The sequence below is a fragment of the Lathyrus oleraceus genome, chromosome 7 (genome assembly GCF_024323335.1).
Source record: "Lathyrus oleraceus cultivar Zhongwan6 chromosome 7, CAAS_Psat_ZW6_1.0, whole genome shotgun sequence".
Taxonomy (NCBI): domain Eukaryota; kingdom Viridiplantae; phylum Streptophyta; class Magnoliopsida; order Fabales; family Fabaceae; genus Lathyrus; species Lathyrus oleraceus.
The window spans coordinates 80,380,516-80,452,604 of record NC_066585.1 but is presented as its reverse complement, the minus strand read 5'-3'; positions in this window follow the sequence as shown (position 1 = coordinate 80,452,604).

Genomic DNA, 72,089 nt, shown 5'->3' with positions numbered 1-72,089 from the left:
GCAGCTCCTTGTTTCCCTTTTTCCACTGGGGCATCATACGGCTTTCCACGGTTTTGATGTTGCTTGCCCCTGCGGTCACTGACAATCTTGTAATGAGCATTATTGTCTTCTTCAAATATCCTGCAGCTATCAACCAATTCAGTAAAAATGCGTATCTTCTGATACCCAACAACCTTCTTAATTTCAGAGCGCAATCAGTTTTCAAACTTGATGCACTTTGAAAATTCAGCACCAGCACCAGTGTAATGAGGATAAAATTTGGACAGCTCCACAAATTTCGCAGCATAATCAGTGACAGACATGTTTCCTTGCTTCAGCTCATGGAACTCAATTTCCTTCTTACCACAGACATCTTCCGGATAATACTTTCTCATGAATTCCCTACGGAATACATCCCAAGTAATGACTTCACCTGCCACGGTCAACCTCTCGTGAGTCTCTAGCCACCAGTCATCAGCTTCGACTGCTAGCATGTGAGTACCATACCGAACCTTCTGAGCTGGAGTGCAATCCATAACACGGAAGATTCTCTCAATCTCTTTCAACCATCCCAAGGCTGCATCTGGATCATGCTTCCCTTTAAACACCGGCGGATTCTCTCTCTGAAAAGTCGCCAAGCTACGTGATCCAGCATCTCCACCAGCATTTGGCAAGTTCTGCACAGCTTGTGCCATCGCTTGCATTGCGGCAGCCATTGCAGCGTCATTCCTTCCAGCCATTTCAACTTATCACTACAACACAACTTAAAAGTTAGACTAGTAACAATTACACAATTGTTAGACAGTAACGACACGACAACTGGCCGGACAGACCGACCTGCTCTGATACCACTAATGTAACACCCTTCTAAAATACCCCAAATATTTAATAAAATAACAACATATCAATCAGAGTAATTATTGCAGTTAAGGGTGTCACACAACACTTCACACATTTCACCATAAAAATCAGTCATGCTCATTATTTAATTCGACATAAACACTTCTTGCAAAATACGCAGCGGATAGAGATCATTCAACATATGTAATACATTACACATAAAATTATTCAACAAGTTAAAACATCCCGTCCCGATGTTACATCTATCAGAGCATGACCCACTAAGGAGACCACACTAGACTCCAAGCACTAGCTTCTACTCACTCACTGCTCGTTACCTGAAAAATAGTTGTAAGGGTGAGTTCCTCAATCGATATAATAAGCATTATAAATCATCATGTAATGCTAAGTAAATTTACACGTTAATCACCCTAATCATATCATGCATTCAGTAACGGCACATCAACTCAAATATCATACTCAATAACAACGTAACATGCAACTCAATAACAACATAAAATGCAACTCAAATGAGACTCGACTCGTCATGCATGTGGTACCATTCGGAGTAAAACTCCCAACTTAAAATCATTGCCATTTTAGTGGGCATCAAGGCATAAGCCTTCAACTTTCAACTTAAAATTTGCCAATCCAGGCCAACGTGGTGTGAGCAAAGCTCCGACTTAATGCATATGAATGTACATGGCATACACGACTTTACAATTCCGACAACATAATAATAATAGCAACACAACAAGGTTTTCAACATAATCAACTTATAATCAACTTTGGCTCATCAAGCCTACAACTCAGTATTTTCAACAAAATCAACTTATAATCAACTTTGGCTCACCAGCCTACAACTCAGTATTTTCAACAACTTTAACACAACTTATCAACATATTTATATCAACACTTCATAACATAACCCAACAGAATTACTCATCAAAATTTACGATAATAGGATAATCACCAATTATGTTCACAACATTAAAATACCAATTTTTCTGATTTCCAACAGTGTTAACCGGTTAACGCCCTGGGTTAACCGGTTAACGCAGGACAAAATACACTTTCTGGCAAAATGCAACAGTGTTAACCGGTTAACGTCCTGGGTTAACCGGTTAACGCAGGAAAAACAGCACATTTCCATAATTTATAACAGTGTTAACCGGTTAACGCCCTGGGTTAACCGGTTAACGCAGACAAAACAGCAGTTCCTGCGCTAACACAAAGCAGAATGCAGAATTCTCCGCATTTTCCGCCGTTGGAGGACTTCCGGACCTCCGATTCCAATTCCGTAAAAAGCTATACGTTCGGAAATTCACAACTAACCCAAACACATATTCAATTACAGCCTAAACACAGTTTCATCCAACGTAATTTTCCAGCATTCATAATCCCAATTAGGGTCAATTCAACGGCTATCACTACCCATGACATGTTAATCTATAATACCCATTAAACGACGATAACCCCCCTTACCTGAGATAATCCGGCAATCTCTAAGCTTCAAGCTTTTCCGTTCTTCAACCTTTGCTCTCTAGCTCTTCCTCTTTGCCCTTTTCTCCTCTTCTCTGCAGCTTCTCCGTTTTCACGTAAAACCCTTTTACAAAATGAAAACTCTTTTTCCTTATTCCAACTTATATATTTTCCAAATAATTATTATTCCAAATAATAATAATAATAATAATCCAATAATTCAATTTATTTAATTAAATTATTAAATATATTATTAACTTAATTTAAATAATCCTCTTATTTAATTCGGGGTGTTACAGAAGATACAAGATATATTGAGGATCTCTTAAGATACTTATTTGATTGCTTATGCTTTGTGGTTGCTTATTCCAAAGGATGGGAGCTACTTGGATCATCAATATGATCTCAAGAGAGGGACTCCATTGTGGTTTTGATTCTTCATCACTTCTCTTTTTGTTTTACTTAGGACTTAGCCCTTCTTCTTCTTCTCTCACTCTAACCCAAGCCAAAACTTTTTGTGCAAACATTTAATTATTGTTTTCAAACATTAGAAACCTAAGCCTTATGCTTTTGGTTTTCAAACTTTCCTTTTTACAATACTTATTTTGAATTGAATCCTTAAGTCAACTTTGAACATTTTTGTGCATACTTTTAATTGGTAAATATAACCCATTTAAATGTGTTTTTTGTGGTTCCAATGACCACCTTCTTAATCAAATTTTCCATAACCTTTAGCTATTAGGTTTGAGTTATCTTTGTGGTAGATGTAATACTCACCTATATCCTTAGTGATGGACAATGAGTCTTCCATGCTTATTATAGGGTTAACCCCTCACTAGCATGTTGAAGCTATCCTCACATGGTGGATTTGTAGCTTGGTTGAGTTTTCTCCCTTTGATAACAAAAGACCTTAAGGCTTTTGGACCAATCAATTCACCAACTTGTTTTGAGATTTTTACCCCGAACTACGAGGTTTTGATCCTAATCTTTTTTATAAGATGGTACGTAGGCAACGGGTTTATCCATCCAAACACAAAATGTAAATAACTTGTATATTCTCTTCTCATCTCTTCAATCATGTTTGCACAAACAAATTTTCACAAAACAACAACCTATGCAACAAGTATGAAAAGGGCTCCCTAGGAGTATCTAGGATGTTTTGGGTGCCTAACACCTTCCCATTGCATAACCAACCCTCTTACCCATATCTCTGTTCCTTTTACTAGTTTTTGTTAAAACTATTAGGTTTTTGTTCGCTTTCTAACCATTCCTTTGCATAAATAGAAGTGCGGTGGCGACTCGACTTGTATGATTTACCTTGGATTTAGTCAATATCTCTAATGGTAACGAATACCCCGCTACAATCACCATGTCCAAATTTAGCAATTTTTCAAGTGTGCAAATATCACTCTCAAATGCTATAAATACAGGCCCTTGGAGCTCATTTCAAACACACCTTGTGCGCCAGCTTTGCCCCCAATTGAAACCCTCACCATTCAAAGGAAAACCTGAGAATTTTCAACTTGAAAATTGAGTTTGAATCTCACTGTTTGGAGATTCAAAAACTCCATGATCCAAAGCTTTGTACCATTGCCAAACCTCTTTTGCAAGCTTCTCAAGTGTGATCAGATCAAGTTTGTAACAAACAAGATCCATTTCTGCACAACATTGAAGGTAAATTTCAGAAAACTTCTTCTCTTTGATTCTCACTCAATTCTCATCAATTCTCTTGGATCTTTGGTTGTCTGAAGTCCTACAAACGTAGGCAAGAATATTGAGTTGCTTTGAGGTCAAATTGAAGCAACTCAATTGACACACCTCAAAATTCAACTCCTCATATCTTTCTATATGTGTGGAGTTAGTTAAAATTGAGGTTAGATTCGTTCTCTATGCCATTTTTTCTTTCAGATCATGTCCTCTTTTTTCATTTTCTTGATGGTGATGAGTGAACCAGTCCGGTGGACCTCACCTGAGAAGGTGACCGGAGGTCCAGCACCGGTGGTGTGCTGGGCAGGTTCTGAGCCATTGATCTCATTTAAAATGTTTTAATCTTGAGTGTTGGTTGTGATTACCACACGTGTGGCGCACTGACTAAGTTCCACCATGGAACGTGTGTTTCTATCCATTTGATCTGCCACCTCAATTAATGAGGGAGATCAAGTGATCCACGTTTTTTTGATTTTTTGATTTTCTGATTTTCATTTGATTTTCATTAATTCATATTAATTTTAATATTGATCCAAAAAAATTTAAATAAATTCCTCTTTCAGATTTTGAATTAAAATTATTTTTTTGGATCATAATTAATATTTGTCATGATTTAATTGATTTTATGAATATTTTTAATTGTTTAAAAATACTTTTAAGTCTCTAAAAATTCTGAAATTTTTTCTCCAAGGTCCTTTGACCTTGTTTGACCTATGATAAATCTCATGGCCATTTATTTGGTGTTTTGATGAGGTTTTAAGAATTTGACAAACCATATTTAATTTAATGCTTTGTTTTTAATATTTTAAATTGAATAAATGTCAAATAATTGTGTTGAACTATTTTGATGGTTTGTATAAGTTTGACTTGTGTTGTTGGGCATTGATCAAGGTTGATTTGACTTTGCTAGGTTAAGATCATTGGATTTAGGGGATTGATGGAATGTACATTCCATCTCCCAAAATGAATGAATGATCTTAATTTGGTAAAAGTCCTCCTTTGAGTTTTGATCCATTCCCCTCCCTCTTCATCTAATTCTCCTTCTTTATGCATCCATTTCATTTGGTGTGTGATGTCTCTAAATCCTAAGGCTAGTTGATTGAAAAATTAACATAAGTATGGATGAGATTAGGCCACCACTTTTGCATATTATTTTTGTGTGTGGTATGTTTTATGAGCATAGTCCATTATACTATGTCTCTAACATGTATTAACACCAAAATTCTATTGTCCGACCTCAAATAGTTGTGACTTCTACATAAGTCCAATTACGATTGCTTAACATATCGCTAAATTTTTGATACAAAAGGCATAGTATTCTAGTTAGTGAGATTGTAAGTCTCCCCCTCTTTCATGGTATTGTGTGGAAACTTGGCCTTTTTTCCTTCCTTTGGAAGATGTCTTGGTTCAAGGATCCATGCTTGTGATAAGTGGTTGAGTGTTCTCCAAAGAATGACTTAAAATGAAAAGCAAAAACAAAAACAATACTAACATCTAATTCATTAACAACTAACATTTAATTTCAAGCCATTTACTTTTAATGCACTTTAATTTTTAAGCTTTATTCATTTGCCATTATTCATACCATTCTAATTGTTTATATTAATGCTTTTTCACTTTGTCCACTTGGACCATATTGTGTGATATATCTTGTTTGTGTGTATTTTGTTTGCTTGTGTGATCTTTGGCCATTAATGTACATAATAAGAAACAAAATCCCTAAAAAACTATTGTGTGGACTGTTGGTTTGATCTTGGGTAATTGGACTTAGAATTTAGACAACATCCATATGCAAAAGGACTTGGCCAATGCCAACTTTCATGTAACCAAGTGCTTGTAATTTGAAACTTTATCTGATACATCATTGAAGATCCCTTTGAGTTCACTGCAACATGATCATTGTGTAGCTGTTATTTTAAACCCGTGACTTGTGGAATTCATTTGTTACATGAGTAAATTTGAAGGAGATCATGGAGTGGCTAAACCTTGGATGGGGCTATCTTTATTTGATGCCTTGCTCTTCAATATAATCTTGTATGCATTGTTTGTTGCTTGATTCTAATGTCCAAGTGAATTTGGGGTTTCTATATGATATTCTTGTCTATTGGATTTCTACCCATCGGTCAAATCTTTTCAACTCTTAACTTTTAAATTTATGTTTAGGAGTAGTCTCTTCATCTCCTCCCTATCTCTTTAATTTCAAAATCTCTCCCTCCTTTTAAAAACTTCTTTGTTTGAACTTGTCATTTTCTTAACTTAGACCCTTTGCAAATTAGAAACTTTGGCCTTATGCCATTGCATTTTCAAACCTCTTTTCTTAAATCAAACTTGTAAATAAACTTAATTATACTTGACTTACAATTTTCAAAAGGCAAAAAGAACTAACTCATTCAAACCATTTTAGGCCTTAGTGCCTTTCAAACTTAATTTTTGTTAAAAGTAATACATCTACTTTGAAATTTATTCCACGAACTACGAGGTTTTGATCCCTCATTTTTATGTTGGTACGTAGGCACAAGTCCGAAGGTCTTGTCAAACACAAAAATATAATTAATGAATTCTTTTCTCATCCTCCCATTCTATTTGTTTGTAAACATCACTTTGTCCAAAATATATATGCGCACAAAAAAGGGCTCCCTAGGAGTACCTAGGACACTTTGGGTGCTAACACCTTCCCTCTGTGTAACCAACCCCCTTACCTGTAATCTCTGACATTTTATTAGTTTTGATTTGAAAACTTCTTACTTTTGGGTTTTGTTCGTAGTTTTTCCCTTTTCCCTTGGAAACAATAAAAGCGCGGTGGCGACTCTTGTTATTTGATGTCTTGCTTATCCTTAGCTTGATGATCATAAATTTACCGCTACATTATCTTCTCATCTCCCTAATATTTGGCAAACAACACCACTTTTAAGCCAAATGCATAGATTTTCAAAGAGGTTCCTATATATTACTATAGATGTTTAGGGTGCTAGTATCTTCCCTTTGCATAACCAACCCCCAAGCCTTTATCTCTTTTTATTAGTTTTGTTTTAAAACTTCTTTGGGTTTTGGTCATTCTTTTTTCTATTTCCTTTGGAAATAATAAAAGCGCGGTGGCGACTCTTACTTTGTGAGTTAAGTGAATCAATAGCTTAATCTCAAAAAATTTACCGCTATAGAAAAATCGCGACTCTGTTGGGGTTTAGTCCCTAGTGGGTTTATCCTACCTTTGTTTAGATGTGTGTATTATGTTTGTTGTTATTTGTTATTGTTTGTTTTGTCTGGTGCTGGGTGATCTCTGTGTGGTGAGATAAGTCCTATACCCAGACTTGAGTGCTCTTATGATAGGAAGGTGGTATAATCTTGTTTGGCTTATGTGTAGTTTATCGTTAATGAGCTAACTTGAGATCCCCCACTCAGTGGAGGCCCCTTTGGGATTACCGATGTCTTACGAGTAGTCGTAATTGGCATAAATTTTCCTGGCCTAGGAGCCCAAGAAGCTCTTGAACGACGAGCGTGTCTGTCAAATTATGACTGCAAGCGCACAACCTATCGTGTATTTTTAAAAGATTATCGAACCCACAGGGACTTATGCTCAAACTAATGCTATCTATTGTTGCAGCGCAAAGCTAAGGCTAAATATTATAAGGGTAGGAACGGAAACGAAAGTACTAATTTCTAACGGTTTAAAAGTTATGCTAACAAACGAGTCTGGAATATGGATTCCGTGTACCTAAGGGATTAGGTAGAATTGGGAAGTAAATATAATTCTATTGCATTATGTAAAAAATACCGACTTAAAGATCCCATCTCACACTCTCGCGCTATTGACGAAGAACACACCTCCTAACCACAGGATTTTTCTCTCGCTCGCCCGTTCTAATTAGAAAGTGCATTTTGAAAGTAAATGAGATTCTAAACGAGGCCTAAAGCGTTCTCGCTGTTTTTAGGATCGATGCCTAGTTTCCACTATCTGGTTCCTTCCTCACACTCTCGCGCTGTCGAATTGAACCTTAACTTGTCTCACACTCTCGTGTCAAAACAGTAAAATATACAATTGGAAACTAAAGCCATAACATGGTTAAATCATAAATTTTCACCTATTATTTCTACCGAGTCCTGTTAGTAACGACGGTCCTCATACGCCAGACTCAGAATAAATTAGCAAGACATGATATTATTTGGGAACAGCGTAATTAAAACATTCAAAATTAAAAGCAACATGGCATGCAAGTAATTGAAACAGTAAAACATGCAAATATCAAAAGCAGTAAAAAGAACCTGAAATTGCTTAAAATAAAACTGGAATTGACTTGAACTTGAACTTGAATTAACTTGAAAATAAAATAACGGCAGGGTTGTTCTTTGATCCAAGAGTACAATAAAGATGAAAATAGAATAAAACTAGAACAGGTGTGACAATCTCTCGATGTGAGTTATTGCCACTTTTACAGGTAATTTATGCTTAAATTCTAAAACGCGATTTCGGCTGCGCTTCCGCACAACTCGGATACCTTCCAAAATCTCCCACAATCCTATTTATATAGGTTTTGAGACCTGATAACTCCCTTGGATCGTGCATGGAGGAGAGTGGAGGGAAAATAGAGGATAAAAAATGGTCCAGAACTGCCCACTAGCGCCGTTCTATTACTGCGTGATAATGGTGAACACCATTAGGGGAATGGCGAACGCCATTCCTTCCATTTTTAAAATGACGTGGTAGCGGAGTAAATGACGAACTCCATCTTCTAGGTGGCGAACACTGTCTTGACATAATGCATAAAGTTGGCTCATTTGCTCCTTTTTAGCTCCTATTTCGCTCATTTTCCGTGAGGCTTCCAAAACTTCAATGATATCGGATAATAACTACGAAACAAATAAAATGGAATTAAAAGACGATAAAATGCATAAAAAACGAATGTCATGTGAAATGATCCTAAAAACACGATACGATTTCTCGTTATCAGAAGCTGAGGACCTTAGAACCCTTAATCCATCTTGGCCTTTTAGGACGTAGTGCGGTGGTTATTCAGGTGTAGACTTGAATTAGTTGTTACGTGATACTACACTTGGACGAGTTTCTCTTGAGAATATTATTGGTTGGCGAGTAGTTGTTTAAGCCGATAATATCCAAAAGATGGAATTATGACTCTGGGAACTTTTTTAGAACCTTATTCTACAGGTGATTATACCATTAGTACATACCTTGTCGGTTGGTTCTTACCCTTGGATCCATGCTCGGGACTCCGAACCTTTGGACCTTATTTGTGTGCCTTTTGTGATCTTGTTTGTGGTTGTTGCATCATGCACTCATAGCATTCATTAGCATTTTTCTCATTTTTCAAGGAACTTAGAGATTCTCTTTACAAACATCACAAATATTTTGACCATGGATATTGGAAGAAGGAATACTCGGAAATACAATTTCAGATGTCTTGATCTTAAGGAATTTAGAAAGCTAGCATATTTTATAGATGATCCTAAGGATTTCAAAGACTGTTTTGGAAGACTTTTGTCTGTTCTATCTACTGATGTTGAAGATGGTCTTCTTTGTACTCTAGTTCAGTTCTATGATCCCGCCCACTGATGCTTCACTTTCCCTGATTATTATTTGTTGCCTGCCATGGAGGAGTATGCTTATCTTCTGGATATACCAGTTTCTGATAGGGTTCCCTTCTGTGGTTTGGAAGGGATTCTGGAGTCTCAAGTTATTGTTGGAGCTATTCACCTGAAGAAATCTGACGTAGATGTTAATCTCACTGTCAAAGGAGGTGTCAGATGGTTGACTTCAAAATTTCTGATTGAGAGAGCTTCTTCTTTTTATAATGTTGGTTGCATGGTGTCCTTTGAAGCTATTCTTGCCTTACTCATCAATAGTTTGGTCTTGTTTCCCAACATTGACAATTTTGTTGTTGTTAATGCTATTAGGATCTTTTTGGTTGGGAATATTGTTCCAACTTTGCTTGGTGACACCTATTTCTCCATTCATCATAGGACTTTTAAAGGAAACATAATTATTGTCTATTGTGCACCTTTGCTGTACAAATGGTTTATTTCTCACTTGCCGCAGTATCCTGTCTTCATAGAAAACAAGGGTTGTTTAAGGTGGTCTCAAAGACTTATGTCTCTCCTCAATGATGATATCACTTGGTACTCTTTTGTTTACGACAATGTAGAGATTATTGATGTATGTGGAGAGTTCGCTAATGTGCCTCTTCTTGGTACACAAGGAGGAATCGACTACAATTCGGTTCTGGTAAGACATCAACTTGGGTTCACTATGAAGGATAAACCTAATAACACTTTGTTAGAGGGTTTATTTTTCCAAGAAGGGAAAGCCACTCAAGGATTGAAGGATATGATGGTGCATGATTAGCATAGTATTCATAGGAAAGGAAAAAAAGTGAGTTTGTATTGAAGAATTGTGTAGCTTTTGAGCCTTACACTAGTTAGCTAAAGATGAGAGAAAAAGAATTCAAGATGCCTTACGCTTATGAGAGACCTATGTCTTTAGTAGTGGTCAAATCATTTGCTATTCATATTAGAGGCATAGAGGAGTTTCAAGAAGCTTTAGATAGGATGAAGCAAGAGAAAGATGATTGGGAAGACAAGTTCCACGCTCCAAACCTCGAGAGGATAGAATTGCAGAAACAATTGAAAGAAAAGGATGGCTTGATAAAGTTGCTTGAGCAATGTGCTATGAAGAGGTCAAGGAACCAAGAGGATTTATTTTCATATAAAATTTCATCATCTACTGATCTTCCTATTTCTGGTGTTTGGAAAGGCATTGTATATTAGCTTGTAATGGAGAAGGATGCCATGAAGAGCAACTATGAAAGGGAGATCAAAAGACTTTGCAAGAAGTATCAGCTTGGGGTTAGGTCATCATTGGATATGATTTCATAGATCTATATTCTTTCCTATTATGTTTTAGGATTATTGAGATTGTATTTCAGATTATAATCCTTTCCATTATTAATAAAATGAGACTTTCAGTATTTCAAAAAGTGTTATATCCTTTTATGATGTTTGCAATTTGCTTTATATCTTGAAGTTCATTGAAAACTCTACATTTGCATTTTGCATATCAATCATCATGTTGCATCTTGGTCTTGCTTTGTGTATGTTTTCCAGGTGTCTTATTTCTTTTCTTGGTCTTTATTCAGACAAGTTGTCTCACCAGTATAACACTCGTGCTAATCAGTAGAAGAAGATGGATCGTTTAGAGCAAGAGAATCGTGAACTCCATGAAGAATTTACTACTTTGAGGGAAAGTTTGGAAAGGCTCTCTGTTATGATGGAAGCTCTGGTAGCTTCTCAGGATCAACCTCTTCCTCCTCATACTCCACTTCAGAGGAATGTGATTTTTGAAATCGCTTATGTGCCCATTTCTGTGGCTCCGGTCAGTGCTCCGCAACACCAAATGCCTTCCGGTTTCCCTTGGGGGATGCCTCCTAACTTTGTGCCAGAAGGATATCAATCAGTTGTTGAAGTTCCCGTTGCTCGACCTGTTATGTTTGTACCATCTCTTGTGGTCCATGCTACTCCTTATATGGAAGAACATGTTTTCCATGCTGATCAGAGTGAAAGTGTTGGCGTCTATGAAAGGATGGATGAATTTCAAGATCTATTTCAAGCAATGCGGAAAGAGATTCGAGATCTGAGGGGAAAATAATTGTTTGGAAAGTGTAAGACCCCAATTTTGACCCTAAGATCCCTCATGCAACCTCATCATATGCATTAGCATTGGGATCATACCTTGACATTCTCTTTACCTCTCTTTCATTGGGTTTGTTTTGGGAGAGATGACCAAGAACTATGTGATTGTATCATACTTATATTTTATCATTTCACTAACCAAAATACTAAAAATATGTCTTTGTATTTGTCTAACTTTTTATAGGAAGGGCATGATCCTCATTGATCTATCAAGTTCACATCTAGGGTTTAAGACCCTCATGGCTAAGAGCACAATCAAAGATCGATCCACAAGGTCTCAGAGCATCATATATGAGTCCTAATTATCTCTACATGTCATATTGATCAAGTATTCTTCAAGAGTTTGGAAGTGATTAGCCTTGGAAACCCTAGTTTGACTGGGTATCTTGAGTAGCTTCTCTAACAAGCTATATCACTAATTGATCAAATTTCTCAAGGGACACTTCAAAATTAATCATATATTGTATATATGATCTACCATGAGCCTAAAAAGTCAATAGAATTGAAGGTTAGCAAGTTGGTTGATGGTGGTTGGCTAGATGAATTCATCTAATCAAAACTGGGTTTTTCTAGACCCTATCATCTACAATTTTCACCATATTAAAATGATTCCAAGAGCAACGTTACTCTAAATAACATTCCAAACAACTTTCATGTTGATACCTAGAGCTAGTTTTGCTTGTAAAATCATTTTCTATGTTGAAACATTATAGGTCATTTTGTCTAAACCCTAATTTGAAAGTCAACTTCCCAAGGCCATAACTTTCTCAATTTTTATGAGATGAAAGATTTACAAGTTGCACAATCAAATTCAAGATATCTACTTCAACTTTGATGTTTGGAGTGAGAGCTAATTCAACTTTTATGAGCATGTGATATGAGGATACATTATAGGTCATTTTTGCCCTATGCCATTGAACAAGTGATTTTCCTCAACTTCAAAAATGCACAAATCTATCATTATAAATCCAAATGACATTAAATTGGTGACTAGTTTGAAGGTCTTTGAAATATCTACAACTTTGATAAAGACACATTTCTCATTTGAAGCTCACATAAAAAGTTAAGCAAGGTGGAATATTGAGACATATGGCTTGACACTTAGAAAATTTTCAACATGTTGAAATTTCCAAACTTCCACCTCAAAATTCACCATGATCCAGGTTCCAAATTAAAAAGTGTCCAACATCAAAGTTGTTCCCCTTGATCTAAGCTTTCCAAAGAACCCAATTTCATACATTTTGGACAAAGTTTGCTAGGTCCGCGCATGGCTTTAACAGAGCTGCATGATTGGAAGAAATCAAATGCCAAAAACTCCATTTCACATTACCTTGATATCCAAGCATGGTTTGAACTTCAGAACAGTTGAAAGTGGATCAAATTGGATTGCTTCATGGGCCTGTACACGCCCATGCAAGCTTGTGCATGAAATGTCCAAATTTAGCAATTTTTCATGTGTGCAAATACCAGTCCCAATTGCTATAAATACAGGCCCTTGGAGCTCAATTCAAACACACCTTGCGCGCCAGCTTTGCCCCCCAATTGAAACCCTCACAATTCAAGGGAAAACCTAAGAATTTTCAACTTGAAAATTGAGTTTGAATCTCACTATTTGGAGATTCAGAAACTCCAGGATCCAAAGCTTTGTACCATTGCCAAACCTCTCCTACAAGCTTCTCAAGTGTGATCAGATCAAGGTTTTAGCAAGCAAGATCCATTTATGCACAACATTGAAGGTAAATTTTAGAAAACTTCTTCTCTTTGATTCTCACTCAATTCTCTTTGATCTTTGGTTGTCTGAAGTCCTATCAATATAGGTAAGAAGATTGAGTTGCTTTGAGGTCAAATCGAAGCAACTCAGTTATCACACCTCAAAATTCAACTCCTCATATCCTTTTATATATTTGGAGTTAGTTGAAATTGAGTTCAGATTCGTGGTCTACGCCATTTTTTCTTTTAGATCATGTCCTCCTTTTTTATTTTTGTTATGGTTGAGGGTGGACCAGTCCGGTGAGGTCCACCGGAGCTCTGGCTCCGACGGTGTGTTGGCACGTCTCCCAGCCAAAAGATCCATTCAAATTGTTTTAATCTTAGGCGTTGATTTTGATTACCACGCGTGTGGCGCGCTGACTAGGTTCCACCATGGAACGCGCGTTTCCATCCACTTGATCTGCCACCTCAATTAATGAGGGAGATCAAGTGGCTCACGTTTTTTTGATTTTTTTGATTTTTGTTTTAATTCATTTGATTTTCATTAATTCATATTAATTTTAATATTGATCCAAAAAATATTAGAGTTTCACCAAAAAATTTTAAATAAATTCCTCTTTCATATTTTGAATTAAAATTATTTTTTGGATCATTATTAATATTTTTCATGATTTAATTGATTTTTTGATTATTTTTATTATTTAAAAATACTTGTAAGTCTTTATAAATTCTAAAAAAATTTCTCTAAGGACCTTTGACCTTGTTTGGCCTATGATAAATCTCATGGCCCTTTCTTTGGTGTTTTGATGAGGTTTTAAGAATTTGACAAACCATATTTAATTTAATGCATTATTTTTTTAGTATTTTTTAAATTGAATAAATGCCAAATAATTGTGTTGACCTCTTGTGATGGTTTGTGTAAGTTTGACTTGTGTTGTTGGGCCTTGGTCAAGGTTGATTTGACTTTACTAGGTTAATATCATTGGATTTAGGGGATTGATAGAATGTACATTCCATCTCCCAAAATGAATGAATGATATTAATTTGGTAAAATTCCTCCTTTGACCAATTTGAGTTTTGATCCATTCCCCTCACTCTTCATCTAATTCCCCTTCTTTATGCATCTATTCCATTTGGCCTATGATGTCTCAAAGTCCTAAAGCTAGTTGATTGAAAAATCAACATGAGTATGGATGAGATTAGGCCACCTCTTTTGTATATTCTTTTTGTGTGTGGTATATTTCATAAGCATAGTCCATTATACTATGTCTCTAACATGCATTAACACCAAAATTCTATTACCCGACCTCAAATAGTTGTGACTTCTACATAAGTCCAATTACGATTGCTTAACATAGCGCTAAATTTTTGACACAAAAAGGCATAGCATTCTAGTTAGTGAGATTGTAAGTCTCCCCTCTTTCATGGTATTGTATGGAAACTTGGCCTTTTTTCTTCCTTTGGAAGATGTCTTGGTTCAAGGATCCATGCTTGTGATAAGTGGATTGAGTGTTCTCCAAAGAATGACTTAAAAAGCAAAAGCAAAACAATACTAACTCCTAACTCATTAACAACTAACATTAATTTCAAGTCTTTTATTTTGATGCACTTTAATTTTTAATCTCTATTCATTTTCCATTATTCATACCATTCTAATTGTTTATATTAATGCCTTTTCACTTTGTCCACTTGGACCATATTGTGTGATATATCTTGTTTGTGTATATTTTGATTGTTTGTGTGGTCTTTGACCATTAATGTACATAATAAGAAACAAAAACCCCAAAAAACTTTTGTGTGGACTGTTGACTTAATTTTGGACAATTGGACTTAGAATCTAGGCAACATTCATATGCTAAAGGACTTTGGCCAATGCCAACTATCATGTAACCAAGTGCTGGCAATTTGAAACTTCATCTGATACATCTTTGAAGATCCATTTGAGTTCATCCGCAACATGATCATTGTGAAGCTGTTATTTTGAACCTATGACTTGTGGAATTCATCTGTTACATGAACAAATTTGAAGGAGATTATGGAGTGGCTAAAGCTTGGATGGGGCTAACTTTATTTGATGCCCTGCTCTTCAATATAATCTTGTATGCATTGTTTGTTGCTTGATTCTAATATCCAAGGGAATTTGGGGTTTCTATATGGCATTCTTGCCTATTGGATTGCAACCCATCAATCAGATCTTTTCAACTCTTAACTTTTAAATTTGTGCTTAGGATTAGTCTCTTCATCTCCTCCCCATCTCTTTAATTTCAAAATCTCTCCCTCCTTTTTAAAACTTCTTTGCTTGAACTTGTTATTTTCTAAACTTAGGTCACTTTGCAAACTAGAAACTTTGGCCTTATGCCATTGCTTTTTCAAACTTCTTTTCTTAAATTAAACTTGTAAATAAACTTAATTATATTTGACCTAAGCTTTCAAAAAAGCCAAAAAGAACTAACTCATTCAAACCATTTTCTAGGCTCTCATGCCTTTCAAACTTAATTTTTGTTAAAAACAATGCACCGACTTTGAAATTTGTATCACGAACTACGAGGTTTTGATCCCTCATTTTTATGTTGGTACGTAGGCACAAGTCCGAAGGTCTTGTCAAACACAAAAATATAATTAATGAATTCTTTTCTCATCCCCCCATTCTATTTGTTTGTAAACATCACTTTGTACAGAATACATATGCACACAAAAAAGGGCTCCCTAGGAGTACCTAAGACACTTTGGGTGCTAACACCTTCCCTTTGTGTAACCAACCCCCTTACTTGTAATCTCTGACATTTTATTAGTTTTGATTTGAGATCTTCTTACTTTTAGGTTTTGTTCGTACTTTTTCCCTTTTCCCTTGGAAACAATAAAAGCGCGGTGGCGACTCTTGTTATTTGATGTCTTGCTTATCCATAGCTTGATGATCATGAATTTACCGCTACAGAAATTAAGTGGCGACTCTGCTGAGGAGTAGTCTCCAGTGGGTTTAGCCTACTTTTTTGTGTGTATATAATTGTATATATGTGATGTATGTATATTTGTTTGTGTGATATAATCTGCTTGTTGTGCTTGGTGATCTCTGAGTGGTGAGATAAGTTCTAACCCGAACTTGAGTGAAATTAAGATAGGAGGATGGTATAGTCATGTTCGACTTGTGTGGAGTAGTCCTTAACAAGTTGGCTTGAGATCCATCTGCTCAGTGGAGACTCTTTTAGATTTGGAAATGTCACACAAGTATTTATGGTTAGGCATTGCTATCTCTAATTTGGGTCTGAGAAGCTGAGGACCGTAGAAAATTTACCCCCCTCTTGGCCTACTTGGGACGTAGTGCGAAGACTGTTCAAGTGTAGACTTAATAACAGTTGTTACGCGATACTACACTCATACGAGTTTCTCTTGAGAATATTATGGGTCGATGAGTCATTCATCTTAACCTGTAATATCCGATAGATAGAATTAAGACTCTGGGAACTTTTTAGAACATGATCTACAGGTTTTGTCCTTAGTTCACTCCTTTGGGATGGTTTTTACCCAGACTCTATGCTCATGATTCACAAACCCTTGATTCTTGGTTGATCCAATCAAGTCTTGTCAATATCAATGGAACTTGGGTGTTGATAAGGTGAAAACCACAATCCACCAAAATGGGTGATTGATCTTGATAATGACTTGATTCATCCCTTGACCTTTGTTTGTTTGCCTTGTGTGTGATCCCTTATTTGTGATTGTTGCATTCATGCATTCATGCGCATCATAACATTCATCATACACAAATTTCAAGGAACTGAGGTATTATTTGCAAATATTTTCAGACCATGGATTGTGGACGAAGGAACACTAAGAAGTACAATTTATGATGTCCCGATTTGAAAGAGTTAAAGAAGCTAGAATCTTTTATATTAGATCCCTTGGACTTCAAACAACGTCATGAGAAGCTTTTGTCTATCTTGCCTGCTGATGTAGTTGAAGAACTTTTGAGTGTGTTAGTGCAGTTCTATGATCCTCTTTACCGTTGCTTCACTTTCCCAGATTATCAGCTTGTGCCTACATTGGAGGAGTATGCCCATCTCTTGGGGATACCTGTTTCTAGTAGGGTGCCTTTTAGTGGATTGGAAGAGATTCCCAGATCTCATTTTATTGCCAAAGCTCTTCGCTCGAAGAAGTCTGAGATAGAGGCTCATTCGGTGAAGAAAGGAGGTTTATTTGGTTTGCCATCTGATTTCCTTATCAAGGAAGCTACTGCTTTTGCTCAAGCCGATAGTATGGACGCTTTTGAAGCTATCTTCGTGTTGCTCATTTATGGATTATCTTTGTTCCCTAACATTGACGGTTTTATTGATGTTAACGCCATTAGAATCTTCTTGATTGGGAATCATGTGCCTACTTTGTTGGGTGATATGTATTTCTCTTTGCATCTAAGGAATTCTAAGGGTGGTGGAACTGTTGTCTGTTGTATTCCTCTTCTATACAAGTGGTTTATTTTGCACTTGCCTCAGACACCTGCTTTTGTGGAGAACAAACAATGTCTACGGTGGTCTCAGAGACTTATGTCTCTCACTAATGATGATATAGTTTGGTATGATCCTTCTTTGAGCGGTTTGGAGATTATTGATTGTTGTGGTGAATTATCTAATGTGCCTCTCATTGGTACACAAGGAGGAATTAACTACAACCCTGCTTTGGCTCGTCGTCAACTTGGGTTCCCCTTGAGAGGCAAACCTAATAACACTTTGTTCGAAGGTCGTTTCTATCACGAGGGTAAAGATCCCCAACATTTGAAGCAGAAGATTATGCATGCTTGGCATAATATGCATAGGAAAGGAAGATCTGAGCTTGGTCTGTGCAACTGTGTAGCTTTAGAAGCTTACACTCTTTGGGTGAAGAAGAGAGCTTTGAAGTTGAAGATGCCTTATCTGTAACACCCCGATAAAATATGATAATTATTTAATTTAAGTTAATAGTATATTTATTAATTTAATTAAATAATTGGAATATTATTTGGATTATTATTATTGGAATAATAAAGTTGGAATCAGAAAAGAGTCCCATATATAAAAAGGGTTTTTATACGTGAAAACAGAGAACACGTAAGAATTGGGAGAAAAGAGAAGAAACTGAGAAAGGGAGAAGAAGAGGCTAGGGCTCAAGAGGAGGATTCACGATTGTTGAAGTTCAAAGAAGGATTTGCCGGATTAACTCAGGTAAGGGGGGTTTATCGTCGTTTAATGGGTATTATGGGTTAACATGTAATGGGTAGTAATAAGCCATTGAATTGACCCTAATTGGGATGATGAATGCTGCAAATTGTGATGAACAAACCATGTTAAAACTGTAATTGAATATATAGTTGGGTGAGTCGTAAAATTATGGACGTGTAGCTTTTTACGGAATCGGAATCGGAGGTCCGGAAGTCCTCCAACGGCGAAAAATGCGGGTAATTCTGCATTCTGTTCGTGTTAGCGCAGGAACAACTTTTTGTCTTGCGTTAACCGGTTAACCCAGGGTGTTAACCGGTTAACACTGTTATGATAATTAAAAGAATTAATTTCTGTCTTGCGTTAACCGGTTAACCCAGGGCGTTAACCGGTTAACACTGTTAAAATTTGCCAAGAAGCGCATTCTGTTTTGCGTTAACCGATTAACCCGGGGCGTTAACCGGTTAACACTGTTTGAAAAGTGAAAAATTGATATTTAAATATTGTGGACATTTGATGATTGGCCTATATTGGTGTATGATATAGTAGGGATCATTTCCCGTTGTTTTGAGCAGTATAGGTATTAGTAGAGTGTGCTAATACTGTGATTTATTATTTGGCATGACATGATATGCTTCTGTGATAAATATGCTGATGATGTATGATGGTATGCATAATGCTGTGAATATATCTATTATGTATGCAATTGTGGATGGACTGTTTATGGCTTAGAGTGTGAGCATATGTCCATTGTGGATTGTTGTTGATGGTTGCATGCTAGGTGATTTAGCGTGCATAGCATAGCCTTTATGGTGGTAGCTAATTCCCATGGTGAGGAATTAGTGAGTGAGTTATTGTGGATTGTTGTTGATGTTTGCATGCTAGGTGATTTAGCGTGCATAGCATAGCCTTTGTGGTGGTAGCTAATTCCCATGGTGAGGAATTAGTGAGTGAGTCACTAGGTCTCAAATGAGTGGGACTAGTGAGCTTGGTAGCCGTATCTGGGTTTGATCGGTGAGGTTGAACTATGTGTTCACGAATAGTCGGTACCGCATGCATGGAGTCTCATTTCATAATGTATGTATGGCGTATAATATGAATGGATGTATTCCAATATTATACGTGTGCTGTGTGTTTGTGTGGAGTATGATTATGAGTTGATGTTGCCGTTGCTGAATGTGTGATATGATTAGGGTGATGAAATGTGTTAATTTACTTAGCATTACATGATATTTTATAATGCTTATTATATCGATTGAGGAACTCACCCTTACAACTATGTTTCAGGTAACGAGCAGTGATTGAGTAGAAGCTAGTGCTTGGAGTCTAGTGTAGTTCCTTAGTGGGTCATGCTCTGGTATATGTAACATCGGGACGGGATGTTTTACCTTGTTTTCATTTTTGGTTGTTGAACAATTTTACATGTAATGTGTTACATGGTTGGAATATTGTTGGATTTCTATCCGCTGCGAATTGTGCAATGTTTTATTTTGATTATTAAATGAGCATGACCAGTTATATTGGTGAATGGTGTGAAGTGTCAAGTGTGACACCCTGAAATTGCATATCTACTCTGATTCATATTTTGTTGTTTTAATTAATTATTGGGGTATTTTAGAAGGGTGTTACATTAGTGGTATCAGAGCATAGTCGGTCGAGTCGAGTCGTAATTATTTTGTTTCCCTGTATGTGATAGGTGTTGTGTAACCCTATCAGTACTTATTGTTTTAGCTTGTTGGGTTCTCAGAATAGAGATGGCTGGAAGAGGTAGAGACGATGCTGCGATTGCTGAGGCTCTGGGTATGCTAGCTGGAGTACTTGGAGGGAATCCGAATGTTGTGGGATTAGGAGCCGCTCGTCAACTGAGTGAGTTCCAGAAGAACAATCCTCCAATGTTCAAGGGAGCATACGATCCAGATGGTGCTCAGAAGTGGTTGAAGGAGATCGAGAGGATCTTCCGAGTGACTGAGTGTGCCGATAACCAGAAGGTCAGGTTCGGTACGCATATGCTGTTAGAGGAAGCAGATGATTGGTGGGTTGCTGCCCGCACTGAGTTGGAAGCTGCTGGGAGTGCTGAGATCACTTGGGCGGTGTTCAGAGAGAGATTCTTGAGGAAGTACTTTCCAGAGGATGTCAGAGGAAAGAAAGAGATAGAGTTCTTAGAATTGAAGCAGGGCAACCGGTCTGTTACTGAGTATGCTGCTAAGTTCACAGAGTTGTCGAAGTATTACACTCCCTATGATGAGGCTACTGGGGAATTTTCAAAATGTGTGAAGTTTGAGAACGGGTTACGTCCCGAGATCAAGTAGGCTATTGGGTATCAGCGGATTAGAGTGTTTTCTGACTTGGTTGACTGTTGCAGGATTTTTGAACAGGATACCAAGGCCAGAGCAGAGAGCTATCAACAGAGGGTTGATAGGAAAGGCAAGAATCAAAATGATCGTGGGAAGCCGTATGCAGCTGGCAAAGGTTTCCAGAGACAGAGTGGGATGAAGAGACCTAGTGGGGGAGACTCCAGTGCACCTGCTAAGTGTTACAGATGTGGTCAGGCTGGACATCGTATCCATGAGTGTACCAGTACTGAGAAGAAGTGTTTCAAGTGTGGAAAAGGTGGTCACCTGGCTGCAGAGTGCCGGTTGAAGACTATGACTTGTTTCAACTATGGAGAGGTGGGTCATATCAGTCCACAGTGTCCTAAGCCGAAGAAAGAGAACCAGTCGGGAGGCAAGGTCTTTGCTTTATCGGGTTCTGAGACTTCTGCAGATGATCGTTTGATCCGAGGTACGTGTTATATTAATGGCTTTCCTCTTGTAGCTATTATTGACACAGGTGCGACTCATTCCTTTATATCTTTGGATTGTGCTGTGAAACTTAAATTAGAGATATCTGAGATGCATGGGAGTATGGTGATTGATACTCCTGCGAAGGGTTCAGTGACTACTACTTCAGTTTGTTTAAATTGTCCTTTGAGTATTTTTGGTAGAGACTTTGGGATGGACCTCGTGTGTCTTCCACTAGTGCAGATTGATGTTATCCTGGGTATGAACTGGTTGGTGTTTAACCGAGTTTATATCAACTGTTTTGATAAGACTGTGATCTTTCCTGAGATTGAGGAAGGAAAGAGTTTGTTTCTATCAGCAAGGCAGGTGAATGAGGCAGTACCAGATGGGGCAGAGTTGTTTATGCTGTTAGCGACTTTGGAGGCTAAAGATAAACTGGTGATTTGCGATCTAGCCGTGGTGTGTGATTTTCCTGATGTGTTTCCGGAAGAAGTGAATGAATTACCGCCAGAGCGTGAAGTTGAGTTCTCGATTGATTTGGTACCTGGTACTAGGCCGATATCGATGGCTCCGTACCGTATGTCTGCTGTTGAGTTAACTGAATTGAAGAGTCAGCTGGAAGATCTGTTGGATAAGAAATTTATTCGTCCGAGTGTGTCACCGTGGGGCGCACCAGTGTTATTGGTTAAGAAGAAAGAAGGTACTATGAGGTTGTGTGTGGACTACAGGCAACTGAATAAAGTGACGATCAAGAATCGGTATCCTTTACCGAGGATTGATGATTTGATGGATCAGTTGGTTGGTGCGAGTGTGTTCAGCAAAATAGATTTGAGATCGGGGTATCATCAGATACGTGTGAAAACTGAGGATATTCAGAAGACTGCTTTCAGAACAAGGTATGAACATTATGAGTATTCTGTAATGCCTTTTGGTGTGACTAATGCGCCTGGGGTATTTATGGAGTATATGAATAGGATTTTCCATCCGTACCTAGACAAGTTTGTTGAGGTGTTTATTGACGATATTTTGGTGTATTCGAAATCTGAAGAAGAGCATGCTGAACATTTGAGAGTGGTTTTAGGAGTTCTACGAGAAAAGAAGTTATTTGCTAAACTGTCCAAGTGTGAATTTTGGTTAGAAGAGGTTAGTTTTCTTGGTCATGTGATTTCAAGAGGTGGTGTTGCTGTTGATCCTTCTAAGATAGAAGCGGTATCTAAGTGGGAAGCTCCGAAGTCAGTTTTTGAGATAAGGAGTTTTCTTGGACTTGCAGGTTATTATAGGAAATTCATTGAGGGATTTTCTAAGTTGGCGTTACCGTTGACGATGTTGACTAGAAAGGGGCAAGCGTTTGTTTGGGACTCAAAATGTGAAGAAGGTTTCCAAGAGTTAAAGAGAAGGTTAACTACTGCTCCTATTCTGATATTACCAAGTCCGTCGGAACCATTTGAGGTTTACTGTGATGCTTCATTGTTGGGTTTGGGTGGTGTTTTGATGCAGAATAAGCAGGTTGTAGCTTATGCTTCGAGACAACTAAAGGTTCATGAGAGGAACTATCCGACACACGATTTAGAGTTGGCAGCTGTGGTATTTGTTCTGAAGTTATGGAGGCATTACTTGTACGGGTCAAGATTTGAGGTTTTCAGTGACCATAAAAGTTTAAAGTATTTGTTTGATCAGAAAGAGCTGAATATGAGACAAAGGAGATGGTTAGAGTTTCTGAAGGATTATGACTTTGGTTTGAATTACCATCCGGGTAAAGCAAACGTAGTGGCTGATGCATTGAGTCGGAAATCATTGCATATGTCTATGTTAATGGTTAAGGAATTGGATTTAATTGAGCAGTTTAGAGACTTGAGTTTGGTGTGTGAGAGTACTCACAATAGTGTTAAATTGGGAATGTTGAAGTTAACGAGTGGTATTCTGGATGAGATTAGAGAGGGTCAGAAATCCGATGTGCTTTTGGTTGATAAGTTGACTCTAGTGAATCAAGGTCAAGGTGGTGAATTCAGAGTTGATGAGAATGGTGTTTTGAAATTTGGTAATCGGGTGTGTATTCCGGATGTTACCGAACTTAAGAAGAGTATTCTTGAGGAAGGACATCGTAGTGGCCTGAGTATTCATCCTGGGGCTACGAAGATGTATCATGATTTGAAAAAGTTATTTTTGTGGTCGGGAATGAAGAGAGAAATTGCGAGTTTTGTTTATTCTTGTTTGACTTGTCAGAAGTCAAAGATTGAGCATCAGAAGCCGTCTGGGCGAATACAACCGTTGGCTATTCCAGAGTGGAAGTGGGATAGTATCAGTATGGATTTTGTTTCTAGTTTACCGAGGACAATTAAGAATTTTGAAGCTATTTGGGTGATTGTTGACAGATTGACAAAATCGGCTCATTTCATTCCGATCAGAATGGATTATCCGTTAGAGAGATTAGCTGAGTTGTATATTGAGAAAATTGTAAGTTTGCATGGTATTCCGTCGAGTATTGTTTCGAACAGAGATCCTAGATTTACATCGAAGTTCTGGGAAGGTTTGCATAGGGCTTTGGGAACTAAGCTGAGATTGAGTTCTACATATCATCCGCAGACTGATGGTCAGACTGAGAGGACGATTCAGTCACTGGAGGATCTTTTGAGGGCTTGTGTTTTGGAAAAGGGAGGTGCTTGGGATTGTTATTTACCTTTGATTGAGTTTACCTACAACAATAGTTTTCATTCGAGCATTGGTATGGCACCGTTTGAAGCTTTGTATGGTAGGAGATGTCGGACACCTTTATGTTGGTATGAATCCGGTGAGAGTGCCGTGGTTGGACCGGAGATTGTTCAACAAACTACGGAAAAGATTAAGATGATTCAGGAGAAGATGAGGATTGCTCAGAGTCGTTAGAAGAGTTATCACGACAAGAGGAGGAAGTCACTTGAGTTTCAAGAGGGAGATCATGTGTTTCTTCGTGTTACTCCGATAACTGGGGTTGGTCGAGCTTTGAAGTCGAAGAAGTTGACACCTCGATTTATTGGTCCTTATCAGATTTTGGAGAGGATAGGGGAGGTAGCCTATCGTGTCGCTTTACCGCCGTCACTTGCGAATTTGCATGAGGTTTTTCATGTGTCTCAGTTGAAGAGGTACATTCCTGATCCGTCGCATGTGGTCCAAGTAGATGATGTACAGGTGAGAGATAACCTGACTGTTGAAACATCACCTATGAGGATCGAGGATCGAGAGTTGAAGCAGTTGTGGGGTAAAGAGATTGCTTTGGTAAAGGTAGCTTGGGGAGGACCAGCAGGTGGCAATGTGACTTGGGAACTTGAGAGTCAGATGAAGGAGTCTTATCCAGAGTTATTCGCTTGAGGTATGTTTTCGAGGACGAAAACTCTTTTAGTGGGGGAGAGTTGTAACACCCCGATAAAATATGATAATTATTTAATTTAAGTTAATAGTATATTTATTAATTTAATTAAATAATTGGAATATTATTTGGATTATTATTATTGGAATAATAAAGTTGGAATCAGAAAAGAGTCCCATATATAAAAAGGGTTTTTATACGTGAAAACAGAGAACACGTAAGAATTGGGAGAAAAGAGAAGAAACTGAGAAAGGGAGAAGAAGAGGCTAGGGCTCAAGAGGAGGATTCACGATTGTTGAAGTTCAAAGAAGGATTTGCCGGATTAACTCAGGTAAGGGGGGTTTATCGTCGTTTAATGGGTATTATGGGTTAACATGTAATGGGTAGTAATAAGCCATTGAATTGACCCTAATTGGGATGATGAATGCTGCAAATTGTGATGAACAAACCATGTTAAAACTGTAATTGAATATATAGTTGGGTGAGTCGTAAAATTCTGGACGTGTAGCTTTTTACGGAATCGGTATCGGAGGTCCGGAAGTCCTCCAACGGCGAAAAATGCGGGTAATTCTGCATTCTGTTCGTGTTAGCGCAGGAACAACTTTCTGTCTTGCGTTAACCGGTTAACCCACGGTGTTAACCGGTTAACACTGTTATGATAATTAAAAGAATTAATTTCTGTCTTGCGTTAACCGGTTAACCTAGGGCGTTAACCGGTTAACACTGTTAAAATTTGCCAAGAAGCGCATTCTGTTTTGCGTTAACCGATTAACCCAGGGCGTTAACCGGTTAACACTGTTTGAAAAGTGAAAAATTGATATTTAAATATTGTGGACATTTGATGATTGGCCTATATTGGTGTATGATATAGTAGGGATCATTTCCCGTTGTTTTGAGCAGTATAGGTATTAGTAGAGTGTGTTAATACTGTGATTTATTATTTGGCATGACATGATATGCTTCTGTGATAAATATGCTGATGATGTATGATGGTATGCATAATGCTGTGAATATATCTATTATGTATGCAATTGTGGATGGACTGTTTATGGCTTAGAGTGTGAGCATATGTCCATTGTGGATTGTTGTTGATGGTTGCATGCTAGGTGATTTAGCGTGCATAGCATAGCCTTTATGGTGGTAGCTAATTCCCATGGTGAGGAATTAGTGAGTGAGTTATTGTGGATTGTTGTTGATGTTTGCATGCTAGGTGATTTAGCGTGCATAGCATAACCTTTGTGGTGGTAGCTAATTCCCATGGTGAGGAATTAGTGAGTGAGTCACTAGGTCTCAAATGAGTGGGACTAGTGAGCTTGGTAGTCGTATCTGGGTTTGATCGGTGAGGTTGAACTATGTGTTCACGAATAGTCGGTACCGCATGCATAGAGTCTCATTTCATAATGTATGTATGGCGTATAATATGAATGGATGTATTCCAATATTATACGTGTGCTGTGTGTTTGTGTGGAGTATGATTATGAGTTGATGTTGCCGTTGCTGAATGTGTGATATGATTAGGGTGATGAAATGTGTTAATTTACTTAGCATTACATGATATTTTATAATGCTTATTATATCGATTGAGGAACTCACCCTTACAACTATGTTTCAGGTAACGAGCAGTGATTGAGTAGAAGCTAGTGCTTGGAGTCTAGTGTAGTTCCTTAGTGGGTCATGCTCTGGTATATGTAACATCGGGACGGGATGTTTTACCTTGTTTTCATTTTTGGTTGTTGAACAATTTTACATGTAATGTGTTACATGGTTGGAATATTGTTGGATTTCTATCTGCTGCGAGTTGTGCAATGTTTTATTTTGATTATTAAATGAGCATGACCAGTTATATTGGTGAATGGTGTGAAGTGTCAAGTGTGACACCCTGAAATTGCATATCTACTCTGACTCATATTTTGTTGTTTTAATTAATTATTGGGGTATTTTAGAAGGGTGTTACATTATCCTTGTGAGAAACCAATATCTATGGTTGTGGTTGAGCCATTAACTCTCCCTAACCAAGATGTAGAGGAGTTGGAAGACGCACTCGCCAAGATGAAGCAACAGAAAGATATGTGGGAAGAATGTTTCCGTGCTTTGAGCAAGAAACATGAGGAGTTGAAGTTGGAGTCTAAGGACAAGGATGCACTTATTGAGCTACTTGAAGACCGAGTGACGAAGAGACAGAGAGAGCCAGAGGTTTCATCTTCTAGCATGCCTCAGCCTTCCGTTGCTTGGAAGAAGATTGTTGATCAGCTTGTCCTCGAGAAGACTCAGATGAAGGCTTCTTTTGAGACCGTGATTTGACGCATTCGAAGGAAGTACGCACCTACATCCAGATCTTCTGACATTGTTGTTAGGGATCCTTAGGATGACTAGTCTCCTTTTCTTTTGTATTTCTTATTTTTGGTTTCTCAAATTGTACTCAGTGTAATCCTTCCAATTATATAAATAAAAAGAGATTTTTATGGTCATATCAAATTGTTGCAATTATTGTTAAGTATATATTTGTAAATGATATAGTAAGTTCCTTGAAAATAAAAATAAATAAACAAGCATTGCATTTCATACACCATTTGCATAAGCATGTTTCTCTTTCACCAGATGTCTCATTGGTGTTTCTTCTATGCTTCAGCCAAGCTGACTCATCGGTACAACACTCACGCCAATCATATGAGAATCATGGAAAGTCTTGAGCAAGATAACAGAGAGTTGAAGGACGAGATCGCTCGACTGACTGCCATGATGGAGTCAATGCTAGCTGCCCAGAGTCAATCTTCTCCAACACCCATAACTCCTCCTCCTCAGAGGACTGCTATTTCAGAGGTGGCTACCTCTACCATGCCTGCTGCTACCGCTCACTTTGCGCCTGTTGTGCCTGCCGGATTCCCGTGGGGAATGCCGCCGAACTTCATGCCTGAAGGCTTTGCGCCTACTTTTGCTTCTATGCCGACATCTAGCTCGGTCATGTCTATGCCACCTCCCGTTGTGCACACTTTACCTCGTGTAGAGGACACCATTTATCATTCTGTGTCGTTTGAGGGTCCGGATGTTTATGAGAAAATGGACGAGATGAAGGATCAGTTTCTCGAGCTGCACAAGGAATTGAAGACATTGAGAGGTAAGGACTTGTTTGGGAAAAGTGCTGCTGAGTTATGTCTGGTGCCGAATGTGAAGATTCCGGTGAAATTCAAAGTGCCTGACTTAGAAAAATACAAAGGGAACACATGTCTGCTCAGTCATCTAGTGATGTATGCCTGCAAGATGTCTACCCAAACTGATAACGATCAGCTGTTGATACATTACTTCCAAGACAATTTAACCGGTGCTGCGCTCCGTTGGTATATGGGGTTGGACAGTGCAAGCATTCGCATTTTCAACGACTTGGGAGAAGCTTTTGTCAAACAATATAAGTACAACATGGATATGGCACCTGATAGAGACCAGCTGAGGTCTATGTCTCAGAAGGATAAAGAGACATTCAAAGAGTACGCACAGAGGTGGAGAGAATTGGCTGCTCCGATCACTCCTCTTTAGAGGAGAAAGAGATGACAAAAATCTCTTTGAAGACCCTGAGTTCATTTTATTATGAACGAATGATTTCTAGTGCCCCCAGTGACTTTACCGAAATGGTAAAGATGGGGATGGGGCTTGAGGAAGGTGTCCGAGAAGGACGTTTGTCAAAGGAGGAAGCATCATCAAGTAAGAGATATGGCAGTAGCTTTGGGAAGAAGAAAGATAGAGAAGCTAATGCAATTTCTAGTGGGAGGCAGAGGAGGCCTCAGATCAGAAAGAATCAACCATCCCGTCAACACCATCGTCAAGTATCTTCAGTCATTCCCGTATTCTCGAATAATCAAGCAACACCAATGCAACAACAACAACAACAACGTCAACAGCAACAACCGTAACAACACACAAACACCTACAACAACAACAATACCAACAATCACCATCAACAAAACTTTGAGAGGAAGAAGGTCTCTTTTGACCCGATTCCTATGACTTATGCAGAACTTTACCCGTCTTTGGTTCTCAAGAACCTACTCCAACCGAGAAACCCGCCACAAATTCCAGAACCACTTCCATGGTGGTACAAGCCTGAACTCCGTTGTGCTTTTCATCAAGGAGCACCCGGACATGACATAGAGAATTGCTATCCGCTCAAGTATGAGGTTCAGAAGCTAGTAAAGAGTGGAATGGTGTCCTTTGAGGATCGCACGCCAAATGTGAAAGCTAATCCATTGCCCGTTCATAGGAATTCTTCTGTTAATATGGTGGACGGTTGTCCTGGGGAGTTTAAAGTGTTTGATGTTTGTTTCATCTGGAGGTCCTTGGTGACGATGCATAAGGACATTTGTATGGTGAGTGATTGTGAGCACGACCATGATGGTTGTGTTATCTGTAGTGTCAACCTGAGAGGTTGTGAGGTTGTGAAAAGGGACATCCAGCGGTTGATGGATGAATGTATGATCCAAATTGTTCAATCCCTTCATGTAGACGACGATGTGAATGTCATAGTGCCCATTTTTAAGCAACCAGAGAGATTGGTGATTCAGTACGACAGTAGTAACAGTAATAGTGTCAGCAACAGATCGGTATTGCCATTGGTCATACGGTTAGCGGGTCCAGTCCCGTATTCATCCGATAAAGCTGTTCCATATCAATACAATGCAACAATGATGAAGGATGGTCAAGAGGTCCCGTTACCTACGACCAACTCTGTAGTGAGCATTGCTGATGTTACTAAGGTGACTCGCAGTGGTTGTGTGTTTGGGCCGATGTTCCCAAAAGATAAAGAAGAATCAACTGTCAGTAAAGAGGTGGAAGTGCCTGATGTAGATCCGGTTAGTGCTTCAAAGTGTAAGTTTGGTGAATCCATTATTTTGAAATGATGATGATGAGGTACTTCGTCTGATTAAAAAGAGTGAGTTCAATATGGTGGAGCAGTTGCTCCAAACCCCCTCAAAAAATTCAGTACTGTCTCTGCTTATGAATTCAGAAGCGCACAGAGAAGCACTGTAAAAAGTTCTTGAGCAAGCATTTGTGGAACATGATGTTACGGTGGATCAATTCGATCATATTGTGGCTAACATCACTTCCTGCAACAATCTCAATTTCTGTGATGAAGAACTCCCTGAGGAGGGTAGAAATCATAACTTGGCTTTGCATATCTCTATGAATTGCAAAGATGATGCTTTATCTAATGTGCTTGTTGACACCGGGTCGTCACTGAATGTGCTGCCGAAGTCAACTTTGTCAAATTTGTCATATCAAGGAGCGCCCATGAGGTATAGTGGTGTAATCGTCAAAGCTTTTGACGATTCATGCAAAACAGTTATTGGTGAAGTGGACCTTCCAGTGAAGATAGGTCTGAGTGGTTTTCAAATTACTTTTCAAGTAATGGATATCCACCCGAGCTACAGTTGTCTGTTGGGAAGGCCATGGATCCACGAGGCGGGAGCTGTTACCTCCATATTGCATCAGAAGCTCAAATTTGTGAAGAATGGAAAGCTTGTTATTGTTGGAGGGGAGAAGGCGTTGTTGGTTAGCCACATGTCATCTTTCTCTTATGTTGAAGCTGAGGATGAGGTTGGAACTTCGTTCCAAGCCTTATCTATTGCTGCTGAAAAGAGAGTTGCGGCACCTATGTCCTCATTGAAAGATGCAAGGAAGAGTGTTGAAGAAGGCAATGTTGATCAGTGGGGGCGCGTGGTAGAGGTCTCCGACAACAAGGGTAGAACCGGTCTATGATTTCAGCGAGGTTCATCAACTACAAGATCTGAGGATATGCAACTTAGATTCCGTAACGGAGGGTTCATACATGGCAATGAACAACACTTAGCTGTCGTGCTAGAGGATGACGAAGAGGAAGACTGCACCAATTTTGTGACGCATGGAAAGGCTTGCAATAATTGGACTGCTGTTGATGTTCCTGTTATTTGGCATTGATCTAAGTAATTGCTTTTATATGTTTTGAAAAATCCTTCTCATGTGCCTAAGGGAGAAGTGAACATTGTTAGGCATTTTGAATTTGATCATTAATAAAATTAATTCTATTCATCCACATCTATGATGTTTTATTTTTACTTTTAGATTTATTCTAAAAATGGTAATCACAAAAAACATAAATAAACAATATAATTGTCCATCTGCATAATATTTGGTCACAAATTCACTTTTCTAAAATCAAAATATCAAATCATTATGCAGGTTGGTTTCTAACCCCATTGAATACAATGATCCTTCTTCTTCTCCAAATTTTGAATTCCCTGTGTTTGAGACCGAGGAGGAAAGTGGTGAAGAAGTGAGTGATGAATTTTCTCGTCTTCTTAAGCATGATGAAAAAGTCATTCACTCGTTCGAAGAGCAGATTGAGTTAGTCAACTTGGGTTCCGAGGATGATGTGAAGGAAGTCAAGATTGGGTCTCGACTGTGTCTAGATGTGAAGAAGGGGTTGATTGATCTTCTTCGAGAATATTCAGATGTGTTTGCTTGGTCCTATCAAGACATGCCTGGTTTGGATTATGAGATTAGGAGCATAGATTGCCGTTGAAGCCAGAATGCCCGCTAGTCAAGCAGAAGTTAAGGAGAACACATCCTGATATGGCGGTGAAGATCAAAGAAGAAGTGCAGAAGCAGATCGATGACGGTTTCCTTGTGACCGCTGAGTATCCGTAATGGATGGCCAATATTGTGCCTGTGCCGAAGAAAGATGGAAAATTCCGCATGTGTGTTGACTATAGAGATTTGAATAAAGCCAGTCCGAAAGATGATTTCCCTCTACCACACCTTGATATGCTGGTAGACAATACTGCTAAGTTCAAAGTCTTTTCGCTTATGGATGGATTTTCCGGATATAATCAGATTAAGATAGCACCCGAAGATATGGAGAAGACCATATTCATTACACCCTGGGGAACATTTTGTTATAGAGTGATGCCTTTCGGTTTAAAGAATACTGGTGCAACTTACCAAAGAGCCACGACTACTCTTTTTCATGATATGATGCATAAAGAGATTGAAGTTTATTTCGATGACATGATTGTTAAATCAATTGATGAAGAGAAGCATGTTGAGCATTTATTGAAGCTATTCCAGCGTTTGAGGAAGTATAAACTCCGCTTGAATCCCAATAAGTGAACTTTTGGTGTTCGTTCTGGTAAGTTGTTGGGCTTTAGTGTCAGCAAGAAGGGTATTGAAGTTGATCCTGCCAAGGTCAAAGCAATACAAGAGATGCTTGCTCCCAAAACTGAGAAGCAAGTCAGAGGTTTTCTCGGCCGCTTGAATTATATTTCCAGATTAATTTCACACATGACTGCCACATGTGCGTCTATATTCAAGCTTTTTCGGAAAGATCAGTCTTGTGATTGGATTGAAGACTGCCAGAAAGCTTTTGACAGTATTAAAGAGTATCTGCTTGAGCCTCCGATTTTGTCTCCGCCTGTTGAAGGAAGACCGTTGATCATGTATTTGATTGTGGTTGAAGATAGTATGAGTTGTGTTCTTGGTCAACAAGATGAGTCTGGAAAGAAAGAATTTGCTATTTACTACCTTAGTAAGAAGTTCACCAACTGTGAGACTCGGTATTCTCTGCTAGAGAAAACTTGTTGCGCATTGGCTTGGGTTGCTAAGCGTCTTCGTCAGTATATGTTGAATAATACCACTTGGTTGATATCCAAAATGGATGCAATCAAGTATATATTTGAGAAGCCTGCTTTAACTGGGAGAATTGCCCATTGGCAGATGTTGTTATCAGAGTATGATATCAAATACCGATCTCAGAAAGCGATCAAAGGTAGTATCTTGGCTGACCATTTGGCTCACCAACTGATTGAAGATTATTAGTCAGTATAGTATGATTTTCCTGATGAAGAGATCTTGTACTTGAAAATGAAAGATTGTGATGAACCATTGCTTGAAGAAGGGCCAGAACCTGGTTCCCGTTGGGGCATGGTATTTGATGGAGCTGTTAATCAATATGGAAATGGCATTGGGCCAGTGATCATTACTCCTCAAGGCACGCATTTTCCGTTTACAGCTAAATTGACTTTCAAGTGTACAAACAATATGGAAGAATATGAAGCTTGCATTATGGGGCTTGAAGAGGCCATTGATCTTAGAATCAAATATTTAGATGTCTTTGGAGATTCAACTTTGATTGTGAATCAGATCAAAGGTGAATGGGAGACAAATCAACCCAGTTTAATACCATATAGAGATTATGCGAGAAGGATTTCAACTTTCTTTATAAAAGTTGAGTTTCATCATATCCCTCGAGATGAAAACCGGATGACAGATGCTCTTGAAATGTTGGCGTCAATGATTGTAGTGAAATATTGGAATGAAGTTCCCAATTCGACCGTGATGCGTCTTGATAGACCAGCTCATGTGTTTTCTGTTGAAGAGGTCAAAGACGAGAAACCGTGGTATTACGACATCAAGTGTTTCCTTTAAAGTCAGATTTACCCGTCTGGGGCATCTTTGAAAGACAAGAAGACTTTGAGAAGAATAGCAGGCAATTTCTACTTGAATGGAGATATACTGTACAAGAGAAATTTCAATATGGTTCTACTCAGATGCGTGGATAGACACGAAGCAGACTTGTTGATGACTGAAGTCCATGAAGGTTCCTTTGGTACTCATTCCAATGGACATGCAATGGCGAAGAAGATGTTGTGAGCAGGTTACTATTGGCTGACAATAGAATCTGACTGTTGCAAGTTTGTGAAGAAATCCACAAGTGTCAAATTTATGCGGACAAGATTCATGTTCCTCCGACACAGTTGAATGTTATTTCCTCCCCCATGGCCCTTCTCCATGTAGGGAATTGATATGATGTGGATAATTGAGCCCAAAGCTTCGAATGGACATCGTTTCATTTTGGTGGCAATTGACTACTTCACAAAATGGGTTGAAGCGACATCATATGCAAATGTAACCAAGCAAGTTGTTGTGAGGTTTATCAAGAATCAGATCATATGCCGTTTTGGTGTGCCAAGTAAGATCATTATTGATAATGGATCGAACTTGAATAATAATATGGTGGAAGCTCTTTGCAAGGATTTCAAGATTGCACATCATAATTCTTCTCCCTACAGACCCAAGATGAATGGGGTTGTTGAAGCTGCAAATAAGAACATCAAGAAAATTATTCAGAAGATGGTTGTCACGTATAAGGATTGGCATGAGATGCTCCCATTTGCTTTGCATGGGTATCGTACATCCATCCGCACTTCAACAGGGGCAAGCCCTTTCTCTCTTGTTTATGGTATGGAAGCAGTGCTCCCTGTAGAGGTTGAGATTCCTTCATTGCGTGTGCTCATGGAAGCCAAGTTGACTGAGGCTGAATGGTGTCAGACCATGTTTGATCAGTTGAATTTGATTGAAGAGAAGAGATTGACTGCCATGTGTCATGGTTAGTTATATCAGCAGAAGATGAAGAAAGCTTTTGATAAGAAGGTCAGGCCCCGCGTTTTTGGAGAAGGTGACCTTGTGCTCAAGAAGATTCTATCGTTCAAACCAGATTCTAGGGGCAAATAGACTCCTAATTATGAAGGCTCATATGTTGTTAAGAGAGCCTTTTCAGGCGGTGCTTTGATTCTTACAACTATGGATGGGGAAGAGTTCACTCGTCTTGTGAACGCAAATGCAGTCAAGAAATACTTTGCCTAAAAAAAAGAACAACTCATTAAGTTGAAAACCCGAAAGGGAAGCTTAGGCAAAAAAGGAGCGTCTCGGTGGATTGAAAACCTGAAAGGGAGATCCAGGAAAAAATTAGAGACATAAAACAGAAAAGAATTTTCCCGATAAGTTGAGTACCCCACCTTGGGGCAACTTATGCAAAAATTAGGGATTTTGGCAAGTAACTGCATTCTGCTGATCGTCCAGTTTTGGAAGAACTTTGTTGAGCACAAAGGTTGACGTCGATTAATCATCCCCGGTAGCGGTCAAAAGCACAACGGATATCAAGAGTTGGTGGAAGGATTAGTGGTCATTTGTATTCAATGTAACCCTTTTCCATGTAAATTACAATTTTCAACTTTGTAAATGTTGGTTCTAGGTGTTGGCAGCAATTTTGGTAAAACCAAGAGTGTTCACAAGATGTTACATGTGATGTCTTAACATAAGATATCTTGTACCTGCTGGATGTTTAAAATATAATTATGCAGGATTGTTTCAGGATGTCATACTCGATGTCATGACATATGATATCATGTACCTACTGGATATTTAAATTGGAATTATGCAGGATTGTTCCAGGATGTCAGACCCGATGTCATGACATCTATATACAGAACATTCAGTCTGAATGTTATGTATTATGTGATTGCATTTTTAATGGAAATCTGTGTATGATTGATGAGTTAAATGAACACGCTATCAATTAGTAATTACAACGTGATTAACTTATTTTCCAAAGAGATCTAATCAACTGTCATGAGAAGATATGAATGGAAAATAGTTTTAGGGTTTTATGATGTTCAAGCCCAGCCAAATGCTTCTATAAAACGGACATGGAAAACCTGATTTTATACACAGGAATTACAGAGCGAAATATTGAGAGTGAATAAGGGTTTAAGTCTTGTGTGGTCGTGTGACTTGTAAGCCATTCAATTCATCCATAGACAATTGAATTGGTCTGATTTTTGAGTTGTAATTTGTCACCCTAAGCTTTTAAGCATGAGTGTGTGTCTACTTGATTGAAGCTGCTAAGTAAGATCAAGTGTGTGTCTTTGAAGAGTGTCTTCTTTTCATTGTAATTCTTGTTTAATATCACTGGTGTGATTGAGGGGGAGTGAGTGGGATCTCATATCTAAGAGTTCTTAGGTAGAAGTCACACAGGTAGAGATTAGGTGAAAAAGACTGTAACTTGTGTTATTTACTGAGAGTCTTTGAACTGATTCTATTTAGTTGATTTCCTTCCTGGCTTGGTAGCCCCCAGACGTAGGTGAGTTGCACCGAACTGGGTTAACAATTGCTTGTGTCTCTTGCATTACTGTTCTTTATCTTTTATCCTGTTTGTATTATTCAGATATTAGTGTCGTAACATTACCTTCGACATCTCATATTTGATACCAGAATTTCAATTGGTATCAAAGCAGGCATCCTGCTCTGGTTCTGGTTGAGATCTAGGGACGATACTTTCTGGTACTATGGAGAGAGATGGAGGATCTGTTCACAGGCCCCCTATTTTGGATGGATCTAACTATGACTACTGGAAACCTCGAATGGTAGCCTTCCTAAAATCTCTGGATAATAAGGCTTGGAAGGTTGTATTAACAGGTTGGGAACATCTAGTAGTTACTAAGGAAGGAGAAGCTACAACTGATCAGAAGCCTGAAGAACAATCGTCCGAGGAGGAGGATGATCTAGCCCTTGGAAATTATAAAGCGTTGAATGCTATATTAAATGGAGTAGACAAGAATATCTTCAGATTGGTAAATAACTGTGAGGTGGCTAAAGATGCTTGGGACATTCTCAAAACTACTCATGAAGGCACCTCTAGAGTGAAGATGTCTAGATTGCAGCTGCTCATTACCAAGTTTGAAAATTTAAGGATGAAAGAAGATGAAAATATTCATGAATTTCATATGAATATCCTTGAAATTGCTAATTCCTCAGGAGCTCTGGGAGAAAAGATGTCAGATGAAAAATTAGTAAGGAAAACACTCAGGTCACTCCCTAAGAGATTTGCTATGAACAACCATAGAAGAGTCTCAAGACATCTCAAATATGAGAGTTGATGAGCTAATTGGATCCCTCCAAACATTTGAGATGGGAATGTGTGATGGATCTAAAAAGAAAGCCAAAAGTATAGCCTTCATGTCAAACACTGAAGGGGAAAAGGAGGAAGGTGGTCAAGATATTGATGAAGATCTGGAAAATGATGTAGCAATGCTGGGAAGACAGTTCAACAGACTTATGAAAAAGATGGATGTGAGATCCAAGGCCAATGTCAAGAACATTGCATCTGACATCAATAAATCCAACAATATTGGAAGAAGAACAAGGTCAGATGAAAAGCCTAAAGAAGGAAAAGGAGTTCAGTGCCATGAATGTGATGGGTATGGTCACATTAGAACTGAATGTGGGACCTACCTCAAGAAATAGAAGAGGAGTCTTGCTGCCACTTGGTCTGATGAAAGTGAAACAGAAGAGGCTGCAAATCTTGTGACTGCCTTGACTGGAAGATGGGGCTCTGATGAAGATTCAAGTGATGATGAAGTAACCTTTGAAGAGTTGGCCACTACCTACGAGGTTTTGATCCCTCATTTTTATGTTGGTACGTAGGCACAAGTCCGAAGGTCTTGTCAAACACAAAAATATAATTAATGAATTCTTTTCTCATCCCCCCATTCTATTTGTTTGTAAACATCACTTTATACAAAATACACATGCACACAAAAAAGGGCTCCCTAGGAGTACCTAGGACACTTTGGGTGTTAACACCTTCCCTCTGTGTAACCAACCCCCTTACCTGTAATCTCTGACATTTTATTAGTTTTGATTTGAAAACTTCTTACTTTTGGGTTTTGTTCGTACTTTTTCCCTTTTCCCTTGGAAACAATAAAAGTGCGGTGACGACTCTTTTTATTTGATGTCTTGGTTATCCATAGCTTGATGATCATGAATTTACCGCTACAGAAAGAACGCTCATGATATTTGCCTAGTTCCTAATGTAAAGATTCCTCATAAGTTCAAAGTTCCCGATTTCGAGAAATATAAGGTAACTCTCGTCATTTGAGTCATTTGGTGATGTACCCTTGCGAGATGTCAACTCAAACTGATAACCATCAACTGTTGGTTCATTACTTTCAAGATAGATAGATGTTAAATTGTAATAGCATGTGCTTTGTTAGCCCACTTGACCTTGAACATAGATGACAAAGTAGCCAATGCATCGGCTAGCTGATTCTCTTTCCTAGGAATATGATGGAAATTAATCTCATCAAAGTAGGGGATTAACTTCAAGATATGCTCTCGGTATGGAATCAAATTGGAATGATGAGTCTCCCAATCTCCTTTGATTTGATAGATGACGAATGTTGAGTCTCCATACACTTTAAGAATCTTGATTCATCGATCAATAGTTGTTTCAACCCACAAGATACGAATGTTGAGTCTCCATACACTTTAGGAGGGTCTTAGAAAGCGCTTTTGGCCAAAGCGCTGTCTAAGGGGGGGGGGCTTAGACAGCGCTTTTAAGATTTAAAAAAGCGCTGTCTAAACCTTTAGCAGCGGAGGTTTAGACAGCGCTTTAAAGCGCTGTCTAAGGCCAAAAAAAGCGCTGTCTAAGGTCTTGTTTGGCGTAGTGTCTGCTATGTTGTTGGTGCATTTGAAACATAACCTTGTTGTGAAGGGAAGATGAAAATCTATTATAGAAGTTATGACAACTCCAATCCCATTACCCAATGCATTTGAGGCACCATTGAACACGAGTGTCTACCGCAATCCTAGTTCGGGTCCCTTTCCTCTGGGCTTGGAATCTCATAATCTATTATATACATGACATCTTCATTTTGAAATTTGAGTCTCATTGATTGATAGTCCTCCACTGGCTGGTGGGTAAGGTACTCTGACAACACACCGCCCTTAATGGCCTTCGGGGTAACATATTGAATGTCATACTCTGACAACAACATATGCCAGCGGGCGACTCTTCAAGTTAATTCAGTTTTCTCGAATATGTATTTGATGGGATCCATCTTGGATTTCAACATTGTTGTATCACAAATAATTTATTTAAAGGTAGAGCAAAACAAGAAAAGAGGGGGGGGGGGTTGAATTGTTTTAGAAAAATAAAAACTTTTACGAATTGAGACACACACAAAAACAAAAGAAATCAACATAGAATTTTATACTAGTTCGCTTGAAATTCAAAGCTACTCCAGTCCACCCGACCAAGGTGATTTCATCTTCAAAAAGGACTTAATCCACTAATCTTGAAAGATTACACAACCAACCGTCTAAGAGAATAATGATTCGTTAGCCCTCTCAAGTTTTCAGACTTCACAAGTCACTTGAGGAATTATCTTAGCAATAGTATGATTACAGTAATGAATAGTGTTTCTAGCAATAAGCAGATATTACACAAGATAAGAATAAGAAATATTCCCACGTCAGAGCAGCAACTCGTGAGAGAAAGAATAATGATTAGAGGAAGTATTGTATTCTCGTGTGTTTTAGGTGTCTTCTTTGGATGGCGTTCCATCCTTTAGATAGGGGAGTGAGAAGATTGTTGGGTGATGTTGATGTCAGAATCTTGGGCATTGATGAATGATTAAAGTCATTAATTTCTGATAACATGAAATAATATCACATTTTTGGACTCGATTTAATTAAATTATATTATTATTTGTTTCGATTTATTTCATTTTATTCGATATTACTTGGTATTTTTCCTTCTATTTGTCTCAGGTAACTTATTTGAAGCATAAGTGAAAAAGGAAGAAAAGGGGGTGCAAAAAGATGATGAGAAGCAAATTCCACTAAAGCCCAGTCCACAATTACAAGCCAGGAGCGCTGAACCTGTGACGACCGCCACACAAGGTGTGACGAGCGTCACGCCCTGCTACCTTGTGTTACGAGCGTAACACATGGTGTGACGAACGTCACACCCCTCTCCTATATTTTTGGCTTTTAACGCGCAACAGAGGCACGTTGAAGCCTATTCTTCCGCTTGACTCTTGGAACGTGAAGACTACTTACGGAAGGTATTTTTGGAAACCGTTACAAAGGTGGATTAATATAAATAGTTTCTTTTATCCAACCCTGAAGCCCCGTCTCTTTCCGCCGTACAAGCATATTTTACAGCATTACTTTTCTACAGCTTTCTATTTTATTAGCAATTTTTATTTCTTTCTTTTCCAGTCAATCTTTCAAGCACTTAATTAATTTTTCACACAATAGTTTCTACACCGGAAACTATTGTGTATCTTTTACTGGATCTAACCTTACGTTAGATCATAGTATTTTATTCCTTCGCTTTTATTTTCCTGTCCGATTGAAGAGTTCAAGAACAAATCCAACCGGTCTGTGGTGGAGTGTTCAAGATTGCTATTAATTATTCAGGTTCTTTAATTTATTGTTTTAATTTATATATGCCCTGCATTACTGTTTATTTATATTGTTTGCCTGATATGGTTTTATTTAAGCATGATGATTGTTTAGACCCGTTTAGCATGTCCGACTAAGTATTTTAGATATCGGTATGTAAAGTAAGCGGAATGAAGGAATCAAAACTAAGTTGGTTTAATTTCATTTAAAAATAAAGTCACTCTTTTTATGGTCTCAATTTACAGGGTTAATCCCAAAGTTTTTGTACGAGAGTAAAAGACATAAAGAAGTTAAAATCAATAGAACGAAAGTTTGAGTTTTTAACTGGACAGTGTAAATTGGACATTAATTCTAAATTAGGGCGAAAGCAATTTTTAGAGTTAATTAAATTCTAATCTTTTTCAAAAAGTATTTTTAAAGGTTAAATGTGAGGACGAGAGTTAAGCATTTAAGTTTAATTATATAATCTAAGTCAATAGAGCGAGAGTTTGAGATGAGGGTGTTTAAACGGTTAGTGTTTTCTTAAAAAAAGTTTCTATAGATTCTGTTATTTTCAAAAAGTGATTTTGGACTTAACTAATAAGTGACAGCTACGTTAATATAAAGTCATAGTCTATTCAACAGAGCGAGAGTTTGAGAAAAGGCTTTTAATCAATAGTGTCTACTGAAAAGATTTATTTTAAACCCAAGAAACCAACGAAGATTTGATTCCCTAATTACGACGAACTACATACCGATATCCACTTAATTGATATTTAATTTAGATCTAATTTTAGTTTTACTTTTCCCCCAAACAATCAAAGTATCATCCGCCTTAGCTTTACGAAGTAACCTTAGAAAACGGTATATCGATTCATAAGTCCCTGTGGGATCGATATCTTTTAAAACTACGCGATAGAACTGTGCACTTGCAGTTAGTACCCCAAATCGACTCATAAAGTCGCGATCAATTTCCATGTTCTTTCCAAAGCAATATTTGGAGCGCCATAACATCCTTCTAAAAATAGTTTCTTTCCATAAGCGAGTTTCTTCAAGGTTAAGCTTTCTGAATCAGAGGATCCTAGAGTCAGAGTCTTTATTGAGCGATTGCGACTTCAGAGGATGCTTGTTGCTGATTGTCTTCAGAGTTTCTCTTTACTTGACTTTATCGGAGCGTATGTCTTCAGATTCTAGAGTCATTCTTCCACTTCAGAGTGTCTGACTTCTTTAGTTTAGCTTGCACTTGTGTTTGATCAGAGTCAGAGCTTCTAGTTGCGTATCGTCCGAGTGGTATCTTTGCGCTTGATTCTATATCTGATGATTGTCTATCTGACTGTCTTGATTAGAGTCCTGCACACTTAGAAACATTTCCTTAGGGTAGCATTTTTGTTTCATCCTTTGTTATCATCAAAATCTTAGAGATATATTGTAAAACTAAATTTGTTCTTACAGTATTGTCTTAGGCGACAAGCGGCCCATGCTAGTGAACATGTTTTTTCTAGCACTGAGTACCTGATTTCACATTCTGTAAACTTATTACTCAAGTAGTAGATATCATGCTCTTTTCTACTTGTCTCGTCATGTTGCCCCAGTACACATCCCATGTATTCATCGAGTACTGTCAAATACATAATGAAAGGCCTTCCTGTTACTGGTGGCACCAAGATTGGTGGTTCTTGCAGATACTGTTTGACTTTATCAAATTCCCTTTGGCAATTGTCGTACCATTAGACAGCTTGATCTTTTCTCAACAACTTGAATATCGGCTTGCAAGTGGCTGTCAAATGCGAGATGAGTCTTGAAATATAGTTCAATCTGCGTAAGAAACCATAGACTTACTTCTCTATGTGAGGTATTGGCATCTCTTTAATAGCTTTGACTTTGTCGGGATCAACTTATATGTCTCTTTGGATCACAATGAACCATAATAGCTTTCCAGATCTGACACCAAAAGTTCATTTAGTAGGATTCTGGCATAGTCTATACTTCCTCAATCTAGAAAATAACTTCTTCCGGTGAATAACATGTTATTCTTCTGTCTGAGACTTGGAAATCATGTCATCCACGTAGAGTTCAATCTTCTTATGCATCATATCATAGAAGAGAGTTACCATGGCCTTTTGTTAGGTTGCCCCGACATTTTTTAGGCTGAAAGGCATCACCCTGTAACAGAAAGTTCCCCATAGTGTAATGAAAGTTATTTTCTCCATATCTTTCAGAGACATTTTAATCTAATTATATCTTGAGAATCCATCCATGAAGGAGAATACAGAGAACTGAGATGTAGTATCTACCAATACATCGATGTGAAGTAAAGTAAAATCATCTTTGGGACTAGCTATATTCAGATCTCTGTAGTCTACGCACATTCATACTTTGCCATCTTTCTTCAAAACTAGCACAATATTAGCAATACACTGTGGGTATTTTGCAATAGCTAAAAAACCTAAGTCGAACTGCTTCTTAACCTTTTCTATGATCTTAACATCCATGTCTGGTCGAGTTCTTCTCAACTTCTGATTGATGGGCGGGCATTTCGGCTTCAAAGATAGCTTGTTCACAAATATATCGGTGTCGAGTCCTGGAATATCTTGATATGACCAAGCTAACACATCCACATAATCTTGTAGGAGTTTGACCAGCTCCTCTTTCATATTTTTCTCCAAGTCAGCTCCGACCATGACTTCCTTTCGATCCTCCTCAGATCCCAGATTGATCACATCCACTGGTTCCTAATGAGGCTGAATCATCTTTTCCTCTTGCTTCAAAAGTATGGCCAACATTTTTGAGAGTTTACAGTCTTCCTCACCATCCTTTTCAGCTTTGTTAATTAGGAGGTTGAAGTTATAGGGATATATAACATTTTTGTGTTCAATGGATTCAATTATTAATGATCTGCATGGAAATGATTTTTCTTTTTAGAGGGAATAATTTTGAATAATGAAAGTGATGTGGATTAAAAATTGCCATCATGATTTTTTTTAGAGGGAATAATTTTGAATAAAGTTTAAACATTAAAATAAAATGGTCCCTACAAAGCTATCCATATACCTTGGCAGGGCATATGATTTTTTTAAGAGCGTTCACTTGATCATCACTTCGGAAACTAGCGTTGGACAATACTTCTTGGATGCTAGGAACCTTCCCTTGATGTATCTTCTGATCTCTGGCCAATTCAAGAGACAGATGATATCCCAACCCATATTTATCCTTCTTCTATGGTGATTCAATCACTGTGCCCTAGCTTCCAGGATAACAAGCTTCAATTGTAGCTTTCACACTCTTCCACGAGGACATGACCATCTTAGGTTCTTCAACAAGCTTCGACTTTGTCTAGACAACATTCACCACTTCAAGGGCCTGGAGGAGTTTCTCCAATTTCTTCATCTACTTCAATGTATATGAATGAAGACAATTTGCTAACAAAAAATCTTCCTCTTCGGATATTGAAACCAACTTTCCAGAAGTAACAAACTTCAGCTTCTGGTGGAGTATCGAGGTGACAGCTCTAGCAACATGAATCCATGGTCTACCTAACAGACAACTATAGGCAAGCCTAATACCCATTACCTAGAAGGTAATACGGAAAGTTCGAGGGCCAATCAGGATAGGGGGATGAATCTCCCCAATAACCATTCATTTAGACCCATCAAACGTATTCACCACCAATGCACTTGGTCTCATATACGCTCCTTCGATATTTAGCTACGCCAGGGTAGTCTTTAGCAATACGTTTAGAGATGAACCTGTATCTACCAGTACTCGATCCAGAGTAACATCTGTACACTGAACGGAGATGTGGATCGCCATATTATGTTCTCGTCCATTGGAGGGTAAATCATCATCGGTAAACACCAGACAACTACTCGCACCGAGGTTAGCAACCACATCATCAAAATGATTAATGTTGATGTCCTCCCCTATGTAAGCCCCATTCAAGAACTTTAACAGAGCAGTCCTATTAGCCTTTTAATTCATAAGTAGAGAAAGAATGGAGATTTTTTATGGAGTCTAGTTGATTTGATCTATGACCTTAGAATCACTCTTCTTGATAACTTTCAGGAACTCTCTATCCTCCTCTGCAGACACTGCCTTCTTAGATATGCCTTCTCCTACTTTTGGAGGGGTTACCTCATTCCCCTTTGTTGGTTCAACTGATGTCTCGCTTCCTTTGCCCTGGATCACTTCAAGAGTGAAAACCCTTCCACTTCGGGTCACAATACTAGCTCCAACAATGTTGGTCACATCCATTTCTTTCAAGATCATTGGTTTATTACCCATATAAACTGCGGGGTTATAGTTCTAGGACACTGCTATGGTACTATCATATGAGAACATAGCGGGAATATGGATAACCATTCAAAATTTTCTTCATTGGTGTTGGGTTGGCGTTTCTCTAATAAGGAACCAATATAGGCTTGGGAAGTCTCTCTTGATCAAACACATGAACAATCACAACAACATCTTCATCAATCTTTTCTATGGTAAACTGAATAACCCACTGATCCATCAAACTTTAAAGACAACATTTGAATTCAACACATTGATCAGGGTTAGAAGAACACACCACACATTTATCACACACTTCTTTCATCAGTTTTGCTTCCATCAACCTAGCATGAACCAATGTCAAGGGATTCTTCAACTCGAATAAATCTTTTATCAATCCTTCATCAATTGAACTTTCTATATCATTGACGCCAGAACCTCCATGTTTAGGCAAATGATTGTTCCCCGTATTCGGAATATCAGCAAAAGACAATATTTTCTAGTCTATCAACTCCTAGATTCAGAGCTTGAACACCCGGAAATTCTGTGTTGCATATCCCTCTGAATTGTCATGAAAGGTATACCTGGAATTCTCGTCATACAAAGGCTTGTGAAGCTTCGGCATTAGAGGCAATCCCCTAGGCACGACCATTCCATTATGAATCAGATATAATAACAATTGAGTGTATGTCATAGGGATATGAGTAATATTTGCATTATTGTACTATTGATACGACCTTTGTTGATTTCGTTATTGGTGATGGATCGGACGTCGTTGATTATTCTATTGATTTCTCTGATGATACTGAGGTGGAGGAGCCTGATACTGAGGATGTGGAGCTTGATATTGAGGCACTGGGACTTGATAATGAAGTACTGGAGCTGGAATAGGAGCAGGAGTAATTGGACGATAAGGCATAGTTGGATACTGAGTCATTTCTATGTAAGGGTACTGAAAATAAGGTATGGGAGCAGGAGCCCTTGGTGGTGCCCTCCCCCTCTGAGAAGAAACGACACTGGTCTCTGAAGGAGAATTGCCATCCAAGGCGCAGCGGAATTTAAAAATTTATCCATTTAGTGATCCTTACGAATGGGCATGATCAGTGATAGAATCGTTACCTCTTGTGGCAATTCAAACCTTTGGTGTAGATCTCTGATAATGATCAAAACCTTTGATACAGATCCACGGGGCGATCACGAACGTTGAACGATGACAACGTCTCTACTCAGTCCACACGAATGGATTCCTTCAATCGCAGTGCTAGCTGTTATGAATGAAGGCTTTGAGTGAGAGAAAGAGGGAAACAAAATTCCAAGTCTCTACTTGAATTTCTGTCTGAGTGGATTGGAGTGGAGTGACAATGCTTCTACCCAAGGGGTTCTATTTATAGAACCACTTGTGTGGGCTTCAAGCTAAAAAGCCCATTTAAATGTATTTTGGCCCATATCTTATAATATGCCCAAAATCACTTAAGTATTTGGTACCTTACCATATTTCGTCTCCCACTTAAGTGCACCGTACCTTACGGTGTTCCTTAGTTACTCTATCTCTTATCAATCCGTCCTTTGTGTGTGACCCTATAGGTTTTCGCGGCGTTGACAATTATATTAAATCACGCATTTAACATAATAAACAGTGAGTGGTATCTAGCAACACATCACTGCTACCCAAGTCACGAAAATGTCATATGATCTGACAAAACCTCCTGTGATAATAATTATGTGTATAATTACCCCTTTGCCCTTATGTCTATATTGAACACAAGGTATAGACCGTGTCACCCTTGTCCAATTCAATATTGGGCCCATAGACATTTATCCTGTTACGCAGGATTGGCAAATTCCATCTAGGACACGCATGTCCCTCAGCATACTTCGTGGAGTACCCATCAACTGTCTTTATGGTTATCCAGTTATGGACAATGTTGGATCAGCAATAAAGCACTCGACTCTACATCTAGGATCCATAGTGGTTTCAGGTCGAAGAGTGGTATACACTATTATCACCATGAGAATAACTTATGACACTTTGCATAACTTTCTATATAGTATTCTCATAGCGGGTCAATCCGGTATAAATATTACTCCTAATATTCATACCTATGTTTAAGACTTGATAACTCTTTATCCATGATCCATGAGATGTGATGATCAGTCTACAAACATAATAGTCTTAATGCTTTAATGTTATCCCACTTCACACTAAAGCTCGACTACGGATACTTTAAGAATAGTGTCCTTATGTTTAATGTGTTCTCATGATTAAGTCACACTTAATACATTAAATGGACTATCTATTCCAGGGACTTTATTAATCAACCATAATAAAGAAAATGCCTTTAAATAATTCGATACAAGTACCAAAAGTATTGGCCTCTAGGGCTTACACCAACAATCTCCCACTAGCACTAGAGCCAATCAGGCATACCCCGTATGCCCATTGATCTAGTATGGCCATCATGCTTCTGCTGCGCAAGAGGCTTTGTCAGTGGGTCAGTAACATTGTCAAGTGTAGGTACTTTACATATTTTCGCACAACGCCTAAGTATGTGTTTGGATCGTTGGTGAGATCTAGGCTCCTTAGCTTGTGCGATAACACCATTGTTATCATAATAGAGACCAATGGGATCCACAATGCTAGGGACTATGCCAAGTTTATTGATCCAAATAGCTTCCTTTGCTGCACTTAAGGCAGCAATATGCTCGGCCCCGGTTTGTGAATCAGCAACTGCATCTTGCGTTGAACTTTTCAAGCTCACAGTGCCACCATTTAAGCAAAACACATAACCAGATTGGAATCATTCATATTAAAGCGTCTCAGCACTTTGTCTATGTATGTACTCTGACTTAGGCCAAGCAGTTTTGTGATCTATCTCTATAGATTCTGATTCCTAATATATAGGCTGCTTCACCTAAGTCCTTCATAGAAAAGCATTTCCCCAACCAAGACTTTACTTGTTGCAGGGTAGGGATATCGATTCCAATGAGTAATATGTCATCTACATATAATACCAGGAATACGATCATGCTCCCACTAACCTTCTTGTAGACACAAGTCTCATCTTCGTTCTTGATGAATCCATACAGTTTTACTGTTTCATCAAAACGAAGATTCCATGAGTAGGTCACAGGCTCATCTTGATCCATGAGTAATACATCACCTTGATCAGATATCCATATATCTCAGGTAGGTGACGTATCCTGCCTGACCTACGCTGGTCTTGTTCTATTTGAGCAGGTTGCTCTTACACAACTACTTGTGTTTCCTGCTCTAATTTCTCCATAGGTGTATCGATACTTTGTGATTCTTGAATTTCTTCAAGTTCTACTTTCCTCCCACTGATTCCTTTGGAAATAAAATCCCTTTCTAGGAAAACTCAAGTTCGAGCGACAAACACTTTGCCCTCAGAAGGATTGTAGAAATAATATCCTCTTGTTTCTTTAGGATACCCCACAAATAAGCATTTTTCAGATTTGGGCTCAAGCTTAGTTGAAATTTGTCGTTTCACATAAACTTCGCAACCCCAAATCTTCATGTAAGACATATGTGGTCTCTTACCACTCCACATCTCATATGGTGTCTTTTCAACCTTTTGGATGGAACACGGTTAAGTGTGTAAGCTGATGTCAATGGTGTATGTCCTCAAAAGGAGTTTGGAAGATTGGTGTGACTCATCATGGATCGGACCATGTCCAACAGGGTTCGATTTCTTCTCTCAGATACACCCTTCCATTGGGATGTTCCAGGAGGAGTAAGTTGGGATAAGATCCCACACTCTTTCAGATGGTCATCAAACTCTAGGATTAAATACTCACCACTTCGATCTGATCGAAGAGTTTTAATATTCTTACCTAGTTGGTTTTAACTCGTTAGGTTTCACCCTTTTGTATTAATGTTATTAATAGGCATTTCAAGATCAAGGACATATAGTCCATTGTTCATTTGTGCAGTAGCATAGAATATATCATTCAAATAAATTGAGCAACAATTGTTCTTTATTATAAATGAAAAACCAAACTTGTCCAAACAAGCAATGGAAATAATATTCCTGCTAATTGCAGGTACATAATAACAGTTCTCTAACTGAATTATTAAACCACTAGGTAAAGTCAATACAAAAGTTCCTACGGCTAAAGCAGCAACCTTTGCTCCATAGCCAACTCGTAGGTCGACTTTACCTTTTGCCAAATCTCTACTCCTTTTTAGTTCCTGCACATTTGTACAAATGTGAGAAATGCATCCAGTATCTAATACCCATGATGCAGAAGTAGATAAATTAATAACAAAAATACCTGAAGTTGAAGTCTCTACTCCATTCTTCTTATCTTCCAGGTACTTTGGGCAGTTCCTCTTCCAGTGTCCGGTCTTACCGCAATGGAAGCAGGTGCCTTCTTTTGCTATGCCTCCACTAGGCTTCAAAGCAGCAGTGGGTCTGGGATTGGCAACATCCTTGCCCTTCCCCTTATCACTCTGCTTAGTGGGCCTTTTGTTCTGTCTCTTTCCATTTCCGATCATCAGAATGGACTTCCCTTTTGACTTCAGATTCTGCTCGGCAGTTCTTAACATGGCGAGCAGTTCAGGAAGAGATTTGTCCATATCAATCATATTGAAATTTAGGACAAATTGACTGAAACTATCTGGCAACGATTGCAAGATCAAATCAGTTGCAAGTTCCTTTTCGAGGGGAAAACCCAATCTCACATGGTTTTCCACATACCCAATCATCTTGAGTACATGGGGACCTACAGGGGCTCCCTCAGCTAACTTGCTTTGAAAAAGGGCTTTTGAAACTTCAAACCTCTCATGCCTTGCTTGCTCTTGATAGAGCAACTTCAGGTGTTCGATCATATCGAACGCTGACATGTTCTCATGTTGCTTTTGCAATTCTGAGTTCATGGTAGCCAGCATGAGACAAGCAGTTTCATTGGCATCATCGACATGCTTCTTATAAGCATCTCTTTCTGCCTTAGGTGCAGAACTAGGAGGTTCCTCTTCAGGAACAGGTGTCTCCAAGACATACAGCTTTTTATCATGTTTGAGGATAATCCTCAGGTTTCGGTGCCAATCCAGAAAATTTGTCCCAGACAATTTTTCCTTATCAAGGATTGATCGCAGGATGTTGTTAGAGGTGTTTGCTGTCATGGTAATCTACATAAGGATTAATGAAAATATAAGTATCATTGACATATTCAATTAGGCCTTTAATTAAATATGCTCCCACTATTTTACTCAAAACAAATGACCCTCATCATTTGATTCGGAAAATCCCGTTGGAAGATTTTCTAGTGGGTCGAGATCCATATTTCACTTCGTTCTAAGTCCGCGTAGGAGGATTACACAAAACTAGGTTATTTAGGTAGGAACTCCTTCCAATTGTATCTCATACAACTCTCGAAAATTTCAGTTGGATGAATAACTCCTTATTCCAATCCATCATATGGATTATTCCCAACTCTTTCTTCTAAACATATATATAATCTTATTATAATTTGTTTAGTTAAGTTTGACCCATTGTTTTAACAGTTGGATATTACAATTATCCCATCGCACCTTACTAATATATAGATCATGCACCTCGCGTAGGCGAAACCTACATTATCCATTACTAGTCTTGATGAGTGTTAAAACTTGGAAAGCATAAACTTATTATTTATTTTGAGGGAATTGCAATTTTTCTGATCTCACCGGCTTGTTTATCATATAAACCGTCTCTCACATGCATCAACATACAAAATGAAACAGTTATGGCACCTAGCGCAATTGTTCTCCCAAGCCAATGAGAGAACCTAAGCTAACCTACGACGATCTAAGCTTCTCCAAGCAAGATCTTCAAGGTTGTCCTCCTTTGGCACTGACTTCTTTGCTTTCTTCATATCATTACATTACATGAAAGAAACTCGTTTTACATACGAGGGAGTGAGATGAGAAAAGAAGTTACATTTGGGAGATTAAGAGAGAGGCACGACACGCAGGTCGTATTTAAAAAAAACCCAAAACAAAACAAAGGAAAACTAAGGCCATAACCGATCACCACAAGACAATAATAAACACTTTATTATTATTAATTCCTTTAATTAATTAAAATCAAATTAAATTTCGACGACCGATCATCACATTTTAATGAACAGTTCATTTAAAATCGATGTCGCTTTTCGTATCAACACTTGACACTTTTAAAGCCCTGATTTAGCCGAACGGGTGAAAATTTCCTTGCGTTAACCGGTTAACCATATGCGTTAACCAGTTAACACTGTTTGAAATCTAAAAAAAATGTTTTCTGCCTTGCGTTAACCGGTTAACCAAATGCGTTAACCGGTTAACACTGTTTGAAAATGTCTTGGAAAACTCTTTTCCGCCTTGCGTTAACCGGTTAACCAAATGCGTTAACCGGTTAACACTGTTTGAAAACTTAAAAATTTTAATTTCGCATTGCGTTAACCGGTTAACCATATGCGTTAACCGGTTAACACTGTTCCAAAAAGTGTTTAGAAAGCACAACTCTTGTGCAGTCAAACCCCAATCGCATCACTCTCTGACAACACAACCCTTGTGCCGTCACTAACCCTGATGCACCAATTTCAGACCGTCAAACACATCTCGATTGTTAATTCAGTATGATTGATCAACACGTCATTGCTTCACCATACTAATGTCGGATCAAGAAGCAAACGACCATTGATCGCTCAAAGGAAAACAATCATCGAGGGTTTGAATGAACGAAACGAGAACACTATATCATATATAATGTATTTTGCATCACGATTACATATATCACATATATGTAACTTGATCGATCTCAATTTAACCTTTGATTCATTCTGTCTTTAATCATATTATTACAGAACAAAAACAGTTATCAGATTCATGGTTTCGTAAGTGGCTCTGATACCACTGAAGGAGAATTGCCATCCAAGGCACAGCGGAATTTAAAAATTTCTCCATTTAGTGATTCTTACGAATGGGCATGATCAGTGATAGAATCGTTACCTCTTGTGGCGATTCAAACCTTTGGTGCAGATCTCTGATAATGATCAAAACCATTGATACAGATCCACGGGGCGATCACGAACGTTGAACGATGACAACGTCTTTACTCAGTCCACACGAACAGATTCCTTCAATCGCAGTGCTAGCTGTTATGAATGAAGGCTTTGAGTGAGAGAAAGAGGGAAACAAAATTCCAAGTCTCTACTTGAATTTCTGTCTGAGTGGATTGGAGTGGAGTGACAATGCTTCTACCCAAGGGGTTATATTTATAGAACCACTTGTGTGGGCTTCAAGCTAAAAAGCCCACTTAAGTGTATTTTGGCCCATATCTTATAATATGCCCAAAATCACTTAAGTATTTGGTACCTTACCATATTTCGTCTCCCACTTAAGTGCACCGTACCTTACGCTGTTCCTTAGTTACTCTATCTCTTATCAATCCGTCCTTTGTGTGTGACCCTATAGGTTTTCGCGGCGTTGCCAATTATATTAAATCACGCATTTAACATAATAAACAGTGAGCGGTATCTAGCAACACATCACTGCTACCCAAGTCACGAAAATGTCATATGATCTGACAAAACCTCCTGTGATAATAATTATGTGTATAATTACCCCTTTGCCCTTATGTCTATATTGAACACAAGGTATAGACCGTGTCACCCTTGTCCAGTTCAATATTGGGCCCATAGACATTTATCCTGTTACGCAGGATTGGCAAATTCCATCTAGGACACTCATGTCCTTCAGCATGCTTCGTGGAGTACCCATCAACTGTCTTTATGGTTATCCAGTTACGGACAACGTTGGATCAGCAATAAAGCACTCGACTCTACATCTAGGATCCATAGTGGTTTCAGGTCGAAGAGTGGTATACACTATTATCACCATGAGAATAACTTATGACACTTTGCATAACTTTCTATATAATATTCTCATAGCGGGTCAATCCGGTATAAATATTACTCCTAATATTCATACCTATGTTTAAGACTTGATAACTCTTTATCCATGATCCATGAGATGTGATCATCAGTCTATAAACATAATAGTCTTAATGCTTTAATGTTATCCCACTTCACACTAAAGCTCGACTACGGATACTTTAAGAATGGTGTCCTTATGTTTAATGTGTTCTCATGATTAAGTCACACTTAATACATTAAACAGACTATCTATTCCAGGGACTTTATTAATCAACCATAATAAAGAAAATGCCTTTAAATAATTCGATACAAGTACCAAAAGTATTGGCCTCTAGGGCTTACACCAACAATCTCTCCTTCCTTTCTCTTGAATCTATCGAAAGACTTCTTCAAGATTGGTTGACTGCTAAAACCTCCCTGAATTTTACCCTCTTCAATCCTTCTTCTACTCTTTCACCCATGATCACCATGTCAGAAAATCCTATAGACACACTACTAATCATTCTTTCATAATACTTGCCCTGCAAGGTTCCAATAAAGATGTCAATTAATTCACGATCAACCAGCGGTGGGTGCACCCTTGCAGCATATTCTCTCCATCGTTGTGCATATTCTTTAAAACATTCACTGTCCTTCTGAGCCATACTCTGAAGTTGTGTACGGTTTAGCGCCATGTTAGTGTTATATTCTTACTTCTTTGCAAATGCTTCAACCAACTCATCCCAAATGCGGATGCTGCTACAATCTAACTGCATGTACCAATCAAAAGATACCCCAGTTAGGCTGTCCTGAAAGAAATGGATCATGAGTTTGTCATCTCTGGCATAAGCAGCCATTTTTCTACAATACATTTTCAGATGTATGTTAGTACATGTGAGGCCTTTGTACTTTTTAAATTGTGACGCATTGAACTTTTGAGGGATCACTACGTCTAGCACCAAACACAACTGCAAAGCACTCAAACGGGTTGAGTTATGTCCCTCCAAGATTCTTAGCTTTTCGGCCAGAGCACGGCACATCAAGATAGCCTCAGAATTTTGAGAAGCAGTAGGAATAAACACTAGAGTAGCCCCATCATAATTTTTAATTTCAAACTCGTCTTGGAGCTCCTCATCAATGCGAGGAATGGGAAATTGATTGACAACCACCGATCCTTGTGCTACAAATCCATCAGCCACTCTGGAGGTATGCACAGGCAGAGGCACATGAGTTCTCTTAGGAGGACGAACGAAACCATAAGGAAAACCATAATTCACGAGATTAGAAATGGGAACGGAAGGTCCTTACTGGAGAGTAAGCTCTTGAACAAGAGCGTCATTCCTTGCAGCAACGACAACATGAGTCTTTTCCTCTCTTCTAGCCAGAGCTTGTATAACCTCAAAGATATGCTTAATTTTGCTTTTGACAGAGTCCATTTCCTCTTTTGGTAACTTGCTCTTCCTGAACTACATCCATGACTCTTCTTGTATTGGAGCGAGTGGCTTATGCACATTGAGGAATCAACTTGAATTACTGGAGATGAGGAAAAATAAATGAGTTTTTATTTTGAGCAATGAAATACATGATGCATATTTTAATGCATGTGGATGTGAATTTTTTTTTCATGCTTATGTTCAATTTTAATTTTCAGGGAACCGTTTTAGATTTGTTGTTATTTAGAAATCATTCAAAGAGATCATGAGAGCCAAGAAATAAGGGAGCAAGCTTTGGTACAAAAGAGTCAAAATCCTTCATTCATTCAATTCAAAGTAGAGTACAGGGATTGAGTACAAAATTCTTTCAAACATAAAGGAAAGTGCAACACAAAAGTCAAACTGTAGGCTTTTGCCTTTTGAGATCTTCCAACTCTCCCTTGAACCTCTTCATCATGTCTTCATAGAGTGAAATAAAGTTGATCACTGAAGAAGGGATGTTGTCATCGTCTAGGTCTTCCAGAGCACATCTTAGCATGAAAGGCACGTCCTTGGTTAACCAATTGCAGAAGTCTACCAAACTGGTGAACTTGTCTCGATATTCATTTATGTGTACATGCAAGAAGTGGATAGTTTCCTCACAGGCCGACAAGCTTGTGTTCACTTCTTCCCTTGCATTCAGCCAATCAGAATCTTCTCACTATAGAGATTCAAATCTTTCTTTCTAGCATTATGCCCAATCTTGAGAAATGTCTAATTCTTGCCACTTCTCTTTTCATGTCTCAGGTGAAATCCGAGAAGTAGCCAAAGCACTCTCTTTACGATGGTGCTCCTGTTCTTCCCTCACTGTAGAGTCTTGGAGAGAAATACTGAGTTTCTCTATCTCAGCTTCAAGAGTCTCTCTTATCTATTTCTTTTCTTGTGTGTAAAGGTTCCACCATTTCTCTTATTCTCGACAATTTCTCTCAGCCCTCTTCAGCTGACCTTTAATGGTATCCAAGCAACTGCCAACCTGATTCAACCCATGTTTGACGCTTTTTCTTTTATACTCTTCTTTATTAGTCCTTTCCATATTTTCTTTGAGCTTTGTTTTCTTCCGCCCGAGCTCCCACTTTTGACTATCCTTTTCTTCAGTAACCTAGAGAAAGTTCAATTGTAGCTCTTTGTTATCTTCTATCTTTGAATGAAAGTGCTTACGTATTTAGCTTCCTCCATAGTGATATGAGTGGGCTCTAGATGACTTGTACACACTGGAGGCTCATAAGGGTATGTTAGTTTATCTTGAACGGATATGGATTGGATCCAACTCATATACGACTATCTAGATATACAGTTCTTCTTCCCTTGCTCTTTCCTTCCTTCTTTATAAACTTTGGTCCAAGCACAACCTATCTTCTTTACAAGATCAAAGTCCTTAAATCCTTCACCTAAAACAAAACCTTCCAATGACTTGTCTTATGGTTTTTCATCCATAGGAAACCCAAGTTGTCGATAACAAACATATGGTTGTAATTGATGCAACCTCGGGTTCCTATGAGGGGCACATTATGGAAGTTGCCACACTTGACGATTATCTTTACATCATCATAAAGATGGGAGTACCAGGAGATGTCAGCAGTAGTGAGAGACATGATAGTGCGAGACCATTTAAGGTTATACTTGTTATGAATAAAAGGTCATTTGTTCGATAAGTGAGATAAGAACCACTTATATAGCAAAGGAGCGCAACACTGGACCATCCCCCTATTCTTTTCATTTCTCCAATGGATGTAGTGGTAAACATCTACAAGCAAGGTGGGAATAGGATTCCTGAGCAGGAAGATGCGTATAGAAGTCATGTCCACAAAATCATCAATGTTCGGGAACAACACAACCCCATAGATTATAAAGGTTAACACAACATTGAAGATGCCCCAATCTTCTTTACTTTTAAAGGCTGCAACTTTTCCCACTAAGAACTTTAGAGACAAACCCAAAATATCTCCTTTTGGTCCAAGATTAGCTTTCACTTCTTCCTTATTCAAATGTAGAGCTGAAGCTATTAGTTGGTGCTTATGGAATTCCCCCTAGACCCATGTAAGGGACTTCATCTTTAATATTGATGCATGTTATGTGTGAGAACTCTTCTAGTGTTGGCGCCAACTAGAAGTCCTAAAATGTGAAACACCTTAAGGGAGATCATAGAATTGTGCCAAAGTGAAAATGGCCCAAGCATCCACCTTGGTTTTCAAAATAGTAAAAAGGTCACCATACTCAACACAAAAAATTTTCCTTCTGATCTTAGTCACGTTAGAGATCACCCCCTTGAGCAACCCTAGCTTTGGATTCCTAAACTAGAATGAATAAGTACTTTTCTAATTCGTACCCATGTCTTTGGAATTCCTAGAACAACAAAGTCTTTAGGTTACTTGAAAATATGCACATGCTAAATGTGTTATGATCATGAAACGCTCATGTTTATGTATGCACAGTTGGGTATGTGATCATTGGAACATTCTGACTAGTCGTTTGATGGAGGAAAAGTTCTAGGGAAAGGAAATCCATCCACGGGTAGACTCTAGGGTTTAAAAATGTTCCTAGAGTCATGGACCCTATTCAAGAATATTATCATCAGAATGAATAATCGCAAGACCATAGTATCCTCAAGATGATATACTCTAGGTAAGGTTTTTGCATCCATCCAACGAGTCATAAGTCTCACAAGTTAACACTACACAACCATAGACTCAACGGTTTTAGACACGGTTCCCAGAGTCATGGATCCCATCTGACGATAATATCGTTAAAATGACTAATCGTAAGACAATAATAGCCTCAAAAGGATCTATTATGAGTGAGGTTTTTGTACCAACCTAACGGGTCCTAAGTCTCGTAGATCAACACTACACAACAATCGATCCTAAAAGCCATTGTTTCAGGTTCTACAAAAGGTCCACATAATCATGGATTGAGGTTGAAAATATCACCGTCAGAATGACTAATTGTAAGACAATAATACTTTCAAGGGATCTCATCTGATTGGGGTTCTCTCATCAACCCAACGAGTCCGATGTCTCACAGGTTAACACTATACAACCACCATCCTAACTTAAGTTTTTTCTCATAGCTCAGGTATATAGCTTTTCCTCACACAGATGCCAATAATCTAAGAGTTCCAATGATACCATATAACAAAAATGTGCAGAAATTGGAAATACAAATATAAAATCATATAAAGATAAATCAAATAACAAGCAAACACTCAAACACAAAACAAACTAAACTAGGGTGGACTCGCTTAGGAGAAAGAGTCCCCAACAGAGTCTCCAGCTGCCGCAAAATGAAAAATACCCAAGCGTAAGGAACACTCGAAATATAAATAAAACTACTAGATTGATTGCTTTTAGAGAGTGATGCTTAGATCATATTTGAGCGATTGAACCTTTACTTGTTGCTCGGTCTTGAATGCTGAAGTCTTTGTTTGTTTCACGTCGAAATTGATAAAGCAGACTTATTTTTGAAAATGTTTTCAGCGTCACCAAGGGCGGAAAATAAGTTTGATTAGTGTAGCGGGGTATTCGTTACCATTAGAGATATTGACTAAATCCAAGGTAAACCATACAAGTCGAGTCGCCACCGCACTTCTATTTATCCAATGGAATGGTTAGAAAGCGAACAAAAACCTAAAAGTTTTATCGAATCAAAAACTAGTAAAAATGTCAGAGATCTGGGTAAGGGGGTTAGTTATGCAATGGGAAGGTTTTAAGCACCCCAAAAAATCCTAGGTACTCCTAGGGAGCCCTTTTCATAAGTGTTATTCTAGTCTAAAGGGTATAGGTATATCTAAAGTACTATTTACTAAAAGGAAGGTTAAAAGAAAATGACTCGCAAGGATGTCGCATCCACTGCCTACGTATCTCATATGAGTATAAGAATCAGAGTCTTCGTAGCTCGGCTACCTATGGGTTAAAGAGAAGTGTGCTCGGTAAGACGTCGCGTCTTATGCCTACGTATCTCATCTGGAATGAGAATCTGAGCAAAACGTAGTTCGGCTAACTAGGGGTTAAGGATTACCATATGAACATGGACTTACAAAAGAGGACACCAGCTGTGTCAAAGGAGGGTGGGCAATGTGTTCAACATCCTAGTAGTAGGTGTCGCAGCTCGCTGAATCGAGTCTTAGGCAGTTACCTCTTTGCAATAGAACGGACTGACATGCCACAAGATCGGAGACACACGGAAGGTCTAAAAGTGGGGAAGCTCTGCTCTAGAGTTGTCATGCAATATGGACCTATGTGTTTAGGATTTACAAAGGGGAACAATTACCTAATGTTAGCATGCAAAGAATAAGGGAATTCTACCTATGTTATCATACAAAGGGTTCTACCTAATGGGTGCTACCTAAACGGAACAAGAGTCGACGGATGGAGCGCGGAGGGGAGTTACGGATAAGGGTAGATGGCGATGCCGGAGGCAATCGACTTACAGGTAGATGGCGATGCCTGAGGCAATCGACTTACAAGAGGATGGATGAATGCGTGCTGGTTCTGTTAAGTTTTGAAAACGATTACTCGACGTTGGATCGAGCTTTTGATCTTATTTTGAAATGGTTATCAGATGTTCGTTTTAATTCTTGTAGTAACAGGTGACTAAAGAAATAAAGAAATAAATATTATACACTTTCTGGGAGAGGGGTACATTTGTTATGAATGGGGATTGTTCATGGCAAACAAACAATAAGAATATATGCCTCATACATCATACAAGTAGGCAACAGTTATCAATCAGATTGGATAAATAACAATATATAATCAAACCAAAGAATCAAATAATGGAGCATTTAAACAATGCATGGGAGTATGAACATGTTAAATAATCAAGCAATAGAAAGCATGAATGAGAGAAACAAGTATAAAAGATAACAGATGAATCAAACAGATGAAAATATGCACACGAAGGGTCCACTAAATAATTTAATCAGGAAATGAGGTAAGGACCAAATAAAATCAAGGTAAAAGGCCTCTAATACATGGCATATGAGATGAATGAGGGAGGATAAAAAGATCTCTTCAATTGCCATAAGCAATCCCTAAGTCAAACATCGATCATAAAGAAGTCAACTGAAAATTCAAGTCAATTTAAAAAATAACAAATAAATAGTAAATTAATCAAGAAAATTATGAAAAATTAAACTAAATAATGTGGGGTCAGGAAATCATCATCCCCTAAAAAGATTTTAAAAATAATGAAAATTGGCACGTGAATTAATTAAAACAAAACATAGGTCAAACCAAAAGCCAATTAATAAGACTAGGTTAGAAATAAATTAAGAATAAATAGTAAATTAATCAAGAAAATTATGAAAAATTAAACTAAATAAGGTGGGTTCAGGACATCATCATCCCCCAAAAATATTTTAAAAATAATGAAAATTGGCACGTGAATTAATTAAAACAAAACATAGGTCAAAATAAAAGTCAACCAACCAAACTAGGTCAAAAATAAATCCACAATAAATTGAAAATGTGAAATAAAATTCTAAGAAAAGGTCAGGTTGACCATGAGACAATGGTCAACCTTCATCCCAAAAATCAAATGCTAACAATAATTTTAAGTCATAAAAATAAAATCAATAAAAAAAGTGTGTTAAAATGGAACCTTTAGAATAAATAATTAAAATAAAATATTAATACTAAAAAAATACGAAAATAAAAATTGTATAAAATTAAATAAAACGTTAAGAAAAGTGAAAAATAGTTTTGGATAATTTTATGGATGAAGAAAATATTTTAAATAAGAAAAAGAAATATGAAAATGGAAGGATTAATGGTGATGAACATGGTAAGCAAGCGTAGATATATCAAAACATGGCCATGGAAGAGATGATTACCTAATGGAAAATAGAAGTGGAATGGAATTTGATATGCGATGAAGCTTTGTCTCCTTGCCACGAAATTCCAATGCTCCTTTAGGGTTAGGGTTTCAACTTCTTAAATAGGGTGGATTAGGTGTTCTCATGGGCTTTTTAATAAGTGATTTATCCATAAGAATAAAAGTGTGAAGTGAGGTGTAAAATGTTGTTATTTTGGGCCAAACTTAAGTGAATAGATGTCCAATGCATGGCCAAAAGAGGTAAAAAAACGTGACTGGTTTGTGCAGCATGCTTAGAAAATCTGATTGGGCCAGCCAGGCCCAAAATCTGCCTAGAAAATCAAGTCATGGTGCCCACTTTAAATGAATGTATCTCTCAAACCATGGATCCAAATGAGATGATTCCAAAAGGATGTGAAAGAGGACATGGCAAGGTACAATTGTTGTGAAGAAAGTATTTTCAAATAATTCCTTGAAGTGCAAGAAAACTGGCCAAGAAGTCTTGACAAATTTTGAAGATTTTGGACTTAGAAATTTTTCTAAGTGTCCTAAAAAAATGTCTCACTTTGACTAAGCATAACTTTCTCAATTCTAATCTAAATGGAGCAAACTTTATATCTCTAGAAATCTTGGAACAAGAGGAACAACTTTAATGTTGGAGAAATTTTCAAATGGATCTTTTATCTTGATGAAAAATTGGCTTAAAGTGAGTGCAACGATCTTGAAAACTTGCCCTAAATGGAAAGTCAACCATTTCCAAATTAAGTAACTTTTCCAATTCCTGATTAAATGATGAATCCATGATCCAACCTTGATCAAATTTCACATGTAGGATCCCCTAGGCATGGATTTTGAGATTCCACTCTCAAAATGTCAGGAGTTGACTTTTCTGGCCCCACAGTTGACTTTTCCCAAACTGTCTGATTCCCGATTCCATTGATCAATTGAAGCACTTCTAGCTCAAATAAAGAGCTGATTTTTTGTATGTAGACCCTTGTGGACATATGGAGGGACATGGAAAAGAGTTTCACCCAAAGAATCAGAAATAAACTGATTTTACACCAAACCCTAGTTTTAGGGCAAAATGATCAGGAACTGATTGCACTGATTACCAATGGATCTTTCTGAGATAATTGTGAATCTTCCTAGGCCAAGATGCCTGTCTAATCATGACATGGATGAGATCCTCTACTTCCAACCAAACATTGCCTGTTGCAGGTAGCCATGAAACCCTAATTTCTAATTAAATCTAGATGAACACTCTGATAGCTTTGAATCCTTCACTGATGAACTGAGGACCATAATAAGATACTTGGACCCCCCCTGAGACCCTTGAGACTTGTATACTTAGAAAATGAAGTCCAATTCTCAATCTTGCTTTGTGTGGGCTCCTTCTGTTAAGGAGTAATCGATCAAAACCTGATCTGCATGTCACTAATGCAGTATGCAATGAGTATGACCTAATATGATGCTAATGAAGTGTAAAACATAATCCCATGCTTCCAGGAAAAATGAAGGGTAAAATTTGGGGTATTACAGCTGCCCCTATTCAATCAACTGGAAACCCGAAAGGAAGATAGCAACGACTTTCGCACTTTCGAGGTATCAAGTGATTGAATATGATAAAAGCCTGAAAATTTACACTGAAGTGAAAAAATGAAGTAACAATGCCAGTCAGAATCGGCCAAGAGGTGGTCTTGAAAAAGAATCTGTCTGGTACGGTGAGAGTCGGTCTGAACACCGAAACAAGGAATGTTAGCCTGAATTCCAAAATAAATGGTAACACAGAAATAACCATGGCCTGAATGCCGCTCATCAATCTGAATACTGGAAATGACTTCGATCTGAGCATTAGACGATACTTGATTATCAAACATCGGTCTGAACACCGGGAAACTGGCCTGAGTGCCACTTCGGTTTGAATACCGGAAAACTGGCTTGAATGCCAAAAGTTGTGTCGACCTGAACGTCGGAAACTTCTTCGATCTGAACATCGGAAAATTGGCCTGAATGCCACTTCGGTCTGAATACCGGGAAACTGGCCTAAATGCAACAAGTTGCGTCGACCTGAACGTCGGAAACTTCTTCGATCTGAACATCGGAAAACTGGCCTGAATGCCACTTCGGTCTGAATACCGGAAACTGGCCTGAATGCCACAAGTTGCATCGACCTGAATGTCGGAAACTTCTTCGATCTGAACATCGGAAAACTGGCCTGAGTGCCACTTCGGTCTGAATACCGGAAACTTTCATGCTTGTCAGCATCGGCAGAAATAGGGAAAATGATAATTGAGGCGGCGGGTGGGCCAACGACCCCTGCTGGGAATAATAAAGATAAGTCATGAACAATCTTCAGTCTGAGTATTGGAAACAACTTCTGGCTTATCACTTGGGATACCGAGAATGCCTTATGCTTTACATGCGTATGTTTGAATTTTTCAACGGCGTAATGCTCCATGAAAATGGAAATGCTACACAATTTGGGAGGATGCAATGCAATATGATTCTACATGCAGGGATGCGAAATGCTTGATTAGAGAGAACGCCAAGCTGAGGCAAGGAATTCTGCTGGGGAAATGATCACCATCTTCTGGACCCTGGCAAGGTTGTTGGAGATGCACAACACAAAGAACTATGTGGGGAAATGACTCGTCACACGGTGTTTTGGCAAATAACAAAATACCGAGGCTTTGACTGGGGAGAGAATGGCACTGAAAACTTGTTGTTGAGGAAAGCGACAGTGGTTCTGGCAACCATAATCTGCGAGAGAGATGACTCAACAGGGGAAGAAAACACCGATACGGTACCGAGATTTTGTTTCAAGGAAAGAGACCATGGGTCTAGCGTCGAGATCATCGATCTGGCATCGAACTCTGAGGAGCAGCCGCTTCTGCTGGGAAGATACAGTCTAGCACTGTCAACTCCGCTGGGGATATACAGTCAGACACTGCCAACTCCGCTGGGGATATACAGTCAGACACTGTTGACTCTACTGGTGAATGTATAATCTGAAAAAAATGCTTGGGGAAGTACAGCAGTGAGAGCCTGCTTGGGATTGAAGAATCCAACACTTGAACCAACTTTGCAGGGATAAGGTACTGAAAACCAATTGTTGAGGAAAAAACATCGGCGATCATCTGCTGGGAACCTCAAGGAAATGCCCCGAGTGTACCTGTTCTGAATAGACGATCCAAAACACTTAAATTTTACAGCAATTTTCAATGTTTATTAAGCACGTACCTGTAAAGCTCTTATGTTTCATGATGCAATGTTTATAAAAAATTCGGACGTCATTTTTGCAAACAAAACAGTAAAATGAAAATGAACACAGAGATGTACTGAATAACATGATTTTATTGATTGAGTGGTCTCGGTATTTACATCAGGAAGCAATCCCTGGAAAGAGGTAATTGCACAACAGATAAAAACAGAAATTAATCTAATGGCAATGTGAAATGGATTTCTATTGGGCTCCTATTCTGCTATGATTCGCTCGTCTTCAAGATCCTCCAGATGATCAGCTTTTCGAAAAAGGTGATTGGACTAGTTCCTATCCTTCGGAAGTTTCCGGTTATCGACACGAGATGATATTCAGAACTACTCAGAACGCAGCCATTCGCTTAATCCCTAACTTTTGCCTGGATCGCCCTTTCGGGTTTTCAATCCACTGGGATACCCATTTTTGCCTAAGTTGCCCTTTTAGGTTTTCAACTTACCGGGTGTACAATCTTTTCATTTTTTAATCCCTAACTTTTGCCCGAACATTTTTCATTTTCTTGGTTCGCCGGGATGCCCACTTTTTTGCCTGGACTATTCTTTTTATCGTCCAGCGGATCTATTTTATGCGAAGTATTTTTTAACTGCGTCTGATTTCACAGGGGAAGTGAAGTTTTCACCATCCATAGTTACAAGTATTAAGGCTCCACCATCAAAAACCTTGGTGACAATATACGGTCCATCATAGTTAGGAGTCCATTTGCCCCTATGATCTGTTTGAGGAGGAAGGATCCTTTTCAACACCAAATCTCCGACTTGGAAGCATCGAGGATGCACTTTCTGATCAAAGGCTCTCTTCATCCGACTCTGATACAACTGCCCATGACAAATGGCTGCCATTCGCTTCTCTTCGATAAGACTCAACTCATTGAACCTTGTCTGAATCCATTCAGCTTCGTCTAACTTGACATCCAACATGACTCTTAGAGAAGGAATCTCCACTTCAACAGGTAGGACTGCTTCCATACCATACACAAGGGAGTAAGGGGTTGCCCCGGTCGATGTACATACTGAAGTGCGGTACCCATGCAAGGCAAAGGGTAGCATCTCATGCCAATCTCTGTACGTAACGACCATCTTCTGCACAATCTTCTTTATGTTCTTATTTGCTGCCTCAACATCACCGTTCATCTTAGGACGATAAGGGGAAGAGTTATGATGTTGAATGTTGAAGTTCTTGCACAACTCCTTCATCATTTTGTTATTGAGATTAGAACCATTATCAGTAATGATTCTTTCGGGAATCCCATAACGACAAATGATTTCTTTCTTGATGAATCGGGAAACCACATGTCTGGTGACCTTCGCAAATGACGCTGCTTCGACCCACTTGGTGAAATAGTCGATGGCAACAAGGATGAAGCGATGCCCATTGGAAGCAGTCGGCTCAATCTTTCCAATCATATCAATGCCCCACATAGCAAACGGCCACGGCGAAGACATCACATTCAGAGGATTTGGCGGCACATGCACCTTATCAACATAAATATGGCATTTATGACACTTCCGAGCATATTTGAAACAATCAGATTCCATGGTCATCCAGTAATAACCCGCTCTCAACAATTTCTTAGCCATTGCATGTCCGCCGGCATGAGTACCGAAGGAGCCTTCATGAACTTCCTGCATTAACATGTCCGCTTCGTGTCTATCCACGCATCTGAGCAAAACCATGTCGAAGTTCCTCTTATACAGCACATCGTCTTTGTTCAAGAAGAAACTTCTTGCCAATCTTCTCAAAGTCTTTCTATCATTATTGGATGCCCCTGCAGGGTACTCTTGATTCTTCAGAAAGCACTTGATGTCGTGATACCAGGGCTTGTCATCAACTACCAGTTCAGCAGCAAACACATAAGCGGCCCTATCAAGGCGCATAACATCAATCCTGGGAACATGGTTCCACCGAATCACCTTGATCATGGAGGATAGAGTAGCAAGAGCATCTGCCATCTGGTTCTCGTCATGAGGTATATGATATAGCTTTACTGTTGTGAAGAAAGTCAACAGTCTTCTCTGTAATCTCTGTAGGGGACCAAATTAGGCTGGAGAGTATTCCAATCACGATTCACTTGATTGATCACTAGAGTTGAATCTCCGAAGATGTCCAGAGTCTTGATTCTCAAATCAATGGCTTGCTCAATACCTAAGATACATGCCTCATACTCATCTTCATTATTGGTGCATTCAAAAGTCATTCGAGCGGTGAAAGGCATGTGGGCACCTTTTGGAGTGGTAATGACAACACCAATTCCACTTCCTTTGGCATTGACGGCCCCATCAAACATTAAAGTCCACTTTTCATCTAGATCAGGTCCCTTCTCAACAACTGGCTCTTCACAGTCTTTCATCTTGAGGAACATGATGTCTTCATCCGGAAAATCAAACTTCATCGGCTCATAATCATCAATCGGCTGCTGAGCAAGATAGTCTGACAGAATACTCCCTTTGATGGCTTTCTAGGATGTATACTGGATGTCGTACTCTATCAGTACCATTTACCAACGAGCTACCCTTCCGGTGAGAGCTGACTTCTCAAATATATACTTGACTAGATCCATTTTGGAGATCAGTAAGGTCGTGTGAGTTAACATGTATTGTCTCAACCGCTTAGCAGCCCATGCAAGTGCACAATATGTCTTTTCAAGCATTGAGTATCTTGACTCGCAATCTGTGAATTTTTTACTCAGGTAGTAGATGGCATGCTCTTTCCTACCTGTCTCGTCGTGTTGACCGAGAACACAACCCATGGAATTATCAAGTATTGTCAAATACATAATCAACGGTCTCCCTGGGACTGGAGGCATAAGGATTGGAGGATTCTGCAAATACTCTTTTATCTTCTCGAAAGCCCTTTGGCAATCATCTTTCCACCTGATGGCCTGATCTTTTCTCAACAATTTGAATATTGGCTCACACGTGGCTGTTAGGTGAGAGATGAACCTTGCAATGTAGTTCAACCTTCCTAAGAAACCACGAACTTGTTTTTCTGTTCTTGGCTCAGGCATTTCTTGTATCACTTTCACTTTGGCCGGATCCACCTCAATCCCTTTTTCACTAACAATAAAACCCAGCAGTTTTCCATATCTCACCCCGAAAGTACACTTGTTCGGATTAAGCCTCAGCTTGAATTTCCTCAAACGCTCAAACAATTTCTTCAAATTCACCAGATGTTCTTCTTCCGTATGAGATTTGGCAATCATATCATCAACATAAACCTCGATTTCATGATGAATCATATCATGGAAAAGAGTTACCATAGCTCATTGATATGTTGCCCCAACATTTCTTTAGACCAAACGGCATCACCTTGTAGCAGAAGGTGCCCCATGGGGTTATGAAAGTTGTCTTCTCCATGTCTTTTGGTGCCATCTTAATTTGATTATAGCCAAAAAAGCCATCCATGAAGGAGAATACCGAGAACTGAGTTGTGTTATCCACCAAAACATCGATGTGAGGTAATGGGAAATCATCTTTAGGACTAGCTCTGTTCAGATCCCGGTAGCCAATACACATCCGTACCTTTCCATCCTTTTTAGGTACTGGAACGATATTTGCAACCCATGGCGGATAATTTGTAACCGCTAGAAACCCTGCATCCAACTGTTTTTGCACTTCTTCCTTTATCTCGACAGCCATCTCTGGTCTTGTTCTTCTGAGCTTCTACTTGACCGGAGGACAATCCTCTTTGAGAGGAAAACGGTGTACCACAATGTCTGTGTCAAGCCCTGGCATGTCTTGATAAGACCAAGCGAAGATGTCAACATACTCTTGCATCGATTCAATCAGCCCCTTCTTCACATTATCTTCCAAAGCAGCCCCTATCTTGATTTCTCTCTTGGCGTCCTCGGTGCCGAGATTAATCACTTCAACAGACTCTTGATGCGGTTGAATGACCCCTTCCTCCTGTTTTAATAACCTGGCAAGTTCATCAGGGAGTTCACAGTCTTCATCACCCTCTTCTTCAGCTTGAAAGATTGGATTTTCAAAGTCGAAGCGAGCCATAGCAGAACTGTTATCAATAGGATCCGGTGACGTGCATCTGCATGAGTGATGGTATGTGCTTATGAGTGTGAACAAGAAGTGGAAACTAAACAAAACATTGCCAAATGTAATTTTTTTTTATATTTTTGATTTTTGAAAACTGCAAAAATAGAAAGACAGTGAACAAAATATTTGAATGCAAAAAGACGTCCTTTATTTATGATAAAAAAATGCAGGTATCCACATAGATGAGCCCTACAATGAGTCATCACGCCCTGGGCGGAACGTAAGACTTGGATATGCATGAATAAACAAAGAAAACTACTCTTTAAGAAAAGTGACTTGGATAATCTCTTCAGAAGACCAGTTGCGGAGAACTTCACCCGGGACCCTTGGACGCACCCAGTTGTCAATGTCGCAATCACTATCCCCATCTTCTTTGTTGATTGCAGAGACCTGACCGTACTGAATGATGCCAACACTAGAGAAAGTAATCGGCCCCTAACGAGTCTGAGGCGTTAAAGTTGTAGAAGTCAATGCCGGCTGATACCCAATCCCAAACTTGTCTTCCTTTACAGGTAAATCCACCAGACGTCCCCAACCGGGAGCAACACCTGAATTTACCAAGGCATGTGCCTGCTTGAAGGACGACAAAGAGGCACCTGCTTCAACCCCTTCCACTGGAGCTACATCGTTGACTTGAACTGCCTCAAAGGCCTGACACAGGGTCTCATGAATCTCACCTTCTACCTCTACATACTTGAATGTAGACAGGTTACTGACCAGAATGTCCTCCTCACCACAGACAGTGATAATTCTTCCGTTGATCGGGAATTTGATTTTCTGATGCAAGGTCGAGGAGACTGCCCCAGCATTGTGGATCCAAGGACGACCCAGCAAGCAGCTATACGAAGGACTGATATCCATCACATAGAATACGGTGTTAAAGGTTTGTGATCCAATCTGAATTGGCAAATCTACCTCTCCGAACACCGACCTCTTAGAACCATCGAAGGCTCTTACCACAAGATCGGAAGGCTTCAAGATCAAACCTTCTACATTTAACCTTGACAGGGCTCTCTTGGGTAGCACATTGAGAGAGGAACCTGTATCCACCAGAACACAGGATTGCACAGTGTCTTTACACTCCATCGAGATGTGCAAAGCCTTGTTATGATCGCGTCCAGGTGGCGTCAAGTCAGAATCAGTAAATCCCAACTTGTTGCGTGTATGAACATTTGCAACGATCCCTTCTAGTTGGTTCACTGAGATCTCCTGAGGCACATATGCAGCATTAACGACCTTCAGAAGTGCCTCCCTGTGTGCCTCCGAACACAGCAGGAGTGAGAGAATAGATATCTTAGATGACGTCTGAATCAACTGATCGACTACCTTGTAATCGCTTTTCTCTATAATTCTCAAAAGTTCGTCCACATCCTTCGCAAAAGCAGGCTCAAAGCCAACCTGTGGTGCAGAGGTACCCTCATTCACAACTTGCTTGCCTTTGGCCTTCACCGTGGCGTCAGCATTATCAGGTTGGGTAACCAGTGGTGAGAACAGCCTACCACTTCTGGTGAATCGCCCAATTCCACCAACATTGTCCACTACGGGATCTTTTAACTCAACTTCAGCTTCAGATTTCTGATCTTGCACCTCTTTTACTTTCAGTGGCTGCTCCACTCCATGATCATGCGTGTACACACTCCCCCCGTAATGCCAAGGAATGCTCTTTCGTTGGTGAAAGGTAAAGGACCAGGGGTCGTGATAGTCATAGTGGATTGATGCGATCGCACTGGTGGTACCGGTTGCGCTACTGGCGCATTGATCGAAGCGGTTGGATAGAAAATTGTGATAGTGGCAACGTCACAGTCATACTCAGAAATCTTATTTATTGAAGTACAAACATCCGAAACATCGGAATCCAGTTCAACAAGTACATCAGAATCAAGCACCATGTTTGGAATATCAGCAACAACATCAGAAAAATTAATTACATCATTGGGAATTACAAAATTAGCAGGAACAAAATTGTAAATTCTTCAGCATCTTCAGGAAAGAGAGGATCAACATCTGCATTCTCAACAACCCCTTCAACATACCTTTGGGCAGATAAGTCTTCAGCTTGGAGGATACCATCGTCAAGCAAGGCCTGGATACCCTGCTGCAGCTTCACACAACCCAAACTCTGTGCAACACAACCCAAACAACCGCTCCCACAGCCGGGGAAAACATCTTCCTTTAGCAAGTATTCTTTGATTTCTAACAGCGGAGTCTTCAGCTTCAACACATCCTTAACTGATTTGACTTCCCCTTCCACCATGTTAACATTTGCACCACCATGCTGCGGCATAGGATTGTTGACAACATTAGGAGCCGGCACAAAGTTAATGGCCTTTGAATCAATAAGGTCCTGAACTACATGCTTAAAAGCTTTGCAGTTCTCAATAGTGTGGCCAGGTGCCCCAGAGTGGAAATTACACCTAGCATTGGCATCATAACCCACTGGAAGCCTGCCAACGGGAGGAGCCAAAGTGTGTAACTGCACAAGTTGCAAATGTTGAAGGTTGGGAAGCAACTGGGCATACGACATCGGAAGAGTGTCGAAACGCCTATCCATCATCCTCTGTCTCTGTTGATAAGCAGGTTTGTTACCCTGTTGTTGTTGGTATTGATTTTGTTGACGTTGAGGTTGTTGTTGTTGCACTGGTGCTGCAGCCGGAATGGTCACTGCTGCAACATAAGGTTGTTGATGGTAATTCTGAAAGTTATTCCTCCAGTTACCCCTGTTCTGATAAGAAGATATGGAATTTGAATCCCCTTCTCTCCTCTTCTATCCTCCTAAGAACGACTTCTTTGACCCCGAAGATGATCCAACCCCATTTTGGATCTTACATGTCTTCAAGTAGTTCTCCACCCTCTCACCGGTAGAGACCACATCAGCAAAATTCGAGGCGTTGCAACCCACTAGACGCTCCAAATAAGATCCAGGCAGTGTGTTCATAAACATGTTGGCCATCTTTTTTTCCAACATCGGAGGCTGAACACGGGAAGCCAACTCTCTCCAGCGTTGAGCGTACTCTTTGAAGCACTCGTTGCTCTTGAGAGACAGATTCTGGAGCTGAGTCCTGTCAGGTGCCATATCCGCATTGTACTGATATTGCTTCACAAAGGCCTCAGCCAAGTCTCTCTAGCAGCGAATATGGGCTTTGTCCAGCCTCATATACCACTCTAAGGATGCCCTAACTAGGATATCCTGGCAGAAGTACATGAGCAGCTTCTCATCATCAGAATACGCGATCATCTTGCGGAAGTAAGCTTGTACGTGAGTCTTCGGGCAAGAGTTGCCATTGTACTTATCAAACACGGGGACTTTGAATTTTGGCGGAATTCTCACGCCTGGGACCAACCCCAAGTCAGCAACATCCACACCAAGAGCATTTTGCCCTTCCACAGCTTTCAACCTCTCTTCCAGTCTCCGAAACATAGGGTCCATACCATGGCCCATGCCAAAGTCCTCCTGAAGCAGGGGGAATTGATCCTCCTAATCATCATGGATGGGTTGTTGACCAAGGTTGCCATGTGGGATTGGGATAGGCCCCGATCCATTGGGTCCATTAGCCTCTCCAGCGAGAGGATCATCCATAACCTTCGGTTGAGTAGTAGGGGGATTCCCCTGTACCAACAATCTAATCTCCTGCTGTCCCTGAGCCACTCCTTGGACCACTTCCATGAACTGATTCATGCGAATCCTCATCTCAGCGAGCTCTGCTTGTAAACCTTCCATTGCTCTTTGTTGATTCCTTCAGGTACCATATCGGTGAATGCCTGAGTCAACTATCCTAATAATGGAATACCAAACAAGATGAGAACACTGCGGCGGTACCGGTTATGCAAGACATGCTAATGAAAATGCAAATGCAATGACATGTTTATCAATTTCAAAGGGTATTCTACCCCTTGATTCCAGTCTCACATTAGATAAACAGTGTAAGAAAACCCCGACTAGAATCAAGAAGAATATATAAACCCCTAGGAATAGATAAACATGATGCATGCAATGCTTATGATTTTATTTTTATATTAGAGGAACTTTAGAGTCTTATTTGCAAATTTTGGAAATATTAAACGTTTATCACATACGGAAATATCACGTCAATTAATATTTGGAAATGTTTTTACGCCAAAGAAGTACAGTCTTGGTAACCAAATACAATACAAGAGAGAAGGAAAATGAACATCCTATGGATCCCTAGAAGCAATCGTTCAAAGCCCTCGAGACCGGAAGATAAGCTGCACGAAGCCTCTTCACCTCCCTCTCATAGGCTGCCTCCATATTTGCCTTCTCTTTGGCGAGTCGATCATACTTCCTCTTCCAAAACTTGGAAGACTGAGGAAGTAGAGAAGTCAATGCATCATCAGGATCATCAATAACCTGGTGCTCAAGGAACTCTATCAAAGCATCCTTCTCTCTGATCTGCTGAAGCAACTCCTCTCGTTCACGGATCCATGCACGCAAACGGTCTTCGTCTCTCAACTCCTCTACTCCTTGGCTGGGGAGGGTTGAAGGCCCAGCCACAACCAAAGGTGTGGGTCTTGGATACTCATAAGGCATGAGGTACTCGGAAGCTCTCCTCCTAACCCAAGAGGTATAGGGTTCCAAAGCGATACAGTTCTTCGGTCCTAGCTCTTTCCTTCCTTTCTTATGGATCTTGCACCAAGCGCGGACCATCCTTCCCTTCAAGCCTTGGGGATCTTTACCCTCCTGAAAGAACACACCCTCTAACAGAATGTTATTGGGTTTATCCTTTAGGGGGAACCCAAGCTGACGATGTGCCAAAATAGGGTTGTAGTTAATTCCACCGCATGTACCAAGAAGAGGTACATTGGAGAATTCACCACAAGAGTCGATAATCTGCACACCATCATATACACGGTTGTACCAAAAGATATCATCATTAGTGAGAGACATAAGTCTCGTGAACCACCGTAGACATCCTTTGTTCTCCTTGAAGGCGAGCGTCTGAGGCAAGTGCGAAATAAACCACTTGTACAACAGAGGTAAACAGCATACGCCCTTTCCATTCCTCATATGCAAAGAGAAATAAGTGTCACCCAACAGAGTAGGAACAGGATTAAGAGTAGAGAAAATCCTAATGGCGTTCACATCCACAAACTTGTCGATGTTGGGGAATAACACTAGCCCATAGATGAGAAGTATAAATATGGCCTCAAAGGCGTCCTCACTCATGGCCTTCCCAAACATAGTAGCTTGATCAATGAGGAAATCAGACGGGAGACCTTGAATTCCACCTTTGGTAGTCATATGAGTACCAATAATAGATTCATCTATACGCAACAGATCAGCAATCTCTTGAGAAGAAGGAACTGTCTCCAAGCCACTGAACGACAACTGGTCTAGGATAGGTATGCCCACAAGATAGGCATACTCCTCAAGCGTGGGCAAAAGCTGGAAATCTGGAAAAGTGAAGCAACGGTACAAGGGATCATAGAACTGCACCAACACACTCATTAGACCTTCATCCACTTGAGTAGCCAGAATAGACAGAAGCTTCCCATGACGAGCCTTGAATTCCAAGGGATCTAATACATATGATGTCAAACTCCTTAA